Source organism: Sebastes umbrosus, chromosome 13, assembly GCF_015220745.1.
Source record: "Sebastes umbrosus isolate fSebUmb1 chromosome 13, fSebUmb1.pri, whole genome shotgun sequence".
Lineage (NCBI taxonomy): Eukaryota > Metazoa > Chordata > Actinopteri > Perciformes > Sebastidae > Sebastes > Sebastes umbrosus.
Window position 1 is genome coordinate 32,213,015 of NC_051281.1, and position 72,089 is coordinate 32,285,103.

At 43.4% G+C, this 72,089-nt stretch overlaps 2 protein-coding genes across 3 annotated transcripts; both read left to right on the forward strand.

Annotated features, from left to right (window-relative positions):
* The first annotated feature begins 36,045 nt into the window (after positions 1 to 36,045).
* On the forward strand, positions 36,046 to 60,596 carry LOC119500114 (protein FAM171B-like). The gene is made up of 8 exons (XM_037789611.1): positions 36,046 to 36,429; positions 50,655 to 50,888; positions 51,930 to 52,022; positions 52,201 to 52,359; positions 53,216 to 53,386; positions 54,991 to 55,107; positions 56,281 to 56,404; positions 58,042 to 60,596. The coding sequence occupies exons 1-8, from the start codon at positions 36,243 to 36,245 to the stop codon at positions 58,985 to 58,987; spliced, it is 2,031 nt and encodes a 676-aa protein (XP_037645539.1). The 5' UTR covers positions 36,046 to 36,242; the 3' UTR covers positions 58,988 to 60,596.
* Positions 60,597 to 61,169: 573 nt separating this feature from the next.
* Positions 61,170 to 67,477, forward strand: si:dkey-10c21.1. Of its 2 annotated transcripts, none has more exons than XM_037789622.1 (6): positions 61,170 to 61,914; positions 64,202 to 64,253; positions 65,227 to 65,343; positions 65,434 to 65,571; positions 65,666 to 65,697; positions 66,973 to 67,477. In XM_037789622.1, the coding sequence occupies exons 2-6, from the start codon at positions 64,205 to 64,207 to the stop codon at positions 67,258 to 67,260; spliced, it is 624 nt and encodes a 207-aa protein (XP_037645550.1). In that variant the 5' UTR covers positions 61,170 to 61,914; positions 64,202 to 64,204; the 3' UTR covers positions 67,261 to 67,477. The 2 variants fall into 2 exon arrangements, with proteins under 2 accessions (XP_037645550.1, XP_037645551.1); XM_037789623.1 differs by having other exon boundaries at positions 64,202 to 64,238.
* The last annotated feature ends 4,612 nt before the right edge of the window (positions 67,478 to 72,089 follow it).

A 72,089-nucleotide genomic window follows, 5' to 3' on the forward strand; every position in this document is an offset into this window, starting at 1 on the left:
ACTCTCTGCTGAGTGATATGACACCTCCCGCAAGACTCTACGACAAACGGTTCATGAGTTATGAAAGGGGGCGGGGCTAACGTCTTGGGGCGGGGCTATGAGTATAATTTTTCATATACATGTCATCAGTACTGGAGCACCATCATACCTGAGAGATTTGGGGCAGATCGGACTATGTACAGTTGAGTTACAATAACTGCCTGTTTCATGGCGAATGGCTCAAAATGGCCGCCACGCCACGGTCCGCTCGTTAAGTGAAAACTCACGATTTTAATAACTTTTCATCCTCAAGGTCTTAAGATGGTCCTGACCAAATTTCAACTCGATCTGATTAAATCTGTAGGAGGAGTTCGTTAAAGTACGCGGCCTATAAAACGCTAAAAGTGACATGAAATCCAATATGGCCGACTTCCGGGTGGGCGGAGCTAATGAAATCCAATGAGGAATATGTTTCAAATGATGAGTGGGATATGCATACCAAATTTCATGAATATCGGATCAACTTTGACAAAGTTAAAATTTCAACGCGTTAGGGGGCGCTATAGAGCCGGCTAAACACACTGAGCCTAATGGCTATACATTTAAATGAAGTTCACAGGTGTCTATCATTTTGCCAAATTTCATGAGTTTTCGAGTACCTAAAGGTATGTTCAAAATCTGAAAGACATAAGGGGGCGCTAGAGAGCCAACATGCGACGCCCAAGCAAAATTTCACCACTAAAATAAACTAATTACGAGTTTGGATGTGCGTGTAAAGTTTCATTATTTTTTGTGCATCCTAAAGTCTTCAAATATGCGTTCGTAAATTCTAAAATCACGCAGGAAGTCCAACATGGCTGACTTCCTGTTGGCCGAAGAAATCTCAAAATCATTTAATCCAGGTATGAGGGCGTGAGCAATGACATACTTGAATTTCGTGAAGATCGAAGAAACTTTCTCGGAAAAACTGCATACGTTAGGGGGCGCTATGGAGCCCTCTGGAGACACCCGAGCCCAGTCACTCCAGAACATTGAATTTCCCACCAGTTCTGACGCATACTCCACTTTTCGTGAGTTTTGGGGATGGCTAAGGTCGTCAAAAACGCGATCTACCAGCGGAAAAAGAATAATAATAATAATAATCCCCAGAAAAACAATAGGTTCCTTGCACTTCGTGCCAGGACACCGTTGGGTCCTGGCACTTTCGTGCTCGGGCCCTAATAATAATTAAAGCTGCAAGCAGCGATGAACGGGCCCTCGCCCCTTGCGCGTCGAGGATGCTGGCGGGACGCCGACCGACGCGGCCGGGCACCGTGAAGCCGAAACTCTGACGAGCGCCACGACGCCTGCCGCAAGGCTCTACGACAGGCACTCTCTGCTGAGCGATATAACACCTCCCACAAGACTCTACGACAAACGGATCACGAGTTATGAAAGGGGGCGTGGCTAATGTGTAGGGGGCGGGCATAACTTTCACCAATGAAACAGGCACTCTCTGCTGAGTGATATGACACCCCCCACAAGACTCTACTACAAACGGATCATGAGTGATGAAAGGGGGCGGGGCTAATGTGTAGGGGGCGGGGCTAACCATCCCCAATGAAACAGGCACTCTCTGCTGAGTGATATGACACCTCCCGCAAGACTCTACTATAAACGGTTCATGAGATATGAAAGGGGGCGGGGCTAACGTCTTGGGGCGGGGCTATGAGTATAATTTTTCATATACATGTCATCAGTACTGGACCACCATCATACCTGAGAGATTTGGGGCAGATCGGACTATGTACAGTTGAGTTGCAATAACTGCCTGTTTCATGGCGAATGGCTCAAAATGGACGCCACGCCACGTTCCGCTCGTTAAGTGAAAACTCACGATTTTAATAACTTTTCATCTTCAAGGTCTTAAGATGGTCCTGACCAAATTTCAAATCGATCTGATTAAATCTGTAGGAGGAGTTCGTTAAAGTACGCGGCCTATAAAATGCTAAAAGTGACATGAAATCCAATATGGCCGACTTCCGGGTGGGCGGAGCTAATGAAACCCAATGAGGAATATGTTTCAAATGATGAGTGGGATATGCATACCAAATTTCATGATTATCGGATCAACTTTGACAAAGTTAAAATTTCAACGCGTTAGGGGGCGCTATAGAGCCGGCTAAACACACTGAGCCTAATGGCTATATATTTAAATAAAGCTCACAGGTGTCTATCATCTTGCCAAATTTCATGAGTTTTCGAGTACCTAAAGGTATGTTCAAAATCTGAAAGACATAAGGGGGCGCTAGAGAGCCAACATGCCACGCCCAAGCAAAATTTCACCACTAAAATGAAGTAATTACTAGTTTGGATGTGTGTGTAAAGTTTCATAAATTTTTGTGCATCCTAAAGTCTTCAAATATGCGTTCGTAAATTCTAAAATCACGCAGGAAGTCCAACATGGCTGACTTCCTGTTTGCCGAAGAAATCTCAAAATCATTTAATCCAGGTATGAGGGCGTGAGCAATGACATACTTGAATTTCGTGAAGATCGAAGAAACTTTCTCTGAAAAACTGCGTACGTTAGGGGGCGCTATGGAGCCCTCTGGAGACACCCGAGCCCAGTCACTCCAGAACATTGAATTTCCCACCAGTTCTGACGCATACTCCACTTTTCGTGAGTTTTGGGGATGGCTAAGGTCGTCAAAAACGCGATCTTGCAGCGGAAAAAGAATAATAATAATAATCCCCAGAAAAACAATAGGTTCCTTGCACTTCGTGCCAGGACACCGTTGGGTCCTGGCACTTTCGTGCTCGGGCCCTAATAATAATCCCCAGAAAAACAATAGGTTCCTTGCACTTCGTGCCAGGACACCGTTGGGTCCTGGCACTTTCGTGCTCGGGCCCTAATTAAAGCTGCAAGCAGCGATGAACGGGCCCTCGCCCCTTGCGCGTCGAGGATGCTGGCGGGACGCCGACCGACGCGGCCGGGCACCGTGAAGCCGAAACTCTGACGAGCGCCACGACGCCTGCCGCAAGGCTCTACGACAAACGGTTCATGAGTTATGAAAGGGGGCGGGGCTAATGTGTAGGGGGCGGGCATAACCTTCACCAATGAAACAGGCACTCTCTGCTGAGCGATATAACACCTCCCACAAGACTCTACGACAAACGGATCATGAGTAATGAAAGGGGGCGGGGCTAACGTCTTGGGGCGGGGCTATGAGTATAATTTTTCATATACATGTCATCAGTACTGGACCACCATCATACCTGAGAGATTTGGGGCAGATCGGACTATGTACAGTTGAGTTACAATAACTGCCTGTTTCATGGCGAATGGCTCAAAATGGACGCCACGCCACGTTCCGCTCGTTAAGTGAAAACTCACGATTTTAATAACTTTTCATCTTCAAGGTCTTAAGATGGTCCTGACCAAATTTCAAATCGATCTGATTAAATCTGTAGGAGGAGTTCGTTAAAGTACGCGGCCTATAAAATGCTAAAAGTGACATGAAATCCAATATGGCCGACTTCCGGGTGGGCGGAGCTAATGAAACCCAATGAGGAATATGTTTCAAATGATGAGTGGGATATGCATACCAAATTTCATGATTATCGGATCAACTTTGACAAAGTTAAAATTTCAACGCGTTAGGGGGCGCTATAGAGCCGGCTAAACACACTGAGCCTAATGGCTATATATTTAAATAAAGTTCACAGGTGTCTATCATCTTGCCAAATTTCATGAGTTTTCGAGTACCTAAAGGTATGTTCAAAATCTGAAAGACATAAGGGGGCGCTAGAGAGCCAACATGCCACGCCCAAGCAAAATTTCACCACTAAAATGAAGTAATTACTAGTTTGGATGTGTGTGTAAAGTTTCATAAATTTTTGTGCATCCTAAAGTCTTCAAATATGCGTTCGTAAATTCTAAAATCACGCAGGAAGTCCAACATGGCTGACTTCCTGTTTGCCGAAGAAATCTCAAAATCATTTAATCCAGGTATGAGGGCGTGAGCAATGACATACTTGAATTTCGTGAAGATCGAAGAAACTTTCTCTGAAAAACTGCGTACGTTAGGGGGCGCTATGGAGCCCTCTGGAGACACCCGAGCCCAGTCACTCCAGAACATTGAATTTCCCACCAGTTCTGACGCATACTCCACTTTTCGTGAGTTTTGGGGATGGCTAAGGTCGTCAAAAACGCGATCTACCAGCGGAAAAAGAATAATAATAATAATTAAAGCTGCAAGCAGCGATGAACGGGCCCTCGCCCCTTGCGCGTCGACGATGCTGGCGGGACGCCGACCGACGCGGCCGGGCACCGTGAAGCCGAAACTCTGACGAGCGCCACGACGCCTGCCGCAAGGCTCTACGACAGGCACTCTCTGCTGAGCGATATAACACCTCCCACAAGACTCTACGACAAACGGATCACGAGTTATGAAAGGGGGCGTGGCTAATGTGTAGGGGGCGGGCATAACTTTCACCAATGAAACAGGCACTCTCTGCTGAGTTATATGACACTTCCCACAAGACTCTACGACAAACGGATCACGAGTTATGAAAGGGGGCGGGGCTAATGTGTAGGGGGCGGGCATAACCTTCACCAATGAAACAGGCACTCTCTGCTGAGTGATATGACACCTCCCGCAAGACTCTACTATAAACGGTTCATGAGATATGAAAGGGGGCGGGGCTAACGTCTTGGGGCGGGGCTATGAGTATAATTTTTCATATACATGTCATCAGTACTGGACCACCATCATACCTGAGAGATTTGGGGCAGATCGGACTATGTACAGTTGAGTTACAATAACTGCCTGTTTCATGGCGAATGGCTGAAAATGGCCGCCACGCCACGGTCCGCTCGTTAAGTGAAAACTCACGATTTTAATAACTTTTCATCCTCAAGGTCTTAAGATGGTCCTGACCAAATTTCAAATCGATCTGATTAAATCTGTAGGAGGAGTTCGTTAAAGTACGCGGCCAATAAAACGCTAAAAGTGACATGAAATCCAATATGGCCGACTTCCGGGTGGGCGGAGCTAATGAAACCCAATGAGGAATATGTTTCAAATGATGAGTGGGATATGCATACCAAATTTCATGAATATCGGATCAACTTTGACAAAGTTAAAATTTCAACGCGTTAGGGGGCGCTATAGAGCCGGCTAAACACACTGAGCCTAATGGCTATATATTTAAATAAAGTTCACAGGTGTCTATCATCTTGCCAAATTTCATGAGTTTTCGAGTACCTAAAGGTATGTTCAAAATCTGAAAGACATAAGGGGGCGCTAGAGAGCCAACATGCCACGCCCAAGCAAAATTTCACCACTAAAATGAAGTAATTACTAGTTTGGATGTGTGTGTAAAGTTTCATAAATTTTTGTGCATCCTAAAGTCTTCAAATATGCGTTCGTAAATTCTAAAATCACGCAGGAAGTCCAACATGGCTGACTTCCTGTTTGCCGAAGAAATCTCAAAATCATTTAATCCAGGTATGAGGGCGTGAGCAATGACATACTTGAATTTCGTGAAGATCGAAGAAACTTTCTCTGAAAAACTGCGTACGTTAGGGGGCGCTATGGAGCCCTCTGGAGACACCCGAGCCCAGTCACTCCAGAACATTGAATTTCCCACCAGTTCTGACGCATACTCCACTTTTCGTGAGTTTTGGGGATGGCTAAGGTCGTCAAAAACGCGATCTACCAGCGGAAAAAGAATAATAATAATAATTAAAGCTGCAAGCAGCGATGAACGGGCCCTCGCCCCTTGCGCGTCGAGGATGCTGGCGGGACGCCGACCGACGCGGCCGGGCACCGTGAAGCCGAAACTCTGACGAGCGCCACGACGCCTGCCGCAAGGCTCTACGACAGGCACTCTCTGCTGAGCGATATAACACCTCCCACAAGACTCTACGACAAACGGATCACGAGTTATGAAAGGGGGCGTGGCTAATGTGTAGGGGGCGGGCATAACTTTCACCAATGAAACAGGCACTCTCTGCTGAGTGATATGACACCCCCCACAAGACTCTACTACAAACGGATCATGAGTTATGAAAGGGGGCGGGGCTAATGTGTAGGGGGCGGGGCTAACCATCCCCAATGAAACAGGCACTCTCTGCTGAGTGATATGACACCTCCCGCAAGACTCTACTATAAACGGTTCATGAGATATGAAAGGGGGCGGGGCTAACGTCTTGGGGCGGGGCTATGAGTATAATTTTTCATATACATGTCATCAGTACTGGACCACCATCATACCTGAGAGATTTGGGGCAGATCGGACTATGTACAGTTGAGTTACAATAACTGCCTGTTTCATGGCGAATGGCTCAAAATGGACGCCACGCCACGTTCCGCTCGTTAAGTGAAAACTCACGATTTTAATAACTTTTCATCTTCAAGGTCTTAAGATGGTCCTGACCAAATTTCAAATCGATCTGATTAAATCTGTAGGAGGAGTTCGTTAAAGTACGCGGCCTATAAAATGCTAAAAGTGACATGAAATCCAATATGGCCGACTTCCGGGTGGGCGGAGCTAATGAAACCCAATGAGGAATATGTTTCAAATGATGAGTGGGATATGCATACCAAATTTCATGATTATCGGATCAACTTTGACAAAGTTAAAATTTCAACGCGTTAGGGGGCGCTATAGAGCCGGCTAAACACACTGAGCCTAATGGCTATATATTTAAATAAAGTTCACAGGTGTCTATCATCTTGCCAAATTTCATGAGTTTTCGAGTACCTAAAGGTATGTTCAAAATCTGAAAGACATAAGGGGGCGCTAGAGAGCCAACATGCCACGCCCAAGCAAAATTTCACCACTAAAATTAAGTAATTACTAGTTTGGATGTGTGTGTAAAGTTTCATAAATTTTTGTGCATCCTAAAGTCTTCAAATATGCGTTCGTAAATTCTAAAATCACGCAGGAAGTCCAACATGGCTGACTTCCTGTTTGCCGAAGAAATCTCAAAATCATTTAATCCAGGTATGAGGGCGTGAGCAATGACATACTTGAATTTCGTGAAGATCGAAGAAACTTTCTCTGAAAAACTGCGTACGTTAGGGGGCGCTATGGAGCCCTCTGGAGACACCCGAGCCCAGTCACTCCAGAACATTGAATTTCCCACCAGTTCTGACGCATACTCCACTTTTCGTGAGTTTTGGGGATGGCTAAGGTCGTCAAAAACGCGATCTCGCAGCGGAAAAAGAATAATAATAATAATCCCCAGAAAAACAATAGGTTCCTTGCACTTCGTGCCAGGACACCGTTGGGTCCTGGCACTTTCGTGCTCGGGCCCTAATAATAATCCCCAGAAAAACAATAGGTTCCTTGCACTTCGTGCCAGGACACCGTTGGGTCCTGGCACTTTCGTGCTCGGGCCCTAATAATAATCCCCAGAAAAACAATAGGTTCCTTGCACTTCGTGCCAGGACACCGTTGGGTCCTGGCACTTTCGTGCTCGGGCCCTAATAATAATCCCCAGAAAAACAATAGGTTCCTTGCACTTCGTGCCAGGACACCGTTGGGTCCTGGCACTTTCGTGCTCGGGCCCTAATTAAAGCTGCAAGCAGCGATGAACGGGCCCTCGCCCCTTGCGCGTCGGGGATGCTGGCGGGACGCCGACCGACGCGGCCGGGCACCGTGAAGCCGAAACTCTGACGAGCGCCACGACGCCTGCCGCAAGGCTCTACGACAGGCACTCTCTGCTGAGCGATATAACACCTCCCACAAGACTCTACGACAAACGGATCACGAGTTATGAAAGGGGGCGTGGCTAATGTGTAGGGGGCGGGCATAACTTTCACCAATGAAACAGGCACTCTCTGCTGAGTGATATGACACCCCCCACAAGACTCTACTACAAACGGATCATGAGTTATGAAAGGGGGCGGGGCTAATGTGTAGGGGGCGGGGCTAACCATCCCCAATGAAACAGGCACTCTCTGCTGAGTGATATGACACCTCCCGCAAGACTCTACTATAAACGGTTCATGAGATATGAAAGGGGGCGGGGCTAACGTCTTGGGGCGGGGCTATGAGTATAATTTTTCATATACATGTCATCAGTACTGGACCACCATCATACCTGAGAGATTTGGGGCAGATCGGACTATGTACAGTTGAGTTACAATAACTGCCTGTTTCATGGCGAATGGCTCAAAATGGACGCCACGCCACGTTCCGCTCGTTAAGTGAAAACTCACGATTTTAATAACTTTTCATCTTCAAGGTCTTAAGATGGTCCTGACCAAATTTCAAATCGATCTGATTAAATCTGTAGGAGGAGTTCGTTAAAGTACGCGGCCTATAAAATGCTAAAAGTGACATGAAATCCAATATGGCCGACTTCCGGGTGGGCGGAGCTAATGAAACCCAATGAGGAATATGTTTCAAATGATGAGTGGGATATGCATACCAAATTTCATGATTATCGGATCAACTTTGACAAAGTTAAAATTTCAACGCGTTAGGGGGCGCTATAGAGCCGGCTAAACACACTGAGCCTAATGGCTATATATTTAAATAAAGTTCACAGGTGTCTATCATCTTGCCAAATTTCATGAGTTTTCGAGTACCTAAAGGTATGTTCAAAATCTGAAAGACATAAGGGGGCGCTAGAGAGCCAACATGCCACGCCCAAGCAAAATTTCACCACTAAAATGAAGTAATTACTAGTTTGGATGTGTGTGTAAAGTTTCATAAATTTTTGTGCATCCTAAAGTCTTCAAATATGCGTTCGTAAATTCTAAAATCACGCAGGAAGTCCAACATGGCTGACTTCCTGTTTGCCGAAGAAATCTCAAAATCATTTAATCCAGGTATGAGGGCGTGAGCAATGACATACTTGAATTTCGTGAAGATCGAAGAAACTTTCTCTGAAAAACTGCGTACGTTAGGGGGCGCTATGGAGCCCTCTAGAGACACCCGAGCCCAGTCACTCCAGAACATTGAATTTCCCACCAGTTCTGACGCATACTCCACTTTTCGTGAGTTTTGGGGATGGCTAAGGTCGTCAAAAACGCGATCTCGCAGCGGAAAAAGAATAATAATAATAATCCCCAGAAAAACAATAGGTTCCTTGCACTTCGTGCCAGGACACCGTTGGGTCCTGGCACTTTCGTGCTCGGGCCCTAATAATCCCCAGAAAAACAATAGGTTCCTTGCACTTCGTGCCAGGACACCGTTGGGTCCTGGCACTTTCGTGCTCGGGCCCTAATTAAAGCTGCAAGCAGCGATGAACGGGCCCTCGCCCCTTGCGCGTCGGGGATGCTGGCGGGACGCCGACCGACGCGGCCGGGCACGGTGAAGCCGAAACTCTGACGAGCGCGACGACGCCTGCCGCAAGGCTCTACGACAAACGGATCACGAGTTATGAAAGGGGGCGTGGCTAATGTGTAGGGGGCGGGCATAACTTTCACCAATGAAACAGGCACTCTCTGCTGAGTGATATGACACCTCCCACAAGACTCTACGACAAACGGATCATGAGTTATAAAAGGGGGCGGGGCTAATGTGTTGGGGGCGGGGCTAACCATCCCCAATGAAACAGGCACTCTCTGCTGAGTGATATGACACCTCCCGCAAGACTCTACTATAAACGGTTCATGAGATATGAAAGGGGGCGGGGCTAACGTCTTGGGGCGGGGCTATGAGTATAATTTTTCATATACATGTCATCAGTACTGGAGCACCATCATACCTGAGAAATCTGGGGCAGATCGGACTATGTACAGTTGAGTTACAATAACTGCCTGTTTCATGGCGAATGGCTCAAAATGGCCGCCACGCTACGGTCCGATCGTTAAGTGGACACTCATCATTTTAATAACTTTTCATCTTCAAGGTCTTAAGATGGTCCTGACCAAATTTCAACTCCATCTGATCAAATCTGTAGGAGGAGTTCGTTAAAGTACGCGGCCTATAAAACGCTAAAAGTGACATGAAATCCAATATGGCCGACTTCCGGGTGGGCGGAGCTAATGAAACCCAATGAGGAATATGTTTCAAATGATGAGTGGGATATGCATACCAAATTTCATGAATATCGGATCAACTTTGACAAAGTTAAAATTTCAACGCGTTAGGGGGCGCTATAGAGCCGGCTAAACACACTGAGCCTAATGGCTATACAGTTACATAAAGTTCACAGGTGTCTATCATTTTGCCAAATTTTATGAGATTCCGAGTACCTAAAGGTATGTTCAAAATCTGAAAGACATAAGGGGGCGCTAGAGAGCCAACATGCCACGCCCAAGCAAAATTTCACCACTAAAATGAAGTAATTACTAGTTTGGATGTGTGTGTAAAGTTTCATAAATTTTTGTGCATCCTAAAGTCTTCAAATATGCGTTCGTAAATTCTAAAATCACGCAGGAAGTCCAACATGGCTGACTTCCTGTTTGCCGAAGAAATCTCAAAATCATTTAATCCAGGTATGAGGGCGTGAGCAATGACATACTTGAATTTCGTGAAGATCGAAGAAACTTTCTCTGAAAAACTGCGTACGTTAGGGGGCGCTATGGAGCCCTCTGGAGACACCCGAGCCCAGTCACTCCAGAACATTGAATTTCCCACCAGTTCTGACGCATACTCCACTTTTCGTGAGTTTTGGGGATGGCTAAGGTCGTCAAAAACGCGATCTTGCAGCGGAAAAAGAATAATAATAAATAATCCCCAGAAAAACAATAGGTTCCTTGCACTTCGTGCCAGGACACCGTTGGGTCCTGGCACTTTCGTGCTCGGGCCCTAATAATAATCCCCAGAAAAACAATAGGTTCCTTGCACTTCGTGCCAGGACACCGTTGGGTCCTGGCACTTTCGTGCTCGGGCCCTAATAATAATAATAATAATCCCCAGAAAAACAATAGGTTCCTTGCACTTCGTGCCAGGACACCGTTGGGTCCTGGCACTTTCGTGCTCGGGCCCTAATAATAATAATAATCCCCAGAAAAACAATAGGTTCCTTGCACTTCGTGCCAGGACACCGTTGGGTCCTGGCACTTTCGTGCTCGGGCCCTAATAATAATCCCCAGAAAAACAATAGGTTCCTTGCACTTCGTGCCAGGACACCGTTGGGTCCTGGCACTTTCGTGCTCGGGCCCTAATAATCCCCAGAAAAACAATAGGTTCCTTGCACTTCGTGCCAGGACACCGTTGGGTCCTGGCACTTTCGTGCTCGGGCCCTAATAATAATAATAATAATCCCCAGAAAAACAATAGGTTCCTTGCACTTCGTGCCAGGACACCGTTGGGTCCTGGCACTTTCGTGCTCGGGCCCTAATAATAATAATAATAATCCCCAGAAAAACAATAGGTTCCTTGCACTTCGTGCCAGGACACCGTTGGGTCCTGGCACTTTCGTGCTCGGGCCCTAATAATAATAATAATCCCCAGAAAAACAATAGGTTCCTTGCACTTCGTGCCAGGACACCGTTGGGTCCTGGCACTTTCGTGCTCGGGCCCTAATAAGAATATTAATCATTTGAAATACAACAGGTCCTCGGACCGACTTTGTCGGTGCTCGGGCCCTAATTAAAGCTGCAAGCAGCGATGATCGGGCCCTCGCCCACGCGCGCACGTCGGGGGAACGCGCACGTCGGGGCACGTACATGTCTTCAGGGCAAGACTCTTATAAAACATGTCAAGTTTGGGGAAGATTGGACAATGTACAGCCAATTTACAACAACTTCCTGTTTCCTGTAGGGGGCGCTATGACTATCACGCATAATACCACATATATGTCTTCAGGCCTGGTCCATTATCCAGCTTGTGAAGTTTGGAGCAGATTGAACTATGTAAAGTCAAGTAACAACAGCCTCCTGTTTCTTGGCGAAAGGCGCTTTTTCGCCGCCACGCCACGGCAACATAGTTCGATAACTTTTTGATCTTTTGATAAGTTTTCATCCCAAAGGTCTTAAGATACTACTGACCAAGTTTCACGTAGATGTGATTAATTTCTGAGGCAGAGTACATCAATGTGTAAAACATGATATTTCCTCTTACCACTAGGTGGCGCTATGACTGTGAGTCAAAATTTGCATATGGATGTCGTCAGACAGGGACCTTTATCAGGCATGAGAAATTTGGAGCATATAGGTTAATGTACGTCAAAGTTACAACAACTTCCTGTTTCTTGGCGAAAGGCGCTTTTTCGCCGCCACGCCACGGCAACATAGTTCGATAACTTTTTGATCTTTGAGTAACTTTTCATCCCAAAGGTCTTAAGATACTACTGACCAAATTTGAAGTTGATCGGGTTAAATCTCTAGGAGGAGTTCGTTAAAGTACAGCGCCTGGAAATGGTAAAAAAACGCCATAAAATCCAATATGGCCGACTTCCGGTTGGGTTTACGGTATACCTCCAAGAGGGTTTTATTTACGTCTCGTCATGGTACATACACCTACCAAATTTCGTAAATTTAGGGGAAACGTGTCGTCGGGGCTACTCAATAGGGGGCGCTAGCGAGCCAATTTGCCACACCCGAGCACGAAACCCATATCAGATATTTATTTCACGTACGTTTTATCTTGCATGAGAAATTTGGAGCAGATTGGTTACTATACGCCAAAGTTACAACAACTTCCTGTTTTTTGGCGATGAAGCTTTTTCGCCGCCACGCCACGGCAACATGGTTCGATAACTTTTTGATCTTTTGATAAGTTTTCTTCCCAAAGGTCTTAAGATAATACTGACCAAGTTTCAGGTAGATGTGATTAATTTCTGAGGCAGAGTACATCAATGTGTAAAACATGATATTTCCTGTTACCACTAGGTGGCGCTATGACTGTGAGTCAAAATTTGCATATGGATGTTGTCAGACAGGGACCTTTATCAGGCATGAGAAATTTGGAGCATATAGGTTAATGTACGACAAAGTTACAACAACTTCCTGTCTCTTGGCGAAAGGCGCTTTTTCGCCGCCACGCCACGGCAACATAGTTCGATAACTTTTTGATCTTTGAGTAACTTTTCATCCCAAAGGTCTTAAGATACTACTGACCAAATTTGAAGTTGATCGGGTTAAATCTCTAGGAGGAGTTCGTTAAAGTACAGCGCCTGGATATGGTAAAAAAACGCCATAAAATCCAATATGGCCGACTTCCGGTTGGGTTTACGGTATACCTCCAAGAGGGTTTTATTTACGTCTCATCATGGTACATATACATACCAAATTTCGTAAATTTAGGAGAAACGTGTCGTCGGGGCTACTCAATAGGGGGCGCTAGCGAGCCAATTTGCCACACCCGAGCACGAAACCCATATCAGATATTCATTTCACGCACGTCTGACACGTGTGCAAAATTTAAAAAAAAGTTCATTATCCCAAGCACCTCGTTTTCACGCTCAAAGACATAATAGAATAATAAGAATAAGAATTAAAGCTGCAAGCAGCGATGATCGGGCCCTCGCCCACGCGCGCACGTCGGGGGAACGCGCATGTCGGGGCACGTACATGTCTTCAGGGCAAGACTCTTATAAAACATGTCAAATTTGGGGAAGATTGGACAATGTACAGCCAATTTACAACAACTTCCTGTTTCCTGTAGGGGGCGCTATGACTATCACGCATAATACCACATATATGTCTTCAGGCCTGGTCCATTATCCAGCTTGTGAAGTTTGGAGCAGATTGGACTATGTAAAGTCAAGTAACAACAGCCTCCTGTTTCTTGGCGAAAGGCGCTTTTTCGCCGCCACGCCACGGCAACATAGTTCGATAACTTTTTGATCTTTTGATAAGTTTTCATCCCAAAGGTCTTAAGATACTACTGACCAAGTTTCACGTAGATGTGATTAATTTCTGAGGCAGAGTACATCAATGTGTAAAACATGATATTTCCTGTTACCACTAGGTGGCGCTATGACTGTGAGTCAAAATTTGCATATGGATGTTGTCAGACAGGGACCTTTATCAGGCATGAGAAATTTGGAGCATATACGTTAATGTACGACAAAGTTACAACAACTTCCTGTTTCTTGGCGAAAGGCGCTTTTTCGCTGCCACGCCACGGCAACATAGTTCGATAACTTTTTGATCTTTGAGTAACTTTTCATCCCAAAGGTCTTAAGATACTACTGACCAAATTTGAAGTTGATCGGGTTAAATCTCTAGGAGGAGTTCGTTAAAGTACAGCGCCTGGATATGGAGAAAAACGCCATAAAATCCAATATGGCCGACTTCCGGTTGGGTTTACGGTATACCTCCAAGAGGGTTTTATTTACGTCTCGTCATGGTACATATACCTACCACATTTCGTAAATTTAGGGGAAACGTGTCGTCGGGGCTACTCAATAGGGGGCGCTAGCGAGCCAATTTGCCACACCCGAGCACGAAACCCATATCAGATATTTAATTCAAGTACGTTTTATCTTGCATGAGAAATTTGGAGCAGATTGGTTACTATACGCCAAACTTACAACAACTTCCTGTTTTTTGGCGATGAAGCTTTTTCGCCGCCACGCCACGGCAACATGGTTCGATAACTTTTTGATCTTTTGATAAGTTTTCTTCCCAAAGGTCTTAAGATACTACTCACCAAGTTTCAGGTAGATGTGATTAATTTCTGAGGCAGAGTACATCAATGTGTAAAACATGATATTTCCTGTTACCACTAGGTGGCGCTATGACTGTGAGTCAAAATTTGCATATGGATGTTGTCAGACAGGGACCTTTATCAGGCATGAGAAATTTGGAGCATATACGTTAATGTACGACAAAGTTACAACAACTTCCTGTTTCTTGGCGAAAGGCGCTTTTTCGCTGCCACGCCACGGCAACATAGTTCGATAACTTTTTGATCTTTGAGTAACTTTTCATCCCAAAGGTCTTAAGATACTACTGACCAAATTTGAAGTTGATCGGGTTAAATCTCTAGGAGGAGTTCGTTAAAGTACAGCGCCTGGATATGGAGAAAAACGCCATAAAATCCAATATGGCCGACTTCCGGTTGGGTTTACGGTATACCTCCAAGAGGGTTTTATTTACGTCTCGTCATGGTACATATACCTACCACATTTCGTAAATTTAGGGGAAACGTGTCGTCGGGGCTACTCAATAGGGGGCGCTAGCGAGCCAATTTGCCACACCCGAGCACGAAACCCATATCAGATATTTAATTCAAGTACGTTTTATCTTGCATGAGAAATTTGGAGCAGATTGGTTACTATACGCCAAACTTACAACAACTTCCTGTTTTTTGGCGATGAAGCTTTTTCGCCGCCACGCCACGGCAACATGGTTCGATAACTTTTTGATCTTTTGATAAGTTTTCTTCCCAAAGGTCTTAAGATACTACTCACCAAGTTTCAGGTAGATGTGATTAATTTCTGAGGCAGAGTACATCAATGTGTAAAACATGATATTTACTGTTACCACTAGGTGGCGCTATGACTGCGAGCCAAAATTTGCATATGGATGGTGTCAGATAGGGACTTTTATCAGGCATGAGACATTTGGAGCATATAGGTTAATGTACGACAAAGTTACAACAACTTCCTGTTTCTTGGCGAAGAAGCTTTTTCGCCGCCACGCCACGGCAACATAGTTCGATAACTTTTTGATCTTTGAGTAACTTTTCATCCCAAAGGTCTTAAGATACTACTGACCAAATTTGAAGTTGATCGGGTTAAATCTCTAGGAGGAGTTCGTTAAAGTACAGCGCCTGGATATGGAGAAAAACGCCATAAAATCCAATATGGCCGACTTCCGGTTGGGTTTACGGTATACCTCCAAGAGGGTTTTATTTACGTCTCATCATGGTACATATACCTACCAAATTTTGTAAATTTAGGAGAAACGTGTCGTCGGGGCTACTCAATAGGGGGCGCTAGCGAGCCAATTTGCCACACCCGAGCACGAAACCCATATCAGATATTCATTTCACGCACGTCTGACACGTGTGCAAAATTTCAAAAAAAGTTCATTATCCCAAGCACCTCGTTTTCACGCTCAAAGACATAATAGAATAATAATAATAAGAATAATAATAATAATAATAATAATAAGAATAATAATCATTTGAATTACAATAGGTCCTCGGACCGACTTTGTCGGTGCTCGGGCCCTAATAATAATCATTTGAAATACAATAGGTCCTCGGACCGACTTTGTCGGTGCTCGGGCCCTAATAATAAGAATAATAATCATTTGAATTACAATAGGTCCTCGGACCGACTTTGTCGGTGCTCGGGCCCTAATAATAATCATTTGAAATACAATAGGTCCTCGGACCGACTTTGTCGGTGCTCGGGCCCTAATAAGAATAATAATCATTTGAAATACAATAGGTCCTCGGACCGACTTTGTCGGTGCTCGGGCCCTAATAATAATAAGAATAATAATCATTTGAATTACAATAGGTCCTCGGACCGACTTTGTCGGTGCTCGGGCCCTAATAATAATAAGAATAATAATCATTTGAAATACAATAGGTCCTCGGACCGACTTTGTCGGTGCTCGGGCCCTAATAATAATCATTTGAAATACAATAGGTCCTCGGACCGACTTTGTCGGTGCTCGGGCCCTAATAAGAATAATAATCATTTGAAATACAATAGGTCCTCGGACCGACTTTGTCGGTGCTCGGGCCCTAATAATAATAAGAATAATAATCATTTGAATTACAATAGGTCCTCGGACCGACTTTGTCGGTGCTCGGGCCCTAATAATACTAAGAATAATAATCATTTGAAATACAATAGGTCCTCGGACCGACTTTGTCGGTGCTCGGGCCCTAATAATAATCATTTGAAATACAATAGGTCCTCGGACCGACTTTGTCGGTGCTCGGGCCCTAATAATAAGAATAACAATCATTTGAATTACAATAGGTCCTCGGACCGACTTTGTCGGTGCTCGGGCCCTAATAAAATGTAGTCCAATCAAGAAATAGACTTAAAGTGAATAGAAATTTAAAAGAAAGGAAAATAAATAAAAATAGAGTCTATTTACAGTTTTTCTCATTCGACAAATTAGAATTTCTCATTCATTCAAGCAAATTGCACGTATTTTGGCACGTGTGCAAAAGAGTCATGCTGATCAAAACCGATGAGTTGATTGTCATGAACATGAAATGCATGTATATTCCATAAATATCCATGACAAGGTGTTACGTAGGCTAGTCTGAGGAGGTACAAATTTTTTCTTTTTCTTTACTTATTTTTGGCATGGATGGCATTTTGAGGCAAATTCTCTGTTCACTGTAAATGACACATGAAAGATCAACGGTGGATTTTCTGTTTACAGTACATGTGACACATTGTTGCTAAACAAATAAATGTACTGTAAACGTACAAATGTGCATATCCTGTTTCTGTGTACTACAGTAGGCCTATTGACTTTCAGTAAACTTTGACCTTGAAATTGGAATCTAAAAAGCTCAGTGTGATACACATTCAGCTACACTGTAACAAAGTTCACCGTAAAATAGCAGTAAAATGCTGGCAGCAGGGACGCCAGCATTTTACTGCTATCTTACAGAGCAGGCATTGTCATCTATTTTGACAGTATATTACTGTATATTGGATACAGTACACAACAGTTGGATAACTGGGTTTTACTGTAATTGTACAGTATATGCCAGCATGTTACTGTTTATTTACAAAAGGTAATAAAATCTGCACAGTGTAATAGAAACGCATCACAGTCAAGAACAGTGGATGTATGGGGATGCCAGTCTTAAAGTTAAACTGTCCAAGTGTAACTTGTTTTTCTACGCTAGTCCAGAACCTCGGGCATGTCATCTCTGTTGAGGGGGGTGATGGCAGATCCTGCTAGGGTGGAGACAGTTAGAGAATGTCCTGTATGAGACAGACTCCACTCCCTTTAGACTACCTCCCCGTTCAGCAGCCGGCTCTGTAATGGCAAACGTAAACACAAGATAATGTTACAACTTGGCCTTGTAATTGGCTTTAACTTTATTAACTTTAACGTTAACTTTACTGGCTGTGCTGTTAGTTAGCTAACGCTAATGTTACTACGGCTAACTGAACTTGAGCTAGCTAACATTACGGAGCTTGTTTCGCCAGCTTTAACCAACCTAATGAAACAGACCTATTAAAACATGATCTGACATGTCAATAGTTCTATAACCCTGCAGACAAAACAATACTGGACACTGAAAACTTCAGGAGATCAGTGCAACGTTCCCTTTGCTCCTTGGTCCTCTGCTCGTCGGTCCTCTGCTCCTGGTCCTCTGCTCTCGGTCAACTGCTCCTTGGTCCTCTGCTCCTTGGTCCTCTGCTCCTTCCTCTGCTCATTGGTTCTCTGCTCCTTGGTCCTCTGCTCATTGGTCCTCTTCTCCTTGGTCCTCTGCTTCTTGGTCCTCCGCTCTCGGTCCTCTGCTCCTTGGTCCTCTGCTCCTTGGTCCTCTGCTCCTTCCTCTGCTCCTCGGTCCTCTGCTCCTTGGTCCTCTTCTCCTTGGTCCTCTGCTCCTTCCTCTGCTCCTTGGCCCTCTGCTCCTTGGTCTTCTGCTCTGCTCCTTGGTCCTCTGCTCCTTGGTCCTCTGCTCCTTGGTCCCCTGCTCCTTGGTCCTCTGCTCCTCAGTATTCTGCTCCTCAGTCCTCTCCTCCTCGGTCCTCTGCACTTGGTCCTCTGCTTCTTTCTCTGCTCCTTGGTCCTCTGCTCCTTGGTCCTCTGCTCCTTCCTCTGCTCCTTGGTCCTCTACTCCTTGGTCCTCTGCTCTTGGTCCTCTGCTCCTTCCTCTACTCCTTGGTCCTCTGCTCCTTGGTCCTCTGCTCCTTGGTCCTTTGCTTCTTGGTCCTCTTCTGTGCTCCTTGTTCCTGTTCTCCTTGGTCCTCTGCTCATTGGTCCTCTGCTCCTTCCTCTGCTCTTTTGTCCTCTGCTCCTCGGTCCTCTGCTCCTCGGTCCTCTGCTCCTTGGTCCTCTGCTCCTTGGTCCTTGGTCCTCTGCTTCTTGGTCCTCTGCTCCTTGGTCCTCTGCTCCTCAGTCCTCTGCTCCTCAGTCATCTCCTCCTTGGTCCTCTGCGCGGGGTCCTCTGCTTCTTCCTCTGCTCCTTGTTCCTCTGCTGTGCTCCTTGTTCCTGTTCTCCTTGGTCATCTGCTCCTTCCTCTGCTCTTTGGTCCTCTGCTCCTCGGTCCTCTGCTCCTTGGTCCTCTGCTCCTTGGTCCTTGGTCCTCTGCTTCTTGGTCCTCTGCTCCTTGGTCCTCTGCTCCTCAGTCCTCTGCTCCTCTGTCATCTCCTCCTTGGTCCTCTGCATGGGGTCCTCTGCTTCTTCCTCTGCTCCTTGTTCCTCTGCTCTGCTCCTTAGTCCACTTCTCCTTGGTCCACTTCTCCTTGGTCCTCTGCTCCTTGGTCCTCTGCTCCTTCCTCTGATCCTTGGTCCTCTGCTCCTTGGTCCTCTGCTCTTGGTCCTCTGCTTCTTCCTCTACTCCTTGGTCCTCTGCTCCTTGGTCCTCTGCTCCTTCCTCTGCTCCTTGGCCCTCTGCTCCTTGGTCCTCTGCTCTGCTCTTTGGTTCTCTTCTCCTCGGTCCTCTGCTCCTTGGTCCTTTTTCCTCTGCTCCTTGGTCCTCTGCTCCTTGGTCCTTAGTCCTCTGCTTCTTGGTCCTCTGTTCCTTCCTCTGCTCCTTGGTCCTCTGCTCCTCGTTCCTCTGCTCCTTGGTCCTCTTCTCCTCGGTCCTCTGCTCCTTGGTCCTCTCCTCTCGGACCTCTGCTCCTTGGGCCACTGCTCTGCTCCTTGGTCCTCTGCTCCTTGGTCCTTACTCCTCTGCTTCTTGGTCCTCTGTTCCTTCCTCTGCTCCTCAGTCCTCTGCTCATCAGTCCTCTGCTCCTCAGTCCTCTCCTCCTCGGTCCTCTGCATTTGCTCCTCTGCTTCTTAATCTGCTCCTTGGTCCTCTGCTCTGCTCAATGGTCCTCTCCTCCTTGGTCCTCTGCTCCTTGGTCCTCTGATTCTTCCTCTGATCCTTGGTCCTCTGCTCCTTGGTCCTTGGTCCTCTGCTCCTTGGTCTTCTGCTCCTTCCTCTGCTCCTTGGTCCTCTGCTACTTGGTCCTCTGCTCCTTGGTCCTCTGCTCCCTGGTCCTCTGCTTCTTGGTCCACTGCTCCTGGGTCCTCTGCTCCTCGGTCCTCTGCTCCTTGGACCTCTGCTCTGCTCCCTGGTCCTCTCCATCTCGGTCCTCTGCTTCTTAATCTGCTCCTTGGTCCTCTTCTCCTTGGCCCTCTGCTCCTTGGTCCTCTGCTCCTTCCTCTGCTCCTTGGTCCTCTGCTCCTTGGTCCTCTGCTCCTCGGTCCTCTGCTCCTTGGTCCTTGGTCCTCTGCTCCTTGGTCTTCTGCTCCTTCCTCTGCTCCTCGGTCCTCTGCTCCTTGGTCCTCTGCTCCTTGGTCCTCTGCTCCTTCCTCAGCTCCTTGGTCCTCTGCTCCTTGGACCTCTGCTCCTTGGTCCTCTGCTCCTTCCTCTGCTCCTCAGTCCTCTCCTCCTCGGTCCTCTGCACTTGGTCCTCTGCTTCTTCCTCTGCTCCTTGGTCCTCTGCTCCTTGGTCCTCTGCTCTGCTCCTTGGTCCTCTCCTCCTTGGTGCTCTGCTCCTCGGTCCTCTACTTCTCGGTCCTCTACTCTTGGTCCTCTGCTCGTTGGTCCTCTGCTCCTTGGTCCTCTGCTCTGCTCCTTGGTCCTCTTCTCCTTGGTCCTCTGCTCCTTGGTCCTTGGTCCTTCCTCTGCTCCTTGGTCCTCTGCTCCTTGGTCCTTAGTCCTCTGCTTCTTGGTCCTCTGTTCCTTCCTCTGCTCCTTGGTCCTCTGCTCCTCGTTCCTCTGCTCCTTGGTCCTCTTCTCCTTGGTCCTCTGCTCCTTGGTCCTCTGCTCTCGGACCTCTGCTCCTTGGACCATTGCTCTGCTCCTTGGTCCTCTGCTCCTTGGTCCTTACTCCTCTGCTTCTTGGTCCTCTGTTCCTTCCTCTGCTCCTCAGTCCTCTGCTCATCAGTCCTCTGCTCCTCAGTCCTCTCCTCCTCGGTCCTCTGCATTTGCTCCTCTGCTTCTTAATCTGCTCCTTGGTCCTCTGCTCTGCTCATTGGTCCTCTCCTCCTTGGTCCTCTGCTCCTTGGTCCTCTGATCCTTCCTCTGATTCTTGGTCCTCTGCTCCTTGGTCCTCTGCTCCTCGGTCCTCTGCTCCTTGGTCCTTGGTCCTCTGCTCCTTGGTCCTCTGCTCCTCGGTCCTCTGCTCCTTGGTCCTTGGTCCTCTGCTCCTTGGTCTTCTGCTCCTTCCTCTGCTCCTTGGTCCTCTGCTACTTGGTCCTCTGCTCCTTGGTCCTCTGCTCCCTGGTCCTCTACTTCTTGGTCCACTGCTCCTGGGTCCTCTGCTCCTCGGTCCTCTGCTCCTTGGACATCTGCTCTGCTCCCTGGTCCTCTCCATCTCAGTCCTCTGCTTCTTAATCTGCTCCTTGGACCTCTTCTCCTTGGCCCTCTGCTCCTTGGTCCTCTGCTCCTTCCTCTGCTCCTTGGTCCTCTGCTCCTTGGTCCTCTGCTCCTTGGTCCTTGGTCCTATGCTCCTTGGTCTTCTGCTCCTTCCTCTGCTCCTTGGTCCTCTGCTCCTTGGTCCTCTGCTCCTTGGTCCTCTGCTCCTTCCTCAGCTCCTTGGTCCTCTGCTCCTTGGACCTCTGCTCCTTGGTCCTCTGCTCCTTCCTCTGCTCCTCAGTCCTCTCCTCCTCGGTCCTCTGCACTTGGTCCTCTGCTTCTTCCTCTGCTCCTTGGTCCTCTGCTCTGCTCCTTGGTCCTCTCCTCCTTGGTGCTCTGCTCCTCGGTCCTCTGCTTCTCGGTCCTCTACTCTTGGTCCTCTGCTCCTTGGTCCTCTGCTCCTTGGTCCTCTGCTCTGCTCCTTGGTCCTCTTCTCCTTGGTCCTCTGCTCCTTGGTCCTTGGTCCTTCCTCTGCTCCTTGGTCCTCTGTTCCTTGGTCCTTGGTCCTGTAATCCTTGGTCCTCTGCTCTCGGTCCGCTGCTCCTTGGTCCTCTGCTCCTTGGTCCTCTGCTTCTTCCTCTGCTTCTTGGTCATCTGCTCCTTGGTCCTCTGCTCTGCATCCTTGTTCCTCTTCTCCTTAGTCCTCTGCTCCTCGGTCCTCTGCTTCTCGGTCCTCTACTCTTGGTCCTCTGCTCCTTGGTCCTCTGCTCCTTGGTCCACTGCTCTGCTCCTTGGTCCTCTTCTCCTTGGTCCTCTGCTCCTTGGTCCTTGGTCCTTCCTCTGCTCCTTGGTCCTCTGTTCCTTGGTCCTTGGTCCTGTAATCCTTGGTCCTCTGCTCCTTGGTCCGCTGCTCCTTGGTCCTCTGCTCCTTGGTCCTCTGCTTCTTCCTCTGCTTCTTGGTCCTCTGCTCCTTGGTCCTCTGCTCTGCATCCTTGGTCCTCTTCTCCTCGGTCCTCTGCTCCTCGGTCCTCTGCTCTTGGTCCTCTGCTCCTTGGTCCTTTGTCCTCTGCTCCTTGGTCCTCTGCTCCTCAGTCCTCTGCTCATCAGTCCTCTGCTCCTCAGTCCTCTGCTCCTTGGTCCTCTGCTCCTTCCTCAGCTCCTTGGTCCTCTGCTCCTTGGACCTCTGCTCCTTGGTCCTCTGCTCCTTCCTCTGCTACTCATTCCTCTCCTTCTCGGTCCTCTGCACTTGGTCCTCTGCTTCTTCCTCTGCTCCTTGGTCCTCTGCTCCTTGGTCCTCTCCTCCTTGGTGCTCTGCTCCTCGGTCCTCTGCTCTTGGTCCTCTGCTCCTTGGTCCTCTGCTCCTTGGTCCTCTTCTCCTTGGTCCTCTGCTCCTTGGTCCTTGGTCCTTCCTCTGCTCCTTGGTCCTCTGCTCCTTGGTCCTCTTCTCCTTGGTCCTCTGCTCTTTGGTCCTTGGTCCTCTGCTCTGCTCCTTGGTCCTCTTCTCTTTGGTCCTCTGCTCCTTGGTCCTTGGTCCTCTGCTCCTTAGTCCTCTGCTCCTCAATCCTCTGCTCCTCAGTTCTCTGCTCCTCAGTCCTCTCCTCCTCGGTCCTCTGCACTTGATCCTCTGCTTCTTCCTCTGCTCCTTGGTCCTCTGCTCGACTCCTTGGTCCTCTTCTCCTTGGTCCTCTGCTCCTTGATCCTCTGCTCCTTGGTCCTCTGCTCCTTGGTCCTCTGCTCCTTGGTCCTCTGCTCCTTGGTCCTTGATCCTCTGCTCCTTGGTCCTCTGCTCCTTCCTCTGCTCCTTGGTCCTCTGCTCATTGGTCTTCTGCTCCTTGGTCCTCTGCTCCTTGGTCCTCTGCTCATACCTCAGCTCCTTAGTCCTCTGCTCCTTGATCCTTTTTCCACTGCTCCTTGGTCCTCTGCTCCTTGGTCCTTGATCCTCTGTTTCTTGGTCATCTGCTCCTTCCTCTGCTCTTTGGTCCTTGGTCCTTCCTCTGCTCCTTGGTCCTCTGCTTCTTGGTCCTTGGTCCTCTGCTCCTTGGTGCTCTGCTCTCGGTCCTCTGCTCCTTGGTCCTTTTTCCTCTGCTCCTTGGTCCTCTGCTCCTTGGTCCTTAGTCCTCTGCTTCTTGGTTCTCTGTTCCTTCCTCTGCTCCTTGGTCCTCTGCTCCTCGTTCCTCTGCTCCTTGGTCCTCTTCTCCTCGGTTCTCTGCTCCTTGGTCCTCTGCTCTCGGACCTCTGCTCCTTGGGCCACTGCTCTGCTCCTTGGTCCTCTGCTCCTTGGTCCTTACTCCTCTGCTTCTTGGTCCTCTGTTCCTTCCTCTGCTCCTCAGTCCTCTGCTCATCAGTCCTCTGCTCCTCAGTCCTCTCCTCCTCGGTCCTCTGCATTTGCTCCTCTGCTTCTTAATCAGCTCCTTGGTCCTCTGCTCTGCTCATTGGTCCTCTCCTCCTTGGTCCTCTGCTCCTTGGTCCTCTGCTCCTTCCTCTAATCCTTGGTCCTCTACTCCTTTGTCCTCTGCTCCTCGGTCCTCTGCTCCTTGGTCCTTGGTCCTCTGCTCCGTGGTCTTCTGCTCCTTCCTCTGCTCCTTGGTCCTCTGCTACTTGGTCCTCTGCTCCCTGGTCCTCTGCTTCTTGGTCCACTGCTCCTCGGTCCTCTGCTCCTCGGTCCTCTGCTTTTGATCCTCTGCTCCTTGGTCCTCTGCTCCTTGGACCTCTGCTCTGCTCCGTGGTCCTCTCCATCTCGGTCCTCTGCTCCTTGGTCCTCTGCTTCTTCCTCTGCTCCTTGGGCCTCTGCTCCTTGGTCCTCTGCTCTGCTCCTTGGTCCTCTTCTCCTTGGTCCTCTGCTCCTCGGTCCTCTGCTCTTGGTCCTCTGCTCCTTGGTCCTCTGCTCCTTGGACCTCTGCTCTGCTCCTTGGTCCTCTTCTCCTTGGTCCTCTGCTCCTTGGTCTTTGGTCCTCTGCTCCTTGGTCCTCTGCTCCTCAGTCCTCTCCTCCTCGGTCCTCTGCACTTGGTCCTCTGCTTCTTAATCTGCTCCTTGGTCCTCTGCTTCTTCCTCTGCTCCTTGGTCCTCTGCTCTGCTCCTTGGTCCTCTTCTCCTTGGTGCTCTGCTCCTCGGTCCTCTGCTCCTCGGTCCTCTGCTCCTTGGTCCTCTGCTCCTTGGTCCTTGGTCCTCTGCTCGTTGGTCCTCTGCTCCTCGGTCCTCTCCTCCTCAGTCCTCTGCACTTGGTCCTCTGCTTCTTAATCTGCTCCTTGGTCCTCTGCTCTGCTCCTTGGTCCTCTGCTCCTTCCTCTGATCCTTGGTCCTCTGCTCCTTGGTCCTCTGCTCCTCGGTCCTCTGCTCCTTGATCCTCTGCTCCTTGGTCCTTGGTCCTCTGCTCCTTGGTCCTCTGCTCCTTCCTCTACTTCTTGGTCCTCTGCTCCTTGGTCCTCTGCTCCTTGGTCCTGTGCTCCTTGGTCCTCTGCTCCTTGGTCTTCTGCTCCTTCCTCTGGTCCTTGATCCTCTGCTCCTTGGTCCTTGGACCTCTGCTCCTTGGTCCACTTCTCCTTGGTCCTCTGCTCCTCGGTCCTCTGCTCCTTGATCCTCTGCTCCTTGGTCCTTGGTCCTCTGCTCCTTGGTCCTCTGCTCCTTCCTCAGCTCCTTGGTCCTCTGCTCCTTTGTCCTCTGCTCCTTAGACCTCTTCTCCTTGTTCCTCTGCTCCTCAGTCCTCTGCTTCTCAGTTCTCTGCTCCTCAGTCCTCTGCCCCTCAGTCCTCTCCTCCTCGGTCTTCTGCACTTTGTCCTCTGCTTCTTCCTCTGCTCCTCGGTCCTCTGCTCCTTCCTCTTCTCTTTGGTCCTCTGCTCCTCTGTCCTCTGGTCCTTGGTCCTCTGCTCCTTCCTCTGCTCCTTGGTCCTCTGCAAATTTCTCTGCTCCTTTGTCCTCTGCTCCTTGGTCCTTGGTCCTTTCTCTGCTCCTTGGTACTCTGCTCCTTGGTCCTGTAATCCTTGGTCCTCTGCTCTTGTTCCTCTGCTCCTTTGTCCTCTGCTCCTTGGTCCTCTGCTTCTTCCTCTGCTCCTTGGGCCTCTGCTCCTTGGTCCTCTGCTCTGCTCCTTGGTCCTCTTCTTCTTAGTCCTCTGCTCCTCGGTCCTCTGCTCTTGGTCCTCTGCTCCTTGGTCCTCTGCTCCTTGGACCTCTGCTCTGCTCCTTGGTCCTCTTCTCCTTGGTCCTCTGCTCCTCGGTCCTCTGCTCTTGGTCCTCTGCTCCTTGGTCCTCTGCTCCTTGGACCTCTGCTCTGCTCCTTGGTCCTCTTCTCCTTGGTCCTCTGCTCCTTGCTCCTTGGGCCTCTGCTCCTCAGTCCTCTCCTCCTCCTTCCTCTGCTTCTTCCTCTGCTCCTTGGTCCTCTGCTCTGCTTCTTGGTCCTCTTCTCCTTGGTGCTCTGCTCCTTGGTGCTCTGCTCCTCGGTCCTCTGCTCCTTTGTCCTCTGCTCCTTGGTCCTCTGCTCCTCGGTCCTCTGCTCCTCAGTCCTCTGCTCCTCGGTCCTCTGCTCCTCGGTCCTCTGTTCTTGGTCCTTGGTTCTCTGCTCTGCTCCTTGGTCCTCTTCTCCTTGGTGCTCTGCTCCTCGGTCCTCTGCTCCTCGGTCCTCTGTTCTTGGTCCTCTTCTCCTTGGTCCTCTGCTCCTTGGTCCTCTGCTCTGCTCCTTGGTCCTCTTCTCCTTGGTCCTCTGCTCCTCGGTCCTCTGCTCCTCGGTCCTCTGCTCCTCGGTCCTCTGCTCCTTCCTCTACTCCTTGGTCCTCTGCTCCTTGGTCTTCTGCTCCTTGGTCCTTTGCTCCTTGGTCCTCTGCTCTGCTCCTTGATCCTGTTCTCCTTGGTCCTCTGCTCCTTGGTCCTCTGCTCCTTCCTCTGCTCCTTGGTCCTCTGCTCCTTGGTCCTCTGCTCCTTGGTCCTCTGCAAATTTCTCTGCTCCTTTGTCCTCTGCTCCTTGGTCCTTGGTCCTTTCTCTGCTCCTTGGTACTCTGCTCCTTGGTCCTGTAATCCTTGGTCCTCTGCTCTTGTTCCTCTGCTCCTTTGTCCTCTGCTCCTTGGTCCTCTGCTTCTTCCTCTGCTCCTTGGGCCTCTGCTCCTTGGTCCTCTGCTCTGCTCCTTGGTCCTCTTCTTCTTAGTCCTCTGCTCCTCGGTCCTCTGCTCTTGGTCCTCTGCTCCTTGGTCCTCTGCTCCTTGGACCTCTGCTCTGCTCCTTGGTCCTCTTCTCCTTGGTCCTCTGCTCCTCGGTCCTCTGCTCTTGGTCCTCTGCTCCTTGGTCCTCTGCTCCTTGGACCTCTGCTCTGCTCCTTGGTCCTCTTCTCCTTGGTCCTCTGCTCCTTGCTCCTTGGGCCTCTGCTCCTCAGTCCTCTCCTCCTCCTTCCTCTGCTTCTTCCTCTGCTCCTTGGTCCTCTGCTCTGCTTCTTGGTCCTCTTCTCCTTGGTGCTCTGCTCCTTGGTGCTCTGCTCCTCGGTCCTCTGCTCCTTTGTCCTCTGCTCCTTGGTCCTCTGCTCCTCGGTCCTCTGCTCCTCAGTCCTCTGCTCCTCGGTCCTCTGCTCCTCGGTCCTCTGTTCTTGGTCCTTGGTTCTCTGCTCTGCTCCTTGGTCCTCTTCTCCTTGGTGCTCTGCTCCTCGGTCCTCTGCTCCTCGGTCCTCTGTTCTTGGTCCTCTTCTCCTTGGTCCTCTGCTCCTTGGTCCTCTGCTCTGCTCCTTGGTCCTCTTCTCCTTGGTCCTCTGCTCCTCGGTCCTCTGCTCCTCGGTCCTCTGCTCCTTCCTCTACTCCTTGGTCCTCTGCTCCTTGGTCTTCTGCTCCTTGGTCCTTTGCTCCTTGGTCCTCTGCTCTGCTCCTTGATCCTGTTCTCCTTGGTCCTCTGCTCCTTCCTCTGCTCCTTGGTCCTCTGCTCCTTGGTCCTCTGCTCCTTGGTCCTCTGCTCCTCAGTCCTCTGCTTCCAGTCCTCTCCTCCTGGGTCCTTTGCACTTGGTCCTCTGCTTCTTCCTCTGCTCCTTGGTCCTCTGCTCCTTGGTCCTCTGCTCTGCTCCTTGGTCCTCTTCTCCTTGGTCCTCTGCTCCTTTGTCCTCTGCTCCTTCCTCTGATCCTTGGTTCTCTGCTCCTTGGTCCTCTGCTCCTCGGTCCTCTGCTCCTTGGTCCTGTGCTCCTTGGTCCTTGGTCCTCTGCTCCTTGGTCCTCTGCTCCTCGGTCCTCTGTTCCTTCCTCTTCTCCTTGGTCCTCTGCTCCTTGGTCCTTGGACCTCTGCTCCTTGGTCCTCTGCTCCTTCTTCTGCCCCTTGGTCCTCCTTTCCTTGGTCCTTGGTCCTCTGCTCATTCGTCCTCTGCTCCTTGGTCCTCTGCTCATTCCTCTGCTCCTTGGTCCTCTGCTCCTTGGTCCTCTGCTCCTTTGTCCTTGGTCCTCTGCTCTTGGTCTTCTGCTCCTCGGTCCTCTGCTCCTTGGTCCTGTGCTCCTTGGTCCTTGGTCCTCTGCTCCTTGGTCCTCTGCTCCTCGGTCCTCTGTTCCTTCCTCTTCTCCTTGGTCCTCTGCTCCTTGGTCCTTGGACCTCTGCTCCTTGGTCCTCTGCTCCTTCTTCTGCCCCTTGGTCCTCCTTTCCTTGGTCCTTGGTCCTCTGCTCATTCGTCCTCTGCTCCTTGGTCCTCTGCTCATTCCTCTGCTCCTTGGTCCTCTGCTCCTTGGTCCTCTGCTCCTTTGTCCTTGGTCCTCTGCTCTTGGTCTTCTGCTCCTTGGTCCTCTGCTCCTTGGTCCTTTGTCCTCTGCTCTTGGTCCTCTGCTCTTTGGTCCGCTGCTCATCGGTCTTATGCTCCTCGGTCCTCTGCGCCGCATGGCGGCTGCTCTCGCGTTGACGGAGATTGCCGAAGCCCGTGCTGTCCAAATGTCACGTCCAAGAACAGTCAGTCAAAAAGAAGCAGTAGGCTATGAGCACTTTGATTAATAAAATGTGTTATTAACAAAACAGAAACACAAGCAATAATCATCAGTACGATGTTGATCGATAGTGACTCACCAGCATGCGGGGTTGTGAAGGAATGATAGCGAGCATTTCTACCGTTCGACAGAAAATACAGTATCATGCTGATAAATTACAGTTAACTGCTGCTATTGTTAACTGACGGCATTAACTTTTAATTGACATGCAAATGATGAATATTTAACAGTATCTTACAATTATTATGAAATATTGTAAGATACTGTAGTAAATACACCGTAGATTTACAGCAATTCATTTTTCTATAGAAAAAAACTGATAATCTGGTGTAGTACAGTAAGCAGTCAGTGTCAACAAAAAGTAGAACAAAACCCAGATTTCCATATAAAAAATGTACTCAATGAATCATTGGCTAAGTACTAGAAGTTAAAGTATACAGAAACTAGAAGTGCACTTGGAGAGCGCAGACCTCTGCCAAGGCAGGTTTCATGAACGCGTCATCAGTTACACTGCGCATGACTTAAAGCCTGTGGTGTTAATGCACAGGATAAACAGAGTTATTAAAAAAATGTCCGAAGCCAGATCGCCACCAAAATCGAATGGACTGTTCATTGTGCCACACTCCACCCTTCCAAACAATGTCATTTAAATCCATAGCGGACTTTTGGAGTAATCCTGCTAACAGACAAACCAACAACCCAACAAACAAACCAACAAACCAACGCCGGTGAAAACATAACCTCCTTCCTAGGCCTTCGGCCTTGGTGGAGGTAAAAAACAGAGATGCTCACATGTCATTTCTTGCAAGTCAAGTTCAAGTCTTTCGAGTCTTTGAAACGCATCAGCAACACCAATCCTAAAAATACCATATTCATCATAACAAGTACTTTAACTTGTTTTATACTTTACATTAACTTACCTTGTTGTATTTCTAGTAAATAGGGATCAACTTCCAAAACCATACAGTTGTACAATACTTTATTATTGTTCAGAAATCTTGATTTATTATGATTATAGATACTGTATAAAGATGAATAGATCGATAGATAGAAAGAAAGAAAGAAAGACAGAAAGAAAGATAGAAAGATAGATAGATAGATGGATAGATACAGTAGATAGGTAGATAGATAGATGGATAGATAGGTAGATAGATGGATAGATATAGATACTGTAGATATAGATAGATAGATAAATATAGATACTGTAGATAGATAGATATATAGATAGATAGATACTATAGATAGATAGATAGATAGATAGATAGATAGATCGAAAGAAAAAAAGAAAAAAAGAAAGAAAGATATAAACTGGAAAAACAAAGTTCGGAAACTTGTGTTTGGTGGATTATTTCTCTGTTGTTACAATGCTAATGGTCATTGTATTTTACATCGTTGGAAAGCCTGTTTATTTACCTTCGCAATGATGTCCCACTTGCAAGGATCATGCATTTGTGGGATGAGCAGCACAGCTGATTATGTGGGTAACGCCCAAGAAAAATTTGCCAAAATGCTCTAAACAGTGTATTCTCATAAGTCTACCAGGAAGCTTGCAATGACTGCCCTTCACCGTCAGGCCCGTTTGTGCTGTGTCGACAACACAGACAATGGAACCTGAACATGTGGGGGAATTTCATGTTCAGTGATGAGCCCAGGTTCTGTCTGCCAAAGTTGGATGGCAGGGTCAAAGTATGGAGATGACGTGGAGAACGCTGTGCTGATTGTTGCACCGATGGAGTAACAGCTTTTGGTGGAGGCTGTGTCATGGTGTGGGGCGGCATCTCCCTCACTGGCAAAACAAGGCTTGTCATCATTGAAGGCCATCTCAATGCAGTGATATATCGGGATGATATTCTGCAGCCAGTGGCGATCCCATATCTCCACAATCTGGCACCCAACTTCATCCTCCAAGGTGACAACGCTCGCCCCCACAGAGCCAGGGTTATCACAGTCTACCTCCACAATGTGGGAGTAGAGAGAATGGAACGGCCTGCCAAGAGTCCACACCAGGAGGAGGTGCCAGGCTGTTGTGGCTGCGTATGGATCTTCCACCTCTACTGAGGCTCCTGACGGTGTATTAAATGAATAAAGTGTAAAATAGCCAATATGTCATGTTTGTTCCTTGTTACTGATAGAGAGTTCAATCATCTAATCAACCAAACAACTCAAAACAAGAGTCAATACCAACAGGAGAATACACTGTTTACCATTGACGGAGCATTTTGGCAAATTTTTCTTGGGCGCTACCCACATAATCAGCTGTGCTGCTCATCCCACAAATGCATGATCCTTACAAGTGGGACATCATTGCGAAGGTAAATAAACAGGCTTTCCAACGATGTAAAATACAATGACCATTAGCATTGTAACAACAGAGAAATAATCCACCAAACACAAGTTTCAGAACTTTGTTTTTCCAGTATAGATAGATAGATAGATGGATAGATAGATAGATAAATAGATAGATAAATGGATAGATAGATAGATAAATAGATAGATAAATGGATAGATAGATAGTGAGATAGATAGATATATAGAGATACTGTAGATAGATAGATAGATAGATAGATAGATAGATAGATAGATAGATAGATAGATAGATCAAAAGAAAGAAAAAAAGAAAGAAAGATAGAGAGAGATATATATAGATAGATAGATAGATAAATGGATAGATAGATGGGTAGATAGATGGATAGATAGATACAGGCAAAGTTGTTGGTAACGTTCCGTTAAAGAGAGAAAAACCCACAATGGTCACTGAAATAACTTGAAACTGACAAAAGTAATAATAAATAAAAATTCACTGAAAATTAACTAATGAAAATCAGATATTGTTTTTGAATTATGGTTCAGCAGAATCATTTAAAAAAACAAACTAATGAAACTGGCCTAGACAAAAATGATGGTAACATTAACTTAATATTTTGTTGCACAACCTTTTGAGGCAATCACTGCAATCAAGTGATTTCTGTAACTCTCAATGAGACTTCTGCACCTGTTGACAGGTATGTTGGCCCACTCCTCGTGAGCAAACTGCTCCAGCTGTCTCAGGTTTGAAGGGTGCCTTCTCCAGACTGGATGTTTCAGCTCCTTCCACAGATGTTCAATAGGATTTAGATCAGGGCTCATAGAAGGCCACTTCAGAATAGTCCAATGTTTTGTTCTTAGCCATTCTTGGGTGTTTTTATATGTGTTTTGGGTCATTATCCTGTTTTGAGGACCCATGACCTGCAACTGAGACCAAGCTTTCTGACACTGGGCAGCACATTTCGCTCCAGAATGCCTTGATAGTCTTGAGATTTCATTGCACCCTGCACAGATTCAAGACACCCTGTGCCAGATGCAACAAAGCAGCCCCATAACATAACCGAGCCTCCTCCATGTTTCACATTAGGTACAGTGTTCTTTTCTTTGGATGCTTCATTTTTGCGTCTGTGAACATAGAACTGATGTGACTTGCCAAAAAGCTCAAGTTTTGTCTCATCTGTCCAAAGGACATTCTCCCAGAAGCTTTGTGGCTTGTCAATATGCATTTTGGAAAATTCCAGTCTCGCTTTTTTATGATTTGGTGTCCTCCTGGGTCGTCTTCCATTAAGTCCACTTTGGCTCAAACAGTGACGGATGGTGCGATCTGACACTGATGTACCTTGACCTTGGAGTTCACCTCTAATCTCTTTGGAAGTTGTTCTGGGCTCTTTGGTTACCATTCGTATTATCCGTCTCTTCAATATGTCATCAATTTTCCCCTTGCGGCCACGTCCAGGGAGGTAGGCTACAGTCCCATGGACCTTAAACTTCTGAATAATATGTGCGGCTGTAGTCACAGGAACATCAAGCTGCTTGGAGATGGTTTTATAGCCTTTACCTTTAACATGAAGGTCTATAATGTTCTTTCTGATCTCCTGAGACAACTCTCTCCTTAGCTTTCTGTGGTCCATGTTCAGTGTGGTACACACCATGATGCCAAACAGCACAGTGACTACTTTTCACCCTTTAAATAGGCAGACTGACTGATTACAAGTTTGAAGATACCTGTGATGCTAATTACAGGACACACCTTAGTTTAATATGTCCCTATGGTCACATTATTTTACATCTTTTCTAGGGGTACCATCATTTTTGTCCTGGCCAGTTTCATTAGTTTGTTTTTTAAAATGATTCTGTTGAACCACAATTCAAAAACAATATCTGATTTTCATTAGTTCATTTTCAGTAAATTTTTATTTATTATTACTTTTGTCAGTTTCAAGTTATTTCAGTGACCATTGTGGGTTTTTCTCTCTTTAACGGAACGTTACCAACAACTTTGCCTACGTCTGTATATAGATAGATAGATAGATAGATAGATAGATAGATGGATAGATAGATAGATGGATAGATAGATAGATAGATAGATAGATAGATAGATAAATAGATAGATACAGCGGGTAAAATAAGTATTGAACACGTCACCATTTTTCTCAGTAAATATATTTCCAAAGGTGCTATTGACATGACATTTTTACCAGATGTTGGTAACAACCGAAGTAATCCATACATACAAAGAAACCAAAACAAATAAGTTCAGAAATTAAGTTATGTGTAATAATGTGAAAAGACACAGGGAAAAAGTATTGAACACATGAAGAAAGGGAGGTGCAAAAAGGTATGGAAAGCCAAGACAACAGCTTAAATCTATCAGTAATTAGAAAGCAATCCAGCCCCTTGTCTGTGCAAATTAATATCAGCTGGTTCAGTCCCAACTGATGGCCTATAAAAAGGTGTCTTATTACCAAGGTGTCACACAAGAAACATCTCATGATGGGTAAAAGCAAAGAGCTCTCTCAAGACCTTCGCAACCTTATTGTTGTAAAACATCCTGATGACATTGGTTACAGATGCATTTCTAAACTTCTGAATGTTCCAGTGAGCACTGTTGGGGCCATATCTGGAAGTGGAAAGAACATCATTTCACCAAAACTGGCCACGACCAGGTGTTCCTCGCAAGATTTCTGACAGAGGAGTGAAAAGAATTATCAGAAGAGTTGTCCAAGAGCCAAGGACCACTTGTGGAGAGCTTCAGAACTGCTACCTGGAATTAGCAGGTACAATTGTTTCAAAGAAATCAATAAGTAATGCACTCAACCGCCATGGCCTGTATGCACGCTCACCACGCAAGACTCCATTGCTGAAGAAAAAGCATGTTGAAGCTCGTTTAAAGTTTGCTGCACAACATTTGGACAAGCCTGTGAAATACTAGGAGAATATAGTCTGGTCAGATGAGAGCAAAGTTTAACTCTTTGGATGCCATAATACACACCATGTTTGGAGGACAAATGGCACTGCACATCACCCTAAATACACCATACCAACAGTGAAGTTTGGAGGTGGGAGCATCATGGTGTGGGGCTGCTTTTCAGCATACGGTACTGGCAAACTTCACATAATTGAAGGAAGGATGAATGGAAAAATGTACCGAGACATTCTTGATAAAAATCTGCTGCCATCTACCAGGATGATGAAGATGAAACGAGGGTGGACATTTCAGCAAGACAATGATCCCAAACACATAGCCAAGGAAACTCTCAATTGGTTTCAGAGAAGGAAAATAAAGCTGCTAGAATGGCCCAGCCAATCACCTGACTTGAATCCACTTGAAAATCTATGGAAAGAACTGAAGATCAGAGTTCATAGAAGAGGCCCACGGAACCTTCAAGATTTGAAGACTGTTTGTGTGGAAGAATAGGCCAAAATCACACCTGAGCAATGCATACGACTAGTTTCTCCATACAGGAGGCGTCTTGAAGCTGTCAGTACCAACAAAGGCTTTTGTACAAAGTATTAAATAAATATCAGTAAGCGTGTTCAATACTTTTTCCCTGTGTCATTTCACATTATTACACATAACTTAATTTCTGAACTTATTTGTTGTGGTTTCTTTGTATGTATGGATTACTTGGGTTGTTACCAACATCTGGTGACAATTTCATGTCAATAGCACCTTTGGAAATATATTTACTGAGAAAAATGGTGACATGTTCAATACTTATTTTACCCGCTGTAGATGGATAGATAGATAGATAAATAGATAGATAGATGGATAGATGGATGGATAGATAGATAGATAGATAGATAGATAGATAGATAGATAGATAGATAGCAGTGGCGTCTGGTGGAAATCTTTCTAGGTAGGGCTGTGCCACATCCAATCAATTTCAGCAAACATCCCAGTATGATTTAATGCAAAAAAGTGAAGGTGTCAAAAACACATTACTACTTTTCAGTTAAATAATCAACAATTATTTTATTCCAACAGGAGCAGTAATGAATGACACAACAGTATAACACGTACTCAGTGGTGGAAAGTAACTAAGTACATTTACTCAAGTACTGTACTTAAGTACAATTTTGAGGTACTTGTACTTTACTTGAGTATTTCCATGTTCTTCTTCTCCACTACATCTCAGAGGGAAATAGTAGTTTTTACTCTACTACATTGATTTAATAACTTCAGTTACTTTACAGATTCAGATTATTAATACAAAATATAATCAACAAATAAATTATGTATTATTATAGATTAAACTACCATCAGTATATAATAATAAATGATGTATTATTATAGATTAAACTACCAGCAGTATATAATAATAAATGATGTATTATTATAGATTAAACTACCAGCAGTATATAATAATAAATGATGTATTATTATAGATTAAACTACCATCAGTATGTAATAATAAATGATGTATTATTATAGATTAAACTACCATCAGTATATAATAATAAATGATGTATTATTATATATTAAACTACCAGCAGTATATAATAATAAATGATGTATTATTATAGATTAAACTACCAACAGTATGTAATAATAAATGATGTATTATTATAGATTAAACTACCAGCAGTATGTAATAATAAATTATGTATTATTATAGATTAAACTACCATCAGTATATAATAATAAATGATGTATTATTATAGATTAAACTACCATCAGTATATAATAATAAATGATGTATTATTATAGATTAAACTACCAGCAGTATATAATAATAAATGATGTATTATTATAGATTAAACTACCATCAGTATATAATAATAAATGATGTATTATTATAGATTAAACTACCAGCAGTATAAATGATGTATTATTATAGATTAAACTACCCAGCAGTATATAAAGTCATTAAAATGAGCTCCACGTTTACCAGCTGCAACATTAAAGTGATGAACACATTAATGCATCAATAAGTATAATCCAATAATAAACATTATCCTGCATAATGTGTACTTTTATGTTTGGTACACTACACTAATACATGAAACAGGTAACCTGAAAAAAATCATGTATCCTCTGGTGTCCTCCGGTGTCCTCCGGTGCTCCTAACAGCATCTGAAAGATTTCACTACAGTCAGAGCTGATCTGAGGTCTGCCGTCCAGCTGCCGTCTATGAGAGCCGGCTGTCAATCACTCTGAACTCCGACCAAACGGTCAAACTAGACAGCGCTGATCAAATATGAATCAATATTCTGTTACGTTAATGTCTATTGTACTGTTTAGCTGTATTAGATAGATAGATGGATAGATATATAGATAGGTGGATAGATGGATAGATAGATAGATAGATAGATAGATAGATAGATAGATAGATAGATAGATAGATGGATAGATAGATGGATAGATGATAGATAGATGGATAGATAGATAGATAGATAGATAGATAGATAGATAGATAGATACATAGATACATGGATAGATGGATAGATGGATAAATAGATAGATAGGGAGGGCCTGATGAAAGCAGCTTAAAGAGGAGGCGGAGTTGTGCTGCTCAGTGTGTGCAGAGTCTCTGACAGCAGAGAGTGGTGGTTCGGATGCAGGATGTTGGTGGATCGGGACCGGGACCGGGCAGCTCTGTTCGTGTACAAGTTGTAAACTAGACGAGAAGTGGACCTGTGACCAGTGAAAAGTGACTCACATCAACAACGTTTTATTCCAGAGTCATGCTCCTGTTGATCTGGGTGTTATCTGCTCTCATTTCATGCGACGATGGCAAAGCGAGCGGAGAGTCCACTCCGAGAGGACAGCCTCTGCATAGCAACCAGGGACTCCTCTCAGACTCAGACCGGGACCACATGAGACCAGGAGAGCCTGTCCAGCTCCGACAGCATCAGCCCGGTTCCTCCGCAGGTTAGTGAGGCTTTCACTGGATCACCGCTACTTTAATACAACTCATCACAGTTGTCAGTACTGTGCTCGACGAGAAAATAACGACATTGTAGCTGGAGAATAAGGATTAATAGAGAATAAGGATTAATGGAGAATAAGGATTAATGGAGACTAAGGAATAATGGAGAATAAGGATTCTTTTAGGGATGCACCGATTTATTAATCAGCTGTATGCCTCACTGTATGGAAGAGATGGGATCATCAGGCTTAATTTAAACATTGCTTTCCTAACTTTAAAATACTAAATGTGACAAATAAATACATAGAAACAAATATACTTTTATTTATTATTAAAATAATAAATTGTACACCAGAAACTTGGTAAAATATCTTCAAAATTAACAGGAATTACAATTCAAGTGTAAACCTTTTAGATGCAGCAACAAATTGGTCAAAAGTTGAACAGGAATTAAACTTCTAGTATAGAATATAAACATAGAATAGAATTGAATAGATCGGCCCCATTGTCACTGCCCAATATCCTATCCGGTATCTGTGCATCCCTAATTAACATTGGTATTTTTTTTACATTTTTTTTAACTTCTAATCGATAATAGGGCTGTGTATTGGCAAGGATCTGGCGATGCAATATGTACCAGGATACAGGGGTTACGATTCAATATATTGCAATACTGTAAGCAAAGCGATATATCGTGAAATATCATTTTAGGGAAACGGTCATAGTACAAAGAACACATCCCCATATGCATATTATCTGAGTAAAAAGGTTTACGTTTTAATGCATCGGAACAGTGGACTCTATGTTTGCATTCATCACAGTCCCTGTAACATCCAACATCTTAGCAATACTTTTAGAGGACACACACATACTGAGAGGACGCATACACATACGCATTGGGGCGGTGGTTCGATCCCCGGCTGCTCCGGGTCACATGTCGCTTTGTCCTTGAGCAAGACACTTAACCCCAAAATTGCTCCCGGAGGCATAGCCATCGGTGTGTGAATGAGTATTTAGATTAGATCCTGATGGGCAAAATTGGCAACTTAGCAGCCTCTGCCATCAGTGTGTGAATGTGTGTGTGAATGGGTGAATACTGACATGTAGTGTAAAGCGCTTTGAGTGGTTGGAAGACTAGAAAAGCACTATATAAGTCCAAGTCCATTTACCATACACTGAGAGGAAACACACACACTGAGAGGATGCATTCACTGATAGGACACATACACTGAGAGGAGGCATACACTGAGAGAACACATACACTGATAGGACACAAATAAATGCTAATAAAATAAACTTTTGAGTGACTTTATCTTGGCATGTAAACTATTAATTAAAAATCAATACAGTGTTTTTGAGAATCAATACAGTATCACAAAACATAATATCGCAATACTCAATATTTTCTTACACCCCTGTTCAATCAACCATCATATTACAGGTCTTGTTCTAACAGATTATAGAGTCCTTATTTAGTCGGCCCAGACCATCTGTATCAGGATTTGCTCATGAGCCCATGTGATGTGGGAGCTGGCTGCTGTCACCTCGTGAGTAACGGTTTCTCCATCTGTCCCTTTTTACTGCATCATCACCACCAACAAGGCAGCAATTAATCAGTTGAGCATTATTTATATGTTTTAACAATATTAACATTTTTAAGTGACTTGGGAGATGGCCAACATGTTCATGAAAGTAAAAAAAAAAGATGTCAGCATTACTTGTCTATTAAGAAAAGATGTTTTAAACGGGTGTGTGGATGCTCAAAAAGCAACTCAGGGGCCCTTAAAGTGGCAGTAGGCAGAATATTTTTGGTATCAATGGGCAAAAATGCCATAATAACCTTTCAGCATATTGTAGTTCAAGTGTTCTGAGAGAAAACTAGACTTCTGCTCCTCCTCATGGCTCTGTTTACAGGCTTTAGAACATCTAGCCTGTGACAGGAGACTTTGACCAATCACAGGTCATTTCAGAGAGAGAGCGTTCCTATTGGCTGTTCATTCATTAGAAGCAGCTGTCAATCACTTGCAAACTCTGATCAAACGGTCAGACTAGGCAGCGCCGATCAAATATGAATCAATATTCTGTTACTGTAATGACTATTTCCCGCGTAAGATGTTTTCAGAATCATCTTGTAGTGTACTGTTTAGCTGTAAAATGAGAACGTGTGCTCCGGCTGGTGGGCGGTGCTTGGCATTTCCTCAACTGATCTCAACATGGTGGCCGGTTCACAAACTTTCTTTTACAGTAACAGAATATTGATTCATATTTGATCAGCGCTGCCTAGTTTGACCGTTTGATCAGAGTTTGTGAGTGATTGACAGCTGCTCAGAGACGGCTCCAGCTCGGCTCTGATTGGTTGTTTCTCTCCAGTCTGTGAAATTTTGCAGATGCCATTAGGAGCACTGGAGGACACCAGAGGAACATGCTTTTTTTCAGATTACCTGTCTCATATAATGACCGTTTTATAAAGAAACAACTTTTTTTCAATCATATTAGCTCCAATCTGCCTCCTCCAGCTCACTCACTCTACATTATCATTTCATTCAAATCATGTTTTACACAACAGCAGACTCATTCTTCTTTTCAACTCAGTGTGCCCCCCCCCCCCGGCCCCCCCCCCCTTAAAGTGCGCCTCTCTTTCTCACTCTCAGATGCGTGCACTTGTCATGACAATGTTCTTGTTCACAGCCGAGCAGTGGAGAGGAGCTGAAAAGGAGTACATTGCCATCCGTCATCACATGATCCTTCGGTCTGTGTTGTCGACTGAAACACTTGGAAATGCACCCAAGCATGCTGTTGTCACTCGCACCCTCTCCAACCACCCCCCCCCCCCCCCCCCCCTCTGCCGGCATGCTTTGTGTCCTGCCAAACCTTCCCCTCTTAGCCTCCCTTCTGTACAGCTCTCAGGGGAATGGCTGCCCACCGTCCACTTCTACTAAATAAAAAGAGAAAATGTGGAAATACAAAAAAAACACCTCCTTTCTGGCACCATATGGTCAATTCTCCCCTGCTGAGATTAACATCTTCATTGTTCATAAAGGGCAAAGCAACATACTTAAAGATTGAATCATTTCCCCCAGGAGAAGATTGTGGTGGTTGTTGGGACGTTCAGTGTTGGTGCCGCCCCCTCGCCCGGCTCCACCCTAAGCATCTTTTCACTTCAATTTGTCTCTGTTCAATTGGATATTGCTGACTCGTCCTTGAGGGCGATTTGGCCCTCATATCAAAGGGTGCACTTGTATTTTCCTCCATCAGTGGAATGTATGGCCTAAATCCAACACACGCACACAAACAAGCATGTGTGTGGGGGGGTCAGCAGAGATAAGTCCCTGTTGGACCATCTGTTTGTGCTGCCTGGTGGTCTCACAGTCAACATGTTTGTGCGCCTCTTGATTTTGATCCTAGTCGGTGGTGAAAACATAATAATGTAACGCTGAAATTGCTTGATGTGTCAGCCAAAGCGAATGTGGTGTTTCCACTAGTTATAGCTTGCCAGTCTAATATTCACCGCCTTCATTTCTGGAACGGGTAGCTCCGAAAATTAAAATGTCTTTTAAAAGGCTCACACGTTGATAAAGAAATGGATAAAGAAAGGGTTTGAAAACACTTCAGTAAATACATTATTTTTATTAGACACCATGCCTGATAATAACAGTATTCAAGCCATATCACACACACAACATGGGGTCTATTTCTCATCTGCCTCAGCGGCCTCAGACGGCCCATTTCAATCCACTTCATAAACCTCTTTGTGGCGTCGTTCAGTTCGCCAAATGGGAAGATTATAGTAATCTGGCACGAAACACCTCCACTTCAGATTTAGTGACCCCCTTCTGTTATGTTTGGCCACGGCGGCAGAACACACATAAAGTGGAGGCTGCCTCTCCCAAAACCAGCATCCTCTTGTCCATCTGCACTGGTGTATGTATCCCAGTGGGTTGGCACTAACACTGCCAAATGAAGTGTTTCATATTGTGGCTGAAAATACAGGCACTCCTGGCAGCTCCAGGCATTTGTCTGCTCCCGATCAAAGGGAATTGTTAGGAGCAATGATATGGGGCGATGTGGTTATCTGGATTTGGCACTTGCTGACATATTGTGAAAGCTGGTAGCATAAGGCATGGCTTTGTGAGTTTTCAGTAAAGCTCTGGCAGATCTTTTAGCAGCAGGATTATGAGCAATCAGACCAGCAGTGAATTTAACCGCTGCTACCGTCAGTGTCCAATTGTAACCATTAGAGAGAGATGCTTACGATGTTATGACCTGTGAAACTGCTGCTATAGCGATGTTGCAGCATTTAGGTACTAATAAAAAAAAGCTAGAAGAACCTTTTTTATGGCTTCCTCGCACAAAATAACAATGATATACTGTGGCTGTGGAGGGTTGATGATGAGCCGGGTGCTGAGATATATGGCTCCCAAAACTCACTTTCCGGCCCAGCCTGCATAGGAACAGTACACTTCAGTAGAGAATATTTATAGCAGGGCAGTAGGTGAAGGAAGATACCTTGGCACTTGCCAGTGCCAGCAGAGTTTTGCAGATCTACACCGTAGGTCTTGGTACTGAGTAGTTTCTTTGGAGCACTGTGCAGTGGCTTCAGCATTAGTTGTTGTCGGGCACTTGTGCTCAGATGCTGCACCATCTTGTCTGTTCAATCATACATTTTTAGGGCCCGAGCTCTGACCGAAGGTCGGCGAGGCCCTATTGAAATTGGTCCGTTTATTATTCTTTTTCTCCAAAATGAATTTTATTTTTGAGGGACTAAACATGCTCAAAAACGAACAACACTTTGCACATGTAGCAGAACTGGTTAAATGTATATATTTTATGAGTTTCGTGTATGGGTGTGGCAAAATGGCTCGATAGCGCCCCCTTTTGAGTTGCCCCGATGTGGGGTTGTGTACTTTTACAACATACTCTTCACAGATTATTCAGATCCATCTCAGAATGTGTTAGAAAAGCCTGAAGACCTGAATAATGCTTCCTTTTTGATTGTCAGTTTTTGTTGAATGGTGGTGCCGTGGTGCATGGCGAATTTCAATTACTCGCCATGAACAAACAAACCATTGTAACTCAACTCCAGATGGTCAGGTCTTTTCCAAATTAAACTTTTGATTAGCGTCCAGGCCTGAAGACATCTACAGGCCCATTTTGAATCATACTCATAGCGCCACCTAGTGGCAACAGGAAGTTAGAGTCGCAATATTTCGGCGTATTACTTTTAGCAGGTTAACCAGATCCACCTCAAATTTTGTCAGCGTGGTATAAAGAAGTTCCTGATGGCAAACCGTGAAGCTTTTTAGCTTTTGATGAACGTACTTTCTGTGGCAACGTGTCTTTCGCCATGAAACAGGAAGTTGTTTTTGAAAGGGCTAGATATGCTTGCAAACGAACGAAACTTGGCACACTCATTGAAAGTACTAAAATGTGTTAATGGATATAGTTGTTGTGCTTGGGTGTAGCAAGGGAGCTTGATAGCGCCCCCTACAAATTTCAACGAAGCCCCCTAAGTGTGTTACACTTAGATGTACCAAATTTGGTAGGCATATGTATCACATGTACACTTAAAATGAAGTCTCTTGGGGCCATGCTCTAAACCCAACTGGAAGTTGTCAATTTTTAATTTTGTGTGATTTTTTTGGTGTATTTTTGGCTATTTCCAGGCTCTGTACTCTAACGAACTCCTCCTACAGGTTTTGTGAAAAGTTTACAGATTGTGATGAAAAGTTGTTGTAATCTTTAGGTTTTATGAAACAGCGTTGAAGTGGCGTGGCGGAGAATTTACATGATTCACCATTAAAAGACAAACTGTTGTAACTCGACTGTACTTGGTCGAATCTGCCCTAAACTTGACCTACTTCATAGTAGTCCAGTACTCATAGCTCCACCTACTGGCAACAGGAAGTCAGCGTCATGTGACAAAAATCATCTGATTCACATGCAATTTACATTGTGTGGTCTACACTTGATAATGAGCAACATAATGCATGTTTAGTGTGTGTTCTTTAGCGCCACATAGTGGACAAAGGAAGTGTTAAAAAAACTGCAATACGTCATTTCCTGTGCCACTCAATCAACGCAGGAAATAACGTCTAACTTGTGCGTGCAGTGTCCGATGGTCACTGATATGTACAGGTGTGTCGACCGGCGTCCCCCAGTACCCTCGACATGTGGGAGGGTGCGAGGGCCCGTTCATCGCTGCTTGCAGCTTTAATTTTGTTTTGTTTTTTTGGTCATAAATATGCTTTTTTAACCTAATGCTATGCCACACTCATAGTTGTCCACAGCAAGACGTTGACACATTTATTCTGCGGGGTGTTTTGAATGCTTAACTTGACTTTGAACAATTCACGATAAAAGCTGCATTTGTTTTTCTGTTTTATTTTGTTTTTTTTGGGCCAGTTGAAAGCAGAATACGATATAAACACAAGTTTGACTCAGTTGCCTGTTTACAGTTCAACATTAGCATTAATTTGGAGTTGTGTCAATCTAACAAATGTAAATCCAATATTGACTCTCCTTTAAGCTTACCAACTCCTGGGGGAAATATTTGCCTTTTTAGCCACGAAAGGCTCCCCTATGGTCACCAGCTAGTAGCTAACTTTTTCTGCTGTTTGGTGCTTGGCAGGTAACATACAGTTTGTTTATCATAGCTTTTTTTTGTTAAAATCAGCCACTTAGTGTGGCTAAAATCAGGCTTGATGAGAGCAGAGTGTTAGACTGGACCAAACAGTAAAGTTGCGTGCCATATAACAAAAACAATGAACTAAAGAGGCTAAAACGCTCCATAGAATGGTTAAGTTTAGGCAAAAAAAAACCAACATACTAATAAGTTAACGTTTTGAATAAAATAACTACGGAATGGGTGTTACTTATGTACGGAAGTTATGTGACAAATTAGTCAATGTTTGGGTTAAAGGGACTATTTGTAAGAATAGAACTCAATGAAAGTCAGCGTCCCGTTGCTCGCACTCGCGCTCGCTCTACATTAACATGAACGACCATTGATCAAAACAGTGAGGAGACACACATCAGCTAAAAGCACAATATCACTCTATATTTCAGCTGCTTGGCAGTAATGTTAGCTGATCAGAGGAAGGTCTCTCCGTGAATCAATGCTGATCCTAGTGTTGGCTTTTCCTGCCTCAGCCTCCCGACCGCGGCCGGAGGGAACAGGGGAGACACTGGAGTTTCGGTCAGAGATGATAACGTAACTCTTCTGCAGTGTAGTGTGCGCGCATTCACGTGAGAGGTGGAGTGAGTGAGAACGAGCATGGTGTGTCAGTGAAGGCAGGCAGAGGAGATAAAGCTTAGCGGTTTTATGTGCTTCTGTGTAGTTTGTGTTGGAACAGCGTAGCCACACGCGAGTGCATGGGACACACTGACCCGCAATGATTTATAAGAGTGTAAGTGTAAGAAGCTACAAACAGTCCCTTTAAAATGTGTGGACTTACTTAAGTACAGAATTTACGTAACAAATAAATCAATATTGACTTCTGATTTTCAAACGGGACATGAAGAGCCACTTCCTGGGTGATACTCTGGTGTTTTTTGACCGACCAGTCAACCTCCTCCCGACACAGACTTTATCGCTTTTTATACTACGTCACCTGTCCTGGCACATGATTACATGGACTATATCAGTATTGATTAACTTGATTGTATGCAAATTATAGTGCATTTGTTTTTTGTAGGTATAGCTACCAACAGTGGATGCAATCAGTCTGAATGCATTGATCCTTGGTTGGATATTTGTATTATCGTATATATTCTGCTTCCTGCTCTTCCTCCTGTGCAGACGCTTCGCTGAGTTGCTCTTCGCTTTGCTTTCTTTTTATCATTGCTATGCTTATCTTTCGCTACTAAATTTTTGGAAAACGGGTCCTGGATACTTACAAATCACTGGGAGTTTAATTTATGAAAGAAACTGAAGGCTACCACTATTTTAAAAACTGTTTTACTTTGTGAGCGTGGCCTATCAGCAGCACAAGCCTGTACTATAGTGAACGGGAGCGAGGTGCTTGGCTAAAGCTAATCAGCAGCAAGATGCCTCCCTTCTCCACGGATGACTACTACAAACTTCTACAGAAGATAGCAGTGCTGGAAACAAAGATTATCCGGCTCGAAGTGAATGCGGAGGTGAATGGACTATGTGGGAATGAAACCACTCTACCACTGACTCAAAACAGTGAACTGGAACAGGCTAATAGAAAGCTAATTAGCACCAACAAGACCACCAAGAATCAAGAAGGGGGCAATAAATCGACTAGTAGTCCTCCCTGGAACGCTCTTGGTGCAAAGCCAAAGCGTAAATCATGTCCCTGGGAAATGGGAGGAAAACTTACAGGCAGAACCCAGCACCCTCAGATATATGATGCGACCGGCTGGCCTGCATTAGCATCCGAGCATAGTGCTTCATCAACCCCTGTACAAAGTAAGGTCCAACCGTGGACAACTGTGAAAGGAAGGATGAGTAACAAACCTCCCCAACAAAGAAGTTTGCAACTGGAGAACAGATTTGCTCCACTGTTGCAGGACCCTGGATCTCGATCTGATGCCCTGGATAATCTCAACTCTTCACACAGCAGGGTAAGAACCAAAAGCAACTCTGAAGGTAAAAGGCTACAGGGAAAGCTAACAACTGGGCCTCAAACTCAAACTCTGATTGTGGGTGATGCTGCTGTTAAAGATGTGAAAAGCATGTGGAGTAAAGACATCAAAGTACTCTGTTTTCCCAAAGATATGGTCTCTGATCTGGCAGAAAGAATCCTGGATATTGTGACTGCACACCCAAATGTGAAAAATGTGGTATTGCACATTGGGTCGAATGATGTTGTGAAGCAACAGTCTGAAGTGCTGAAACGGGACTTTACTGGTCTGCTAAACACGGTCAGCTCTGTGAATGCTCAGGTGTTTATCAGTGGACCCCTGCCGCCAATCAGAAGAGGAGTCGAGAGATTCAGCAGGTTGCTGGGACTGAACACATGGCTTTCAACAGCATGCAAATCCCACTCAGTGCATTTTATTGACAATTTTAACTTTTTTTGGGACCGCAGACATCTCTTCAAGGCAGATGGACTCTGCCTAAACAAGTCAGGAGTAAAATTGTTCAACTCCAACCTATTCTACTTACTGCGTCATTCATCTGTTCCCTCTGCCAAGGACGCGAGACAAGAGGAATCACCACTGGAGGAAGACACAACACAATGTGCCAGGGGACCTCAAGGAGAATCATTTCACCCCCCACCACAAGCCAGCCCTGGGATACAGCAGAGACAAGAGGAGGCGTCCTCATCCTCGCTTATCACCCTTTCTCCCTCCTCCCCCCTCTTGGAGTTCACTGACCACATGAAGGAGCTGGTCAATGCTGGAACTAAACTTACTCCCCGCCCTACACCCATTTTCTCTCCCATGATCCCCCCACGAGGTCGACCTCGAACAACTTTGGCACTATCTCCACAAGCACGACACATACCACCTCCATCCCCTCCACAATGGAATCAGCCTCTGTCTCCGCAGTCTGATAAGGATGTTCCTTTACAAAATGTTGCAAGCACAGATTGATATGTGCTGGGTCCAGGCTTCAAGGCTAATGATACACGTGACTGTTTCCAGGAAAAGCTGGGGCCCTGTGTGATGAGAGCTTCTTCTATCTCAGTTCTAATAAGTAGTAGAAAAAGAATGGTGAATCTGCAAAGAAACAGGAAGATTTTTACTGATTGTGCTAATTTATCAAATTTAGCATTGATTCCTTGCCAGCCAAACCATGTCCCAAAAAATAATAATAATGCTTCTAGCACATTAAAGCTAGCCCTGTTAAACGTCAGGTCTTTGGCAGGAAAAAGTTTTTTAATCAATGATTTTATTATTGAGCACAAGCTTGATTTTATGTTTTTAACTGAAACTTGGTTAGACCAAAATAACAGTGCAGCTGTTCTTATCGAGTCAACTCCTCCCAACTTTAGTTTTATGAGCGAAGCTAGAATGCATAAGAAAGGAGGTGGAGTTGCCATATTGTTTAATGATTCTCTCCAATGCAAACAGATATCTTATGGACATTTTGCTTCTTTTGAATATGTCGCTCTTCAGCTGAACTCCTCTTCTCGAGCTTTGTTTCTCAATATCTACAGGCCACCTAAATACTGTGCAAACTTTTTTGATGATTTTACTGAACTGCTGTCTGTAATTTGTGTTGACTTTGACTGTGTAGTCATTGTTGGTGATTTTAACATCCATGTTGACAACCAACAGGACAGAGGGGCCAAAGAACTGTGTCAGGTTCTTGATAACTATGGAATGAGTCAGCATGTGACAGAGCCCACACACAATAGGGGACACACTTTGGACTTAATCATATCAAAGGGCCTGAACATTTCCAAGGTTGTAGTGATGGATGTTGCTCTGTCTGATCATTCATGTGTATTCTTTGAGAGTACTCTTCCTGTGCACAGGAATGATAAGACAGAGGTAATCACAAAAAGGTATATCACTGAAAATACCAGTGATCAATTTGTTCAGGCTTTCTCTTCCACACCCACCCTCCCCTGGACCTCTGTCAATGAGCTTGTAGATAATTTCAATTCTAAAATGACAAATGTTATTGATACCATTGCACCCACCACGGTGAAGATTGTCTCTGGTAAGAAAAAATCTCCATGGAGAAATACCATGTTGGTAAGAAATGAAAAAGAGAGTGTCGAAAAGCTGAACGCCAGTGGAGGAAAACAAATCTACAAGTTCATTATGACATCTATAAAGAGAGACTTTGCATTTATAATTCAGAACTGAAAAATGCAAGGCGGTCCTTCTTCTCTGACATCATCACCAAAAACAATAACAATGCACGTGCCCTGTTTGCTACTGTCGACAGGCTAACAAACCCTCCTGTGTCAGTAGCCTCTGAACTTTTATCCTCCAGGGCCTGCAATGAATTTGCTTCCTTTTTTACAGAAAAAATTCACAAAATCAGACAAGCAGTCACTTCCTCCATAGCAGGTACAGGATGTTTGTTTCCCCTGCGTCCACTTAAACCTGGTGCAAATACCATGACACAGTTTTATCCAATAAATCAGACATACCTGGAGGAAATCATACAACATCTAAAATCCTCCTCATGCTGCCTTGACATTCTGCCAACAGGCCTTTTCAAAAAAGTATCAGATTGTATGGTCTCAGAGCTTTTACAGATTGTTAATGCATCTCTTGTTTCAGGAGTGTTCCCACAGGCCCTGAAAACTGCTGTCATCAAACCACTCCTCAAAAAGAACAATCTGGACTCATCAATAGTAAATAATTACAGACCGATATCAAATCTTCCATTCTTGTCTAAAATAATTGAAAAAACAGTTTTTCAAAAATTAAATAGCTTTCTGGCACTAAACAACTCTTTTGATGTCTTCCAGTCAGGTTTTCGACGAAACCACAGCACTGAGACTGCTCTTGTTAAGGTCTTCAATGACATCCGATTGAACACAGACAGTGGTAGAACTACGGTTTTAGTTTTACTGGATCTCAGTGCTGCATTCGACACGGTTGACCATAATATATTACTAGACCGACTGGAAAACTGGGTGGGTATTTCTGGCATAGCACTCAGCTGGTTTAAATCCTACCTAAAAGACAGGGACTTCTTTGTGTCTATAGGTAATTGCAAATCTGAGCTGAACAAAATCACATGCGGAGTTCCCCAAGGCTCCATCTTGGGGCCTCTTTTGTTTAACATCTACATGCTCCCACTGGGTCAGATTTTTGAGAACAACAAAATAAATTACCATAACTATGCAGACGACACACAAATTTACATAACTCTATCACCAGGAGACTACAGTCCAATACAAGCACTGAGTGAGTGCATTGAACAAGTCAATAATTGGATGTGCCAGAATTTTCTTCAGCTGAACAAAGACAAAACTGAGGTTGTAGTTTTTGGAGCCAAAAAAGAAAGATTAAAGGTTAGTGCTCACCTACAATCTGTGATGTTAAAAAGCTCAGACCAAGCCAGAAACCTTGGTGTAGTCATGGACTCAGACCTGAGCTTTAACAGCCATATTAAGACAATTACAAAGACAGCCTTCTATCACCTGAAGAATATAAGAAGAATTAGAGGACTGATGTCTCAGCAGGATTTGGAAAAACTAGTACATGCATTTATCTTCAGCCGACTTGACTACTGTAACGGCGTCTTTACCGGTCTTCCTAAAAAATCGATCAGACAGCTGCAGCTGATTCAGAACGCTGCTGCTAGAGTCCTCACTAAGACCAAGAAAGTGGATCACATCAGTCCAGTTCTGAAGTCTCTACACTGGCTGCCTGTCTCTCAGAGAATTGATTTCAAAATACTGCTGCTGGTTTACAAAGCACTAAATGGTTTAGGGCCAAAATACATTTCTGATCTTCTGCTGTGTTATGAACCATCCAGACCTCTCAGGTCATCTGGATCAGGTCTGCTTAGTGTCCCCAGAGTCAGAACTAAACATGCAGAAGCAGCATTCAGTTTTTATGCACCAAATATCTGGAACAAGCTCCCAGAAACCTGCAGGACCGCTCCAACTCTCACTTCTTTTAAAACAAAGCTTAAAACTTTCCTGTTTGCGGGTGCCTTTCATTCTGACACTGCACTATAACTTTTACTCTTTTGAGTTTTATGCAATTTTAGCTTCTATCCTAGCTTTTATTTTTAGCTTGTTTTTATTTTCTAATCTTTAATGTTTTAATGTTTTTATGTTTTTATAACTGTTTTAATTATTTCTTAATGTTCTTTTGCATTTTGTCGCAATGTTCTTGAATGTTTCTGTAAAGCACTTTGAATTGCCCTGTTGTTGAAATGTGCTATACAAATAAAGCTGCCTTGCCTTGCCTTGCCTTATCATATATCGTATTTGCATGGCCACCATTTATTCATATGGGCAACTAGTGATGTACTACTGAGCCTTCCGGCCTTGTTATGCAACACAACACTATACATCTGAAAATATAAAGTCTTGTTGTCTAGTTGACTCAGTGTGAAAGTGGCCAATTGGGTTTGTGGATAAGGTGACACATTATCATTAGGCCCTAAATGGGATTCTCCAGGAGCTAACTGAAAACATAGAATGACTAGAGTTCTGTCATGAGAATCACGTTATTGGAAATATGCACTGTAGGCTACTTAGTTGTCTGCATGCTGATGTAGCATAATGTTGTCTTGAATGCACGCCTTGCTGAGCTAATTGGCCAACTTTGCCATTTGTATTTGCGTCCACCTCTGTAAAATCTACTGGGATTAATTGATTGATATCCTCAAGGGATTCTGCAAATTACCTTCCCTGTTGTTTTGTCAATATGGTCCCGTCTAAGTTAATTGGAAATGCAGCCAACTCCATTCTGTTAAAGCATAGGCTGCGGTTGGACTGCATAAAGAGGGTGGACAAAATAACAGGTCCAGTCTGCAAGTACTACCTTCGTGGAGCTTATAAAGTTTATCAGAGGTGTCATTTCTGAGGCTATAATTTGTGATGTTTTAGTGGATTGCATCATATTGTAAGGCATGGTCTGAAATTAACTTTTTTGTCTGCGACATCTATTCGCTGAATGAGGGAATACAATTTTGATCATTTATACATGAATGATGTCATTATAGGTTTGCTCGGGGGTGGGTGGTGGGAGAGTACTTTACACTTGCACATGCATACACGAATGTGCCCACCTATGTGCAAAAATATACTATCAATACATTTCAATTCATACAGAGAATATTTAGCCTGGGTCAACAAAGAACAGAACAAATATTCACCGTTGTACTTGTTATGTTTTGAAGCAAGCCACAGGAACTTTACCGGGGTCTTGAGCATTTATTTTTGGACAAGCTGAAACCTACACGGTTATTGGTTAGAATTATGTGAACTTCAACTGTCAATCAAAATGAATAAGGTTCTATGGCCAATAGCTTTGCTGTATAGCAGTTGCAAGCAACTTTCAAATGTATAGCTCTATCCACTCATAAGCTAACCTTACTAAACATGGCTTTCTGTTGTGCCTTTTCCCTCTCCTCCAAAAGTGATAGATGGCCTGATGAAATTACCCGCCACTGCCAACAATTTACCCACATTGGGCGGTTGCTAATTTCAGAGTCTGTTGTAAGGTATTCTTGTTATTTTGAACATACCTTGTAGATTATGTGTGAACCTGAACGCACTACTATTGCCCCGACCACCTATCTTTCTCTCAACCCAATCTTTTTTTTCCCCAGATTCTGCTTTTAACCTAAAGGTCCAGGTAAACGATGTGCTGAGTCGTCAGTACCTGAGCCAGGCGGTGGTGGAGGTCTACATCAACTACACCAGGACCAACACAGCTCTTACTGGAAAGGATGGCGGTGTTTTGCTTCATGTACCTTACCAAACTGGGAAGCCAATCGCAATTGTGGCCAGCAAGGATGGCTACATTTGCACACTGCTGCCTTGTAAAACCAACCGAATGCCAAGTGAGATATTTAATGTGTGTATGTGCTTAATGTGTCAATATACATGTACAATATCTATCAGTTGTGTGTGTTTGTTTGACACACAAAGTCACATCATGTATTTGTGGAAGTGGCATTACTTAAGTACGGAAGTTACATGACAAACAAGTCTACATTTGAGTTAAAATAACTACAGAAGTGCAGTTACTTAACTACGGAAGTTACGTGACAAATAAGTCAAAAATAACTACGGAAGTGGACATACTTAAGTTTTTGAGCGACAAATAAGTCAACATTTAGGTTAAAATTACTATGGAAGTGGACTTACTTACACGGCAGTTCAATGACAAATAAGTCAACGTTTGGGTTAAAATAATTACGGAAGTGGCGTTACGTAAGTATGGAAAATAAGTGATAAATAAGTAACGTTTAGGTTAAAATTACTATGGAAGTGGACTTACTTATACGGAAGTTATGTGACAAATAAGTCAACGTTTAGGTTAAAATAACTATGGAAGGGGCGTTACTAAAGTACAAAATTGGATCTGCACATTCATAAAGGATAGATAGCAGGTTTTTTTTTACTTTTTTATTTTTTGACACTTTTATATGACACTGTTTGAAGTGTCATATAAAAGTGTCAAAAAATAAAAAAGTTTAAAAAAATGCAGTCACAGGAAATAAGAACTTGAAATACTTCAGCGACTTTCTAAACTTTCTGGTTGTCATTGCAGGGTGAAGTTTTGCTTCACCCCACTGCATTTGACACCCAATTAGGCGCAGCGCCCAAGCAAAACTCTTTGGGAACAATTAATAACCCATATCTGGAGTGTGTGTCTTCTTCTGTCTCATCTGCCATCTCCAGTGCTTTGCATTTCTAAAAAGAACGGATTCTTGAATCTTGAGCTAGTGTTGTTGTAGTATGTCAGCCAGAATGTCGCCAATGTCTTGCCTCTGTGTGAGGTTTCATATAACACACTGTCACACTGCCATCTAGTGGAAAGACAAAATACTCAATACTAAATTAGCACCTTCCCTCTTCCTCTTATGTCATTGCTGTAGTATTTTCGTCTGTGACCGTGTCCCTACTTGGTCTGAATCAGGGGAACATCTGGCTCTTTGATGACTCCGTCCTGATCACTGGCAAAACATCTGGTATATATTGTCACACTCTTCATTTTTCTTTCCTTAATGCTCTGGCTCTCTTTGATTGTCAGTACAAGTACTAATCTAAGAAACACATTAGCCAAAAATAACTGCACTAAAGGGAAAAAACATATATTTTATAAACACATATTACCAGCTATTATTTTTCGTTTTCCTTTATTTGCAGATGCTGCGTCACTTCCTAGTGTCAAGTTTCCCAAGAGCCTGCTGAATCTGACAGACAGCAGTAATGCCACCTCTGTTAGAGCCTACCTGACCATGCCCAAGCTGCCGTCAGAGGAGGACAGCTTTTTTAACACTTTGGGCATCATGAGCAGCAAACCAGGTAGATGCGTGTGCTGCGGTATTCTGGTAACAATTCATTTTAGGTCATAGTTTATATGATTTTTTTTTTATTTGTAAGTGATTATGTCAATTTTCTTGGGAAAAAAAGTCAAAAGCACTTTAGATAGTATTTGCACAGTCTATCTGAAATGTGAAAGTTACATTGCATTTCTACAGAAGCCCTGAAGGGCAAGCAAGTTTTTTTTTTTTTCTGGTGATCCATTGCCTTAAGAACATCTTAGTTCCTTTTTTTCTGTGAAACAGTCACGTGACAAATAAATCAATGTCTGGGTTGAAATAACTACGGAAGTGGACTTACTTAAGTATGGAAGTTATGTGACAAATAAGTCAACGTTTGAGTTAAAATAACTATGGAAATGGCATTACTTAAGTATGGAAGTACATGACAAATAAGTCTGACATGCCTGTTATTAAGTCATAAATACAGGAGAGAAAATTATTTAGATCAGACTTAGAAAATGGATCACTGAAAAAAAAGAAAAAAAATCCCGCCCATACATTGCAGATTCTAGATGACAAAAATAAATGTGCAGATGAAAGTGAAAACCTATTATATGCAAGATTTCAATTTTGTCCATGGTGCCACCTGGTGGTAGTATAAAAAAAATGGACTGTGGAAAACAGAAATGCAGGCTGATACAGATCACAATCAGTTTTATTGACCAGGTATGAGACACTAAACATACCAGGAACTAGTCTCTGGTTATTTTGCTCTCATTGTACATACACAGAAAGTGAAATACAGAATGTTTCAGTGTGACATTGTTCCAGTCTGGAACCGTTTGGCTAAGGTGTTTATCCATGTCTAGTCCACATTATCTCCTCTGTTCTTCAAGGATACGTCAGTGTGGCATTGAGTCCGTTGGCGGCTGTCAGTGTGCAGCTCTTCTCAGGACACACACAGTTACATGTGAGTGGGCCCATACAGATCAACCTCAGCATCCCTGACAGCTGTGGACTTCAGGCCTCCAATGTTGTCCCGGCATGGTTCTTCAACCGGACCACTGGTGAGTAGAAGTCACAGTCACGCACACACTAAAATCTATCCCATGTTGATCTTTGAAGAATCAGGAGAGAAAGTGAGGATGATTTAATGGCATCTACTTGGAATTGTGGCTTAATAAAGGGGGACTTAAGACTAAAGATCTACTTAGAATTGTTTTCTTAATTTATTAATCGCCCAGATGACCAGCTATGAAAAGTGAAGTCGCGGAAACATGTCATGGAAAACTCACTTTTTGGCCTGCTTAGTCAGTGGTTGAAGGTGGTTTGCAGTCATTTGAATGGTTTCTACAATTCTTACATAAGGTGGGAAAAGCCTGACATATATACCCCTACAGCACAATGGCGATGCCAAGCCCCCTCATAAGTCAGGACTTGGACACTCACTGAGTAGGCCCCTAACTTTGGTTCCTGTGTCCCACTTTCTAGACTAGACAGAGACAGTATTCTTACAGAAATGCTGAAGCAGACAGATTATTGGCAGCATTAAAGCAGCAGGCAAGTCTCACGGCAGTTCGTGAAATAGTCACGTATAAGATTGGACACATATTTTTTTTGTGACACTCGACTTCAAACAACTTATTTTTATTTCCACTCCAGTCTTTTCAAAATAAAACTACTTAGTTAGGACTAGGAATAGATTGACTTGGTTAGGCTTAGGCAACAGACACCTTAGTTAGGCTTAGGAAAAGATCGACTTGGTTAGGCTTAGGCAACAAAACTACTCAGTTAGGTTTAGGAAAAGATCACGGTTTGGGTTTAAGTAACACCGGAAATGCCGTAACTTAAGTACAGAAGTTATGTGACAAAAACTACTTAGTTAGCTTCAGGTAAAGATCGTGGTTTGGGTCAAAATAACTCTGAAAGTTCCGTAAGTTAAGTACGGAAGTTACGTGACAAATAATTCAACTCTGATTTGCGGTTTCACACGAACACTGGTCTCCTCCTGTGCTTTTTGACTTACCCATCAACCTGACCTCATCTTACACGGCGTTCGCCGCTCTTTGTAGTTCCTGATTCACAATTAGGTGGATTACAGACATTGATTCTGTGCTGACCAACACAAACAAATTTAATTTGTGTCTATGTACACAAATCAATACATTAAATATGGTGACTATTTCATGAACTGCGATTGGGCTGCCATCACTCACTCACTCAGCAGGTTGCTCCACTTGGGCTATAAATGTTGAATTAACTCATTCAGTTCTTTTGCTTAAAAATATGAATACCATGTGAATTATATATATATATATATATATATATATATATATATATATGCAATCTTTTGGGGGGGTCTTTGACATGAGTTAATCTCATACCATGTTGTTTTTCTAATGATTTGTCCATGTAGTGGCATGAGGCAAATTAACTGTTGTGTAACACACTCCCAACAATGATAAGTTTCATAAACGTAAGATTGGGGCCTTATGTGTAGGACCTGGTGCATCCATCCATTGTCTGTAACCGTTTATCCTATTCAGGGTTGCGGGGGATGCACATTTATTTTTAGATCTGACAGGATTGTATTAGTTGTGGGAAATTCCAGACAATTTGATCCAAACAGTGTTGATGTATTTCTGTTGTTATTGTTGTTTCTTTGACCTAGGTGGATGGATGAGAAAGGGGCTAGGGACAGTGGTGTCAGTAGGAGGGAAACTCATGTGGACATTCACAGCTCCTCACCTTGGCTACTGGATTGCAGCACCTTTGTCATCCACCAGAGGCGAGTGCTCCCCCTAAACATGTTAAACTAATGTAATGTAATCAGGGCTGTCAAAGTTAAGGCCATAATAACGTGTTCACGCAAATTTGTTTTAAGGCCACTAATTTCTTTAACGCATCTTGCAATTTTTATTTTGTAGCGGGCTCAGCTAGAGTTAAATGGAATACTGGTATCATATGAATCTAGAAAACATAAGGAATCCATTGGCACCATAACCTAACTTCTCGCAAAGAAGGTTAAATAACGTTCCAAACTTATGCTAAATTTTGGCGAGGAAAAACTGTCATGTCCATTTTCAAAGGGGTCCCTTGACCTCTGACCTCCAGATGTGTGAATGTAAATGGGTTCTATGGGTACCCACGAGTCTCCCCTTTACAGACATGCCCACTTTATGATAATCACATGCAGTTTGGGGCAAGTCATAGTCAAGTCAGCACACTGACACACTGACAGCTGTTGTTGCCTGTTGGGCTGCAGTTTGACATGTTATGATTGGAGCATATTTGTTATGCTAAATGCAGTACCTGTGAGGGTTTCTCGATCAATATCTGTCATTGTTTTGTGTTGTTAATTGATTTCCAATAATACATATAAACATACATTTGCATAAAGCAACATATTTGTCCACTCCCATGTTGATAAAATATTAAATACTTGACAAATCTCCCTTTATTTTGAACAGATAAAAAATGTGTTAATGAATTAGTTAATCCATTTGCAATTAATCGCAATTAATCACGGACTATCATGCGATTAATCATGATTCAATATTTGAATCAATAGACAGCCCTAAATGTAATGTAATACAGTGTTCAGCACTAACATGACAGTGTCAAGGTAATCAAGAAAAGTGCATCAGATGGAAATGAATGAATGTCAAGCATTGGTTTTCTGATGGTGTTTTCTGTACAGTATAATGGGATTGCTCTGATTGTGGCCATTTATTTTTTCTAACCTTGGATGCTGATGGGGAAAAAAAGAAAACAATGAATATATTGCATTGTATTTTTAAATATTTGTTATGATCCATTGAAATTGGCCTGGAACTGGGCAAAAGATATATTAAATGGCGTTTGTAAAGTTTTTGGATACAAAATGTTCATTTTCATTTTTATTGCATGTCTGTTTTATATTTCATCCAAATTTCTTCTTCTGACCATCAATATGTTTTAGGTTTCTTTGGACTTGCCATCCCCATTGACTTCATCTTACACCATTCACCTCTCCTGATGGTTATCCTCGGAGGAATGCTTGTTATTGTCATCTGTCTCCTGGTTGGGTTATTGTTTTATTGCAGGTAATAGAGGCTTTCATCTCATACTTGTTCAAACACTATATGTTGTGATGAAGTTAGTTTGATAACTCAGAATAACATTTAAAGTAGGGCTGTCAAATTAATTTAAAGCTACTAATGTCTGTAACGCATTAACGCAACCTGCATTTTTTTAGGTTGTAGTGGCTCAGTTTTAAAGCTGGAGTGAAGATACTGGTATCATGAAACTAAGAAACCTAAAGAATCCATCGGTGCCAACCATGTCATAGCTTGTTGAGAAGGAGGCTAAATAACGAACGTGCGTTTAATTTGGCAAGGAAAAACTGTCATATTCATTTTCAAAGGGGTCCCTTGACCTCTGACCTCCAGATATGTGAACGTAAATGGGTTCTATGGGTACCCACGAGTCAAAAGTTAAGGCGATAATAACGCGTTAACGCAAATTTGTTTTGAGGCCACTAATTTCTTTAACACATTAAAGGAGTTAAAGTTTGTAACTTTTTAAGCGTATAAATGTACTGGGTCGGGACACATGCGCGCTCGCGTGTGGCCGCTGTCTCTGCTCCGCTGCCTGCCTGCCTTCACTCACAGAAGCTGTGCGCATTCTTGCGTACTCGCTCCACCTCTATTCGTGAACGCGCGCTCACTCCACGCTGCAGAAGAGTTAGTTTAGCTCTGAGAATATCTAGTGAATGTACAGTGGACGTTTGTGCAGAAATAACTGCTGCAGCTCCTCCAGACCAACAGAGGTTTACCGTGTCTTGTGAAGTGACGGGGCTCCGCAGAGAGAAACGTTATCGTCTCATTACCGACCGCATGCCGGTATCTCCCTGTTCACTCCGGCTGCGGGCGGAGACCACAACGTTACTCGCTGCGGAGCCCTACTGCCTCAGAGCCCCTCTGCCTCAGAGCCCCGCTGCCTCAGCCTGCGCTGAGGCAGGAAAAGCCAACACTAGGATCTTCATTGATTCATGGAGAGACCTTTGTCTGGTCAGCTAACATTACTGCCAAGCAGCTGAAATATAGTGATATTGTGCTTTTAGCTGACCTGTGTCTCCTCACTGTTTTGAGCGATGCTCCTTCATGTCTATGTAGAGCGAGCACAAGCGCGAACCTGACGCTGACTTTCGTTGACTTAACGGCCACAGGTGTCGCTGTTAACAAGACATTTCTGAAAGTTACAAACAGTCCCTTTAAAGCATCTTGCAATTTTTATTTTGTAGCGGGCTCAGCTACAAGGTTAAATAACGTTCCAAACTTACGCTAAATTTTGAAAACTGCTATGGGTAAATGGGTTCTATGGGTACCCACGAGTCTCCCCTTTACAGACATGCCCACTTTATGATAATCACATGCAGTTTGGGGCAAGTCATAGTCAAGTCAGCACACTGACACACTGGCAGCTGTTGTTGCCTGTTGGGCTGCAGTTTGCCATCTGGAGCATATTGTTTGATGCTAAATGCAGTACCTGTGAGGGTTGAGAGCCACGGCGTATTCAATGGCGTATTCCTTTAAAAGCACTTTGATATCAGTAAAATACATTATTTGTCAAAGTGGATGTTTGTAATGTGTGTATTTGGACTGTGTGATCATGTCGTGTATGCAGCATGACTTTCATAAGCCTGGCACTGATTGAGGCAAATATTCTGTCTTGTCTACAGACGTCCACTCAGTGAAACTAAAACAAAGAAGATCCGACCAGCGATGAGAAAAGACCAAACCACCTCCACATGTGACGATGAAGTTTTGGAACTATCTTCAGTGGACTCCTCTCATCTTCAGGATGGACTGAACCAATTAATCGCAGAAAGAGGGGCTAATCGGCACAATGCCTCTGTTATTTCTATGCACAATGGCAATTTAATAGCCAACCCCAATGCTGTGGCCATTAGGGTGGAGTGTAATGAACTGGAACTTAACAGTGACCTTAATGATCTGATGTGTTTGCATGAAACTACAGATCGGATCGGAGTTCCGGCCTCTCTGACAGAGAATTTGTTTTTCTACAACCAGCCTGTTGCCATTTTTCACGCTCCAGCATTCTTCCACTTGGAGGAGCAGCCAGAGCTGCCCCAGTGGAGCAAATCGGCCACTCTTCCCCGTGCGGGGGCTGCCGCTGATCCGCTGAGTAAAGACGGCTTCACACAGACTCTGCCAAAAGGTCCCTCTGCCACCCAGAACCAGGCAGTGGAAGGTGAGGACCAGCTCGGGGTTCTAGAGGGCTCTCAGGCAGCAGCGTCCACCAACACATCCAGGGGTCACTTCAGCCTCCCAGAGTCAGCGTCGGTCCCAGGAACGCTGAATAAAATCAGGGGCGGCGGCAGACACTCGGTGCATGCCTTGGCAGAACTTTCTAAAATCCCCTCGAATCAGCCTCCCCGGGCCTGGTTTGTATCACTGGAGGGCAAACCTGCAGCTGAGATCCATTACGCAGTGTCAGAGCAGCAGAGGCGAAGAAGGCCGGTCGAGAGTCGAGAAACCAGCTTAGACTCAGGAGTGGATATGAGCGAACTGAACCAGACGCCTGGAAGGAGGGCTGTAACGCTGGAGCGCAATGCTACTTTTGTCAAAAGCCCATCCAGCAATAAACATGCCCCTCCACAGTAAAAACTCTTAACGCCTCCATGCCTACAGCCCTCTAAGTTTGTTTAACCAGCATCGGTTCCATCTATGACACGTAACTTATTTACCATATAGCTTAATTTTTTACATTTTTTACATTAATGTTAAAGGTATGATATGTAAAAGTTGTCAGTTTCTGTTTGTAAACACACAGAATTCAAAGTTGGCCACACCTCCACAGCTCAACTAGCCAAGAGAGAGAGCGAGCTATAGAGTGACTGAAGAGAGAGAGCGGCGTTAGTGAGAACAAAGCAGTGAATCAGAGAAATAAAATGTTATTTTCTGATTGTTTACCGGCGCTTACGTTCTAAAACACAAATAAACACACTACTAACTCCGCACAATACTGTGGGAAAGAACCAAGCGTGTGGCTCAGCGCTGCTCCCGGTCAAACTACTGACACACACAGATCATAGCAGCAAACACAAACTACTGACACACACAGATCATAGCAGAAAACACAAACTACTGACACACACAGATCATAGCAGCAAACACAAACTACTGACACACAGATCATAGCAGCAAACACAAACTACTGAAACACACAGATCATAGCAGCACACACAAACTACTGACACACACAGATCATAGCAGCACACACAAACTACTGACACACAGATCATAGCAGCACACACAAACTACTGACACACACAGATCATAGCAGCAAACACAAACTACTGACACACACAGATCATAGCAGCAAACACAAACTACTGACACACACAGATCATAGCAGCACTTACACACAGCAGATGAGAGGCAGAGGAGCCGGGGATCACTGGAACACATGCACCTAACACAACCCATTATCATCCGGGAAAAACGGACGTTTTGTATCTGACAATGCAAATGGACTTGTGCCTTGATATCAGAAGCCAAGAGGCGTGACAAAGCAGTGATATTTGACCACCTGAACGGGCTGCACACCCTGTGGTGATGTTATTGGCTGGGGGTTACACCCACATGTGGGGCCCAAAGGCTGTTTGCAGACGCCCAGAAGCATCCCGAGTACAGCAAAATCAGAAAAAGAGAAAATCCAGGCAGAGGGCTGCAAGGTGTCTGCAGAAACAGACACCACCACACACTTCTGGTGGGACAGAAGTGATGATTGAGAGGGATTATTTTTGTATCAGTCTATACATTGTTATTTAGGAAATTCTTGCATGTTATACCTTTAATGCACCAATCCAAGTTGGGGGTAGGGGCCAGTTTCTCCCATCAGATCCCACACAGTCTGTGTTGTAACTGTTGCATGTACAAAGTGTAAACAGTCCGAAGCAGAGCATGTGGATTTAGCAGTTGCTTTCTTTTTTTTTTTTAAATAAAAGTTGTCTAGTTGCCCTATTTGTCTGCCTCCAACGTGACAAAGACAGCATGTGATTGAGATTAATCAGGTCAAACCCTGCCATGATGAACACCTCCAGATTAATTACTTAGACTACCATAGCTCACTGAACATGACTGAATGTTTGTTATTTTAACACCTTCATTTGATTTCCCTTTGTGCATAATTGTTTGTGCATGTTTTGTGTATATTGTCATGAAGTGAATCATTTCATTATATTTTAATAAATAAAAACAACTGACCTTGGTGATGAGCATTTGTAGTAGCTAACTACATACAATATACAGTATGAAACTATCTTGTATAAATAGTATTCCTACTTATTACAGTCACAATGTGTGTAACCACAGGTATGGGTTATATCATATTTTAAACCCACATTATTTTACTGCCTTTTTTTTACAGTGAAAAAGAAATGTAATCATAATTATATGTATTAAAATATTCATTATGATTATTGCAATTATTATTATTTTGTACATCCTTTTTATAAATACAGTAAAATAATTTAAATAAAATTATGTTTATTATAATTATTATTATTATTATTATTATATTAATTATTGTTATTATTATTATTTTTATTTTACTTTATTTTTCTAAATACAGTAAAATAATTGAAATCGAATTATGTTTATTATTATATTCACTATATAATACATTATCACTAATAGTGATCATCACTATAATATTATTATTATTATAATAATAATAATTATTATTATTATTATTAATGATAATAATAATAATAATAATAATAATAATAATAAAAATAAAAATAAAAATAATATGAATAACAATACAGTAGATAATGTCTACACATGATTTAGTTAACATGAAGGCCTGAAAAGGAGAGAAATTATTTAGAAATGAAAGGATATATTTGTTTGGAAGTACGCATGCTCTACTACATTTCAGAGGGAAATATTGTACTTTGTACTGGACTATATTTATTTGACAGATGTAGTTACTAGTTAGTTAACAGATCAAAGAGACATCTCCCCTCTTACCTTCTGTGAAGAGGGAAAGTTGTTATTGTTTTATCCAATAATTCTCAAAAAGCAAAGACAAAAGAAAATATTAAAACATATTTGTACAGCAGAACTTTTTTATTATTATTATTCTTTCGTATCATCATCATCATCATCTTGAAGCAGTCGTGGGGAATCACGGAGCTCACTCAGTGTTCAGATTAAAAGATGAGGAATTTAACAGCGTTATGAACTAAAAACAAAGATCATACAGATACAGTGAGGACCATTATTGAGAGGCTACTGTAGCGTCACTGTAGCTGACGTCACGTGGCACGCAAGTAGTGAGACTGCATGCTGCAACCCGTGCTGCCTGTGTATTCTCTTCCTGTACTGCACATGGCACACGGATTGCGTAAGAGAATAAGGAAGTACATTCTGTATTGTGCATGAAGCTGGCACAGTGAAGAGACGCAGCAGTGAGCTTTGGTTTCTGTCGCTTATAAGAAACCGTTTCATATTTACCTTGTAGAATCATTTTTATTATCGCAGTTTTTGTTTGACTACAGAACGACAAGTCGAACCAAAAAAAGGTAGGCTTTGGCACTATTTGTTGTATCATAAACATTCTCCAGATGTGGTTCTAGTACGGAGTTGTTGTGTCGGCCTTTGATTTAACATTTCTACTTGCATATCCATGAAGACATTTCTTATTCGACTCTATCTACAGCACTGTGTCAACGTTTTAGCCACCTACAGATCATTTCAAGTTAAGTTATTAAGCAGACAATCACGTAAACGTGATTATTTTCTTATTTACACCATTAGGCTATGTGGAGAAAGGACGCAACACGATCAAATGAACCCTCCTAGACTCACAATCGCGCCGTTTTTGTCTTCTTTAGAGGGGTTCAGGGGTTCCTTAGGGGGAGATAAACAGTCAACAGTAGATATCTCATAGAAGTGGTGTACATCATCTGAAAGCTGGGAACCTGAAGATTAATTTGAGATGCAGCTCAGCACTGAGGGTCAAGTTCTTATAGTCATGAATCAGAAATAAACATGAATTAATTTATTAAAATAAATTGTGAATGTTATAAGGGTTTAGAACATTATGATTTAAGTATATGATGGTCATCTCCATGCTCTATAATGTCTCATAAGTTGTTGCAGCAATTTTTGGGTTGATACCATTTGTTACACAGATTTGCTGCTAAATTTAACCATTTTTTATCACTGGAGAAATGATAAAAAAATTATCAATAATCCCTCCAAAATACCACATTAAGACACCAAGACCTTGAGGAACACCATAGAAAAAGCCTTGCTGTGATTTTGGATCAAAATATTTTTACATTTGGAGATTTTTTGCAAAAATTGCATTTTTCGGTGATTTGATAGCGAGCACTTGTGTTCTAGAAACTGCTCAGAAACCCCCTTATTGTCAATCTAGCTAGGAAAGCCATCCATCCTCTGAATGCTCTAGGTCTCTAGTCTGATCCATCCATCCTCTGAATACTCTAGATCTCTAGTCTGATCCATCCATCCTCTGAATGCTCTAGGTCTCTAGTTTGATCCATCCATCCTCTGAATGCTCTAGGTCTCTAGTTTGATCCATCCATCCTCTGAATGCTCTAGTTCTCTAGTTTGATCCATCCATCCTCTGAATGCTCTAGGTCTCTAGTTTGATCCATCCATCCTCTGAATGCTCTAGGTCTGTAGTCTGATTCATCCATCCTCTGAATGCTCTAGGTCTCTAGTCTGATCCATCCATCCTCTGAATGCTCTAGGTCTCTGGTTTGAGCCATCCATCCTCTGAATGCTCTAGGTCTCTAGTTTTTGGTTGTAAAGTTTCATGAGGCTGTGATTATCCTAGAGGTCACCACAGGTCATTTTATACAGTGAGGTCAAGTTTAAAAAAATAGGTCTCACTACAGTGAAATGTCTCCTATGGGGACTAACATCATCACACATGAACACAGTTGGGCTCATTGGATCCATAAGAGTCTCAGCTTTACAGTGATACACAATTACAGTGAATTTATAGAATTTCAAGACTGTTTAGGGACCCCAGTATGCAAAAATATTCAGATACACCATTTTAGAATAAGTGAAAATAAGACATTTATACCGCATTCAAATAACTGCATGTGATTCTCATAAAGTGGCCATCCATGTCTGTAAAGAGGAGACTCTTGGGTACCCATAGAAACTATTTTCATTCACATATCTGGAGGTCAGAGGTCAAGGGACCTCTCTGAAAATCCCCATGCCAGTTTGTCCTCACCAAAATTTGGCCTAAATGTATTATATTATATTATGTTATATTATTTAGCCTCTTTCCCGACAAGCTAGCATGACATGGTTGGTGCCGATGGATTCCTTAAGATTTATAGTTTCACATGATATTTGTAGCTACAACAGCTCTAAAACTGAACCTGCTACAACCTCTGAACGACAGTAAAGTCGGTCGGGATCGCGGGTCTCAGAGGGTTAAAAGGTAAAAACATAAGAACAAGTTTTTGTACAAGCAGTACTTTCATATATGATGTTAGTTATTATGAAATATTTTCAGACTGCTCTGTGGTCAGTTCTTAGCTTTGGGTGCAGATGATTTACAGAATCTTTCTAACAAGTAAAAAGATGGGTTTAGCTGATTGTGGTCGTTTACTGTAAAAATTTTACAGAATTTCCCCAAGTGGCCAAGACTTTTGCATTGTACTGTGTAATTCTATAAAACATATTCACTTTTGATTCTGTGTGAATTATTTGAAGTTAATTATTTTACTGGACGGAACCAACAAATCCACATTAAGCACGCCACATCTCTGTCAAACCTTCTGTGGAGTGCTTTGTTCTATATGTTCTGTCTGATTGCAGATCATGGACCAGTTGAAATCAGAGCAGGACCGACTCGGTACGTGGTTTTCAGGTGACCCTGATTACATCATTAAAGCTGAAGTAGGCGAGATCGTAGCAAATATTATTAAAAAAAGTTATTTTCATAAAACGGTCGCTATACCGTGACAGTAGTACATGAAACAGGTAACCTGAAAAAAATCATGTTCCTCGGTGTCCTCCGGTGCTCCTAACGCCATCTGCAAGATTTCACAGACCGGAGGAAAACAAGCAATCAGAGCTGATCTGAGGTCTGCTGTCCAGCTGCCATCTATGAGAGCCAGCTGTCAATCACTCACAAACTCCAACTTAACGGTCAAACTCGGCAGCGCTGATCAAATATGAATCAATATTCTGTTACTGTAATGCCTATTTCTCTCCTCAGATGTTCTCAGAAACATCTTGTAGTGTACTGATTAGCTGTAACATGAGAACGTTTGTGACGCCCCCGCCATTGTAAAATCTGGTGAAGGAACGCCAAGTTCCAGTCACATGACCGGAGCACAGCCAATAAAAATTTAGATGTTCTAAAGCCTGAAAACAGAGCCATGAGGAGGAGCAGAAGTCTAGTTTTCTCTCAGAACACTTCAACTACAATATGCTGAAAGGTTATTATGGGATGTTTGCCCAATGATGCCAAAAATATTCTGCCTATTACCACTTTAAGCAGTGTGGGGATACTTTATCTATGAATGAGTTTCTCGAGGTGCTACAGCAAAGCAGTGCATTAAACAAGATGAGAATGCTTTTAAAAATAATAATTCACAAAGGAGGCGATACCCCTCGGTGCTTCTTGGACATTCTTAGGCAGCATCAAGCGCATTGCAACTGCAACAGCTTTTCAACCCTAGCACTGAAGGTAAAGATCAGCCTGTAAAATACCTGTATTCTGTACTGTAAGTGAGCCTCGACATGCATCCGGCTTAAATCAAGTCAGAGGTTCTGGTTTCTCTTTTCTATACATTGTTATTAAGTTTCTGAAGGGTGATTGTTATTAATATTTCCAGGGTCACCCACACCTACACTGCTCGCTGATAGTAACAGTGTTGTTATCGCCAGAGAAATCACAAATGTAACTGCAAATTCCCTCTCCACCAAGATTGAAACAGGAAGTAGTCTGACTGGTAAGTAATCATATTTCTCAAGTAATTCGTGCAGTATGAATTAAAAAAAATGTAAGCTGCCAAATAGATACTCACGTTTTCCTCTTTCAGGGAATGCTGTTGGACCGGTTCTCCAAGCAGATTACACTGCACATAGAGGCAGTGTGATCTGCGCTGATAAAATATCCGGTGGCACTCTCGGTGATATAGATCTATCAGTGTCTGTGAAAACATCACAAGTGTGTGCAGGTGAACCCTTTACCAAATTCTGTTACATATTTATTCTGTTTAAATATATTCTGTCTGGACATTTCAGCAAATCCTAACACTGCTTTCCTCTCAGGAACAGTCGATGAGAAGCTGCCATCCTCTCAGGTACAGTGGATACACACAGAGTAGAGGCAGAAACCCTTACACAGTCAAATACACATGAGAGGTTAGGTAGGTGGAGAGTTTTTCTAATTATAAACCAATCCAGTCACTGGAAAAAAAATTTGGGCATTGTACCTTTCTGTAAACCAGGGGATATGTGGAATGTCAACGTATCTGAACCCCAAAAAAGTTTCATAAATATGTTTCGTGTCAGCCTCCTATCACGCTTGCAGAAACACACAATGCCACATGGTTAACGTTGTGTTAACCAAACGGTTTAGGCAACTAAACTACTTGGTTAAGAATAGAGAAAACATCATGGTTTGTGTTAAAGTAATAACATAACCAATGTATGTAATAACTTTCTCACGTAACTTTATGTAACAAGCGTAACAACGTAAAACAACGTTTCGTAAAACAACGTTTCGTAAAACAACGTTTCGTAAAACAACGTTTCGTAAAACAACGTTACGTACAACAACGTTACGTACAACAACGTTACGTACAACAACGTTACGTACAACAACGTTACGTAAAACAGATTTGTCTTAAGGCCACTAATTTCATTAACGCATTAACGAAACTTGTGATTTTTAGGTTGTAGCGGCTCAGTTTTAAAGCTACAGTGAAGATACTGGTATCATATGAATCTAGAAAACCCGATGACTCCATTGGTACCAACCATGTCATACTTGACATCAAGGAGGCTAAATAACGCTCCAAATTTTGGCAAGGAAAAATGGAGTTCCTTGACCTCTGACCTCCCCTTTACAGACATGCCCACTTTATGATAACCACATGCAGTTTGGGTCAAGTCATAGTCAAGTCAGCACACTGACACACTGACAGCTGTTGTTGCCTGTTGGGCTGCAGTTTGCCATGTTATGATTTGAGCATATTGTTTTATGCTAAATGCAGTACCTGTGAGGGTTTCTGGACAATATTTGTCATTGTTTTGTGTTGTTAACTGATTTCCAATAATAAATATATACATATATTTGGATAAAGCAGCATATTTAGCCTCCTTCCCGACAACCTAGTAGGACATGATTGGTACCAATGGATGTTTTTTCGTTTTGTATGATACCAGTATCATCACTCTACCTTTAAAACTACACTACACTACAACCTCCGAAAGATCGATTGCATTAATGAATTAAAGAAATTAGCAGCGTTTAATTTTTTTTTGCATTAACGCAATTCCCCAAAGCAAATGACCCATTTCATAAAAACCTCATTCTTTTATGATTGATAAACAAAACCTGCCGTCTTCTACAGGGTTCTGCTGTGAAAATGATCATTGAGCACAAGGTGGAACTCATTGCCTGCCTGAGGGCGGATCTCTCCTTCATTCTGCAGCATGTGCATGCCAGACATATCGTCACAGACAGACAATATCAGAATCTGAAGCATCTCTCACAGCCAGAAGAAACTGTTATTAACCTGATCGATCAGGTGATTGATAAAGGTCAAGAATACTGCTTGCGTTTTCTTGACGTTCTCAAAGACCCTGATGTTCTCAGGACCTATCCGCAGCTCAAAGACATCACTAAAAAGTGGTGCTAAGCAGTAGTGGAAGCAATGTATGAGCTATAAATGGTATGTTATTGGAAAAAAAAAAAATTGTAGGCTAAATTTGGAAAAATTGGTTGTGAAGATATAGTGAATAATGGTGATGGTTTTATTTTGTCTGTGTACTTTATTTTGTAGGCTACATTGGTGATGTTATCTTATCTTATTAGTCTGTTTATTACCAATACTGTATGTACTGCTCCTATTTTTATATTTCCTTATAGTTAATTGTTCATGTTTTGTTTCACTTTGTTTAGCTCTTTTTTTACTGTGTTAGCTGATGCTTCTTGTCCCTTTTGCTGCTGTACACTGCAAATTTCCCCACTGTGGGACTTATAAAGGAATATCTTATTTTATCTTATCTTATCTTATCTTATCCTATATGAAAATAAATCTGATTGATCAGCTGAGTAAAGCCTTAAGCCCTGAACCCTCCGGGATTTGACTGACGTCACCTGGTAAATGGTTGAGTGTGAGAGGCTGCAAGGGCTTGAAATGGTATAAATATGAATGGGACGGCACTTTGTGGTGACATATCACGTTACCTTCATACGATGGAGTATTAGGGCCGACCTGAGGGACAGAAAATTGGAGATTTCGAGATTAAAGTCATAATAATACCATTTAAATGTTGTAATTTAATGAGAATAAAGTCATACTATTTCAAGAAAAAAAACTCATAATATTACGAGAATAAAGTCATACCTTTACGAGAAAAAAAGTCGTAATATTCCGAGAATAAAGTCATACCTTTACGAGAAAAAAAGTCGCAATATTCCGAGAATAAAGTCATACCTTTACGAGAAAAAAAGTCGTAATATTCCGAGAATAAAGTCATACCTTTACGAGAAAAAAAGTCGTAATATTACGAGAATAAAGTCATAACTTTACGAGAAAAAAGTTATTTCCTCTTCCACAAAAGAGGCAATTTCCCCATCAGGTCCGTGTGGTTCTTTCTTCGTAATAAACGCAGTTTCTTGCTCAATCTTTTCAAGGTCCTGATACTGATGATAATGTGGTGCTGATGTGCCAAAAGATTAGTATTTAATTTATTTTTTAAAGGGACTGTTTGTAAGAATCAGAAATGTCTTGTTAACAGCGACACCTGTGGCCGTTAAGTCAACGAAAGTCAGCGTCGGGCTTGCGCTTGTGCTCGCTTTACATAGACATGAACGAGCATCGCTCCAAACAGTGAGGCGACACACGTCAGCTAAAAGCACAATATCACTCTATATTTCAGCTGCTTGGCAGTAATGTTAGCTGACCAGACGAAGGTCTCACCATGAATCAATGCTGATCCTAGTGTTGGCTTTTCCTGCCTCAGCCTCCCGACCGCGGCCGGAGGGAACAGGGGAGACACCGGAGTTTTGGTCGGAGACGATAACGTTTCTCTCTGCGGAGCCCCGTCACTTCACAAGACACGGGAAACCTCTGTTGGTCTGGAGGAGCTGCAGGAGTTATTTCTGCACAAACGTCCACTGTACATTCACTAGATATTCTCAGAGCTACAAAGTCTTCTACAGTGTGGAGTGTGCGCGCATGCACGTGAGGTGGAGCGAGCTGAGTGAAGTTAAGCAGTACTACAACCGCGGCCAATACTGTTTAACAGACGGGCTTCACTAGATACAACCAAGAGGTTTTGGTGCTTCCGTTTAGTTTGTGTTGGAGTCTGAGTCTGAACAGCGTAGCCACACGCGAGCGTGCATGGGACACCGACCCGGGTGATTTATACGTGTAAGAAGTTACAAACAGTCCCTTTAAGTATTTCGCTATTTGTGAAACTTATACTAAAGTATAACTTCACCAGATGCTCCATGTTCCTCATTTTCACACAGAGCATGCTGCTCTATTTCCCCTCAAAAATAACACGTAAAATGAATACTTTATAATATTATGACTTTATTCTCATATTACGACTTTGTTTTTGTAAACTCATGACTTTTTTCTCATAATATTATGACTTATTTTTTACTTAAATTTCTGACTTTATTCTCATAATATTATGACTTTTTTTTCTCGTAAACTTATGACTTTATTCTCATAATATTATGACTTTTTTTCTTGTAAACTTATGATTTTATTCTCATAATATCATCATTTTTTTTCTCGTAAACTTATTACTTTATTCTCATAATATTATGACTTTTTTTTCTCATAAACTTATGACTTTATTCTCGAAATCTCAGATTTATTTTGTTTTCCTCAATGTGGCCCTAATACTCCGTCGTACCTTGACGATGCCAACGGTGGGTTTTTATTTGACGTTTTTACTCTTCCAGGCTCTTGCCTTATGAGTTGAGAGGTAACTGTCAAAAAATCAATTTACTTTTTTTGACAAACTTCATTGTTTTTTATGTACCATCTTAAATCTTTAGTGTTAACATTTCTGTGCACATTTGAATCAGTCCTCTTTTGTTTACCTTTTTTTTACGCTACGGGGCTTCCCTTTGCAACCTGGTAACCCTGTGTTTAACGTCACACGATATGAATTGTGGGTAATTCCCTCAGGCAAAGTCTACAGAAATGCGGACTTACGGAAAGTGTTCATAAAGGGCATCAAGCCCTTTATGAACACTTTCCGTCCCACTGTCAAATCATCAGATTTGACAGTGGGACAGTCCTAAACCCTAAAGTGTGTGAGTGTGGACGTTGGGATTGGGTGTATGTGATGTAAAGCAGGCTGCTGCATGTCATCTATCGAGCCACTAGAGGTCACAATTGTAAAGGTTTTGTTTTTAAATTATTGGGTTTGCCATGTTTATGAATTTTGAAATGTATTTAATACAGTATACATAACAGGCTTTTGAAGTCTAGCTATGGGGACAGAAACATGTGAATAACACAATACTAATAGGTTTTAACTAAGCATCTGAGAAACCGTTTCACCCCAACCATACACATTCATCAGAGAGTTTATGTACACAAATGAGCTGATTAGTTTGATATGATCCTGCCATCAGCTCTTAAAGCTACGCAGCATTGCACCTATTTGTGTCTTTCTCCAGTGTAAAGCATCAACTGTCAGCAGAACGGGTATATTTGATTTCATTAGGATGTTGGCTTAACCAAGTGAACCCAGATCAGCATGTATAGGGTTTACCCAATCAGAGCATAGAGACCCAGCAGAGTTCATTTTATTCACAATGAAAGGATGTTCGCTGCCTCTGCTCTACACATACTGACAGGGGAATATTAATATTCTGACTTACAGTAAAATCCCTACCTCTCCGTCTTGGACAGAGGCCTTGGGTATCTGGCTTTGGACCAAGGAGCTCTGGATGTGTGGAATAAGAGTTGCAGAGGAAAAGTAGCTGGAGGATCCGTTTGGAATGGAAACAGTTTGACGCACTTGGTAGATCATAAAACGGCAGCAGGATTAGCGCTAGCCTATTGGGGACAGTGAATGACAAACACTCTTACACCTCATGTGAACTGTGAACTTGCCTCACTGCCATATATTCATCCAACCCACCCACATGACAAAAAACTTTTTGAGTTTGTTAGTATGTTGTCTGCACCCAAATGATTCACTGTGAACTTACGTACAGTGATAAAAGAGTACACCACCAATGTATTCAATGTATTTAGCATTGCACTCCTATGACATCGGCAGACTCATGCTGGACAGACTAAAAGAAAGTGTAAGTTTGCACCAGACTAACAGAACCAGAGATGCCATAGAACCAGAGATATCAGGGTTTTTTTTCATGCATTCATCTTTACAAACATAACCCACAACTAGGGCTGTCAATCCATTCAAATATATAATTGCGATTAACCACACCACTGTCAATAGTTAATCGTGATTAATTGCAAATTAATCACACATTTTTTATCTGTTCAAGATAAAATACCTTAAAGGGAGATTTGTCAAGTATGTAATCTCTTATCAACATGGGAGTGGGCAAATATGCTGCTTTATCCAAATGTATGTATATATTTATTATTGTAAATCAATGAACAACACAAAACAATGACAGATATTGTCCAGAAACCCTCACAGGTACTGCATTTAGCATAAAACATATGCTCAAATCATAACATGGCAAACTGCAGCCCAACAGGCAACAACAGCTGTCAGTGTGTCAGTGTGCTGACTTGACTATGACTTACCCCAAACTGCATGTGATTATCATAAAGTGGGCATGTCTGTAAAGGGGAGAACCAATCCAAGGCTTGTGCAACTCAACATTCCATTTATGGGCATTGCATATCAGTGCAAAGCTTATATTTCCCACTGTTGTCTTGGAGACTAATTGCTTCTGATAAAGTTGTAATCTTTCTTTTTCCGAGTTAAATTTAGCCGTAGAAGTTTGCCGTTGTAGAAAGAGATTTCCCAGGCCCCGTACGGTGAACATTACCACATGTTTTTCAAGATATCACTCTTGATTAGCTGGAATTCTGAATTATAGATTTCAGATGACAGTTACTGCATGTGGTTTTCCTTGATAAGCAAATCCCTGTCAAATAACATCAGTTAAAATAAAAGTTATAGTAACCCATCATTCTACCCATTAATAAAGCATTCTGTCACACACTGCAATTTGTTGTTGACCAAGGCTGGAGGCACCAAACGGAATACATTAGCATGCCCTATTGTTCTACTTTTCTCCTGCCGTCCCAACATGGGGAACATTTTTCACATGCCACTGCACTGCCAAGCTTTCGAAACGTGAACCCCCGCCAGGCCAGACAGTGAATGCAACCCGGCGGTGAAAAAGGGGTATCTGTTACACAGGCAAGAGGCCAGCTCAACAGTATTTGTTTTAACAGCAGACTATTAGCAGGCATGCTTGTCTTCTGTATTTAAAAGGGTTTCCAAT

Bases quoted from the DNA above. Each gene is read 5' to 3' on its own strand.
- LOC119500114 (XM_037789611.1), top strand. From the start codon at position 36,243: ATGCTCCTGTTGATCTGGGTGTTATCTGCTCTCATTTCATGCGACGAT. The intron at 36,430-50,654 runs GTTAGTGAGGCT...TTTTTTCCCCAG, and splicing joins TCAGCCCGGTTCCTCCGCAG to ATTCTGCTTTTAACCTAAAG. The intron at 50,889-51,929 runs GTGAGATATTTA...TCATTGCTGTAG, and splicing joins TAAAACCAACCGAATGCCAA to TATTTTCGTCTGTGACCGTG.
- si:dkey-10c21.1 (XM_037789622.1), top strand. From the start codon at position 64,205: ATGGACCAGTTGAAATCAGAGCAGGACCGACTCGGTACGTGGTTTTCA. The intron at 64,254-65,226 runs GTGACCCTGATT...TAATATTTCCAG, and splicing joins ACTCGGTACGTGGTTTTCAG to GGTCACCCACACCTACACTG. The intron at 65,572-65,665 runs GTGAACCCTTTA...CTTTCCTCTCAG, and splicing joins AACATCACAAGTGTGTGCAG to GAACAGTCGATGAGAAGCTG.